Genomic DNA, 72,089 nt, shown 5'->3' on the forward strand with positions numbered 1-72,089 from the left:
TTTGTACGAGCAAATTCTCTGTTGAAGAAATTTTACAATGTAATTAATTTTCCTGATAAAACTTTGGCCTCATATTTCACGTCCGAAAGAATAGACTAGAACTTTATACCTCCCAAGTCCCCTCATTTCGGAGGGCTATGGGAAGCCGGTGTAAAGTCTGTAAAGTATCATTTAAAGAGAACGATAGGAAATTTGAGTTTTACATATGCGGAGTTTGAAACCATAATTGTGCAGGTAGAAGGAATACTAAATTCGAGACCTCTTACACCTATTTCCAATGATTTTGATTGTTATGACGTTTTGACCCCAGGTCATTTATTAATACGGAGATCAATACAGATGATTCCGGAGCCAATGATAATAGACGTAAATGAAAACCGGTTAAGCCGGTGGCAGAGAACAACGAAAGTAGTTCATATTATCTGGAAGAAATGGTCAAATGACTATTTAGGAACTTTGCAGCAGAGAAACAAGTGGATGAAAGAGAAGGATAATATTTCTGTTGGTACAATGGTACTCGTCAAGGAGGATTATCTTCCTATTTGCAAATGGATATTAGGTCAGGTTATTAAAGTCTATCATGGATCTGACAGTAAAGTAAGAACGGTTAAAATCAAAACAAAATCAGAATTGAAAAGAGCGATAACAAAGATCGCTGTTCTTCCGATAGAAAACTGAAATGATATTTTTGCATATGTATTGTATTGCTATAGTATTGTAATAGCTGTAGTTATAGCATATTATGTTGTTTATAAGTATATTAACTTTGTTTAAGAATGTTTGTATAATTTCAATCCGGGGGAGTGTTAAGTCCCTCTGAAGCCAGATGGCGCTGCCGTCGTTACTGTTTACAAAAAGAATGTGAATTACTTTAGAATTGGCTTCAATGGCGAAGCAGAGAGTGATTGTGGGAGCTTGAGCGTCTCTCAAAACTTAGTATAATAAAGATAAAGATATGTTACAAAGTAGTTTGTTAATTAGTTTAATTAAGAGTTACAGTCCATTTAGAAATCGCTGGACCCCCCCTTCATTTGCACCTTCCCCCTGTTGAAAACTCGTGGAGTTTCCGAGTGGTAGACGAATAACGGCTTGATTTTACAATCTCCACTTGCGTTGTCGCAAAACAAGAAGGTAAGCCCATCTTTCATTGGTGTGTGGACAGGCAAAGATTTCTCCTCTAGCGTAATGTAAGTTCTCTCAGGCAGTTTCCTCCAAAAAAGACCTGTTTCATCACAATTAAATACTTGCTGGGGAAGAAAGCCCTCACTAGTAATATATTGTAGGAACTCTGGGCGAAATTTATCAAGAGCAGCTGTATTGGAGCTTGCAGCCTCTCCATGTCGTGCAACACCAGTTCTCTTAAAATTTTTCGAACAATACACGGCTTGCCTTAAATGCCATCTCATCTTCACTCGACGTACCTGGTGTTCTTCAGAAAAAGTTCATGTACAGGTTCTTAGCCTTAGCGCAAATGATAGCTTCCGACACTGAATACCTTTAACTGCTTCTCGTTAATTCACACCAACACGTTCTCAACATCTTCTAGGAGTTTTGGACGGTACTCGGAAATAACGGTAACTCCTTTGGCCAGTTCCTTAATTTCTTCTTCAGGATAGTGCAGATCGTCGATGTCGAACGGTCATAAGTCTTCGCCAATTCCATCACTCTTACACCCCGCTTATGTTTATTTGCGATTTTTGTCTTAAAATACAAATGTAATGTTGTCAGTATATTACAATGATTTTCAAGTTGTTTAGTGAAAGATGCTATGCTATTAGACATTTTACTGATTTTTAAGTTGTTTAATTAATTATAGATCAGTATAAGAAATTACAAATATCAGGATATAACTGATGGTAAGAAGGGGGAAAAATAGAGAGAATTTTAACTTCCCATGAAATCTCCCCTTGTTTTCTCTGAAGCAGCATATTAAGTCCTTTTCTCCTCTTCTTCAGTAGTAAATCGATCTTTTTCTATCGCAGTGATAAGCATATTCGAACCTCATCAATTGTAACTATATATATCCTTTTTTCACCTGCCAAATTTTTATGCAGCAATCTGCCCATGTTTTGGCATTAGGCCATTAACATCATGTTTTTTTCTCTTTTTTATTAGCTTTAAATCACATTTTAAAATTCTGTTCACAGTTCCTACAGACATATTTAAAGATTTTGCAATAGCTCTTAGGGAAGGCTGGAGTTTCCTTTAAAACAAGAGATGTGGATTTAGATTTAATAAGAGCTGTACGTATGTACCTTTGTTGGCTATGCATTTTTTTTTTTTTTTTGGCCTTTACCCCAATCAGATGTAAGCTTTGACATTTCCTTCCTTTCATAGTATGTCACTTACTTTACATGTAGAAATGTTAAAATCTATGCTTTTTACATCTTCTTTTAGCAATCGAATAAGAGTATTTTTCGTTGGACAGTGCACAAACATAGCCTTCGATCCATTGCTTATTTTTCAGCGACATTTTAAAGAAAATATTTTCAATGCTGCAAAGGATAATTTAAACCTTATTCCAATTTGATGCCAGTCACATCTGCATTTTAAAATTAATATTTAAATTCATTATTAAAAATCAAAATCATTAAAAAAATGTGTGACACCCTCTGTAGTCAAAACTTTAAATTAAACACAGGAATTAGTTTCTTCAAAATTTATTAAACACATGAATGTAAGAAATGAGGAGAGGACCGAACTAGTTTTTCACATAAAAACTCCCTTGAAGCAGTGACAAACCCCTCTTATTCATCAAAACATTCAGCGACTTGCCATTAAGATCAAGTTTAAACACAACCAGAGGTAAATATTTTGTAATTATGTAGCACATGTATATATTTTCTTTTGTTCAATATTTCCTAAGTATGCAAAAGAACATCTTTTTTAAACCTTTCATTTTGGATGGAATTAAATACTATACTTTTCTCAAAACAGTTTTAATTTAAAGGAAACGCTTTCATAAATTTTTGCTAATTACATTAGAAAGAAATTTTGAGCTAATTCAATTTTATTCGGTCAACGATTACAAAAATTAAAGTGAAAGTTTATTGTATTATTCAACATTAACCCCTTTGAGCCGGGTAGCGAAAACGCGCACTTATCACGGAGGCCGGCAGCGTCTCTCCAGGGCCAGGGGCTTTTTTGCTACTAAGCCTAAATCCATGAAATTTCCGAAGTATCAACGCATTGTTTAATAATGCTCTATAGAGTATTTAAACGGCTTATGCTTTATAGATATTTTTTATATATATATACTTTAATTACTTTATTTCTTGTTTAAATGCATATTTTACACATTTTATTTTAATTACTCACCATTTTATGACTTTTAACATTATACATCTGAAAACTAAATATATTACTTAAAATTCTCTTTTCGTATGAAAAATTTGAAAACAGGGATCTACACACAGTCCTACGTTACATTCCTTGAACTCGTAATAACTCATTTGCCGTTTTGGAAGATTTTTCTGGGAATGTGAACAAACGAAGCATCGTCGTCTCATTTTCTTATCAGTCTCTTCTGAACAAAGTTTTCGAAAATGTCTTTCAGTTAATCTCTCAGAATCAATATCCGAAATATTTTGCATCATTTCTGCTATTTCATGCTCTGTTAAACATTTTCGACGCTTCGACATTGAAACGGTAAAAAGAGAAAGAATTCACGTCTAACAAGATCTAATTATTTTCTAAAAACTGAACTGTAAACCGAAATACTCAACGCTCTAGCACATATAAAACTTCTACTTACAATAAACAACTACCACGTGCGAATAAAGTGCGATTTAAAGAGACGTCATAAATCACGCCATTTGGAAACATTTAGTTCCCCGTTTGTTTATATAATCAAAAACACATGTATGTGAGTCATGCTTCTCTCATTTTCAGTAGAAGGTCTAATGTACATGTATCTAAAACCATATGGACACACAGTGCCATTTTGTGGCAGAAATTATAGTTTGAAAAACGTTCCAGGGTACTGGCACAAATACGTGACAGTCGGTAGTAAACGCAAAAATGCTCTGGCACGCCTGCGGGTCGGCCAGTAGGTAAGTGTGTTCGTTGTTAGCACGTATACGTGACAGTCGGCGCAAAGGGGTTAAAATCACACATTATTACTGTTCTATTTATAACATTTTTTTCTGAAATACTTTCTAAAATTGGGGATGATTTTTCAGCTTCAGAGGACACTTTTACATCAAATATCACAGTCACTCTAATTAATGCTCTTTAATTCATTTCAAATTAGGACACCTTTTATTTTAATAATGAAATACGTTAGATATTGCTGCTGATTTCTATGTACTCAACTTCATGAGAGGGATAAAAAATGAGAGAATTATTATTATTTAAAATTTGTAACTGAATAATTATAAAATGTAAGGCAATAGGTCTTTTAACACTTATCAAAAAAAATTTTCCCCCCTTGATTTCAACAATACACATTCTAAAAATTCCACTTCCTTAAGTATGCATCTCACAGATTGTGCTTAGCATCTTTTAACAGACTGTTTTTAAGTATGAACTATTTTTGATTAAATAGTTTTATAAATATATGTCAACATAATTTCAGTTAAGTTAACAATTAAATATTATGGTCATTACATGTTTAGATAACATTTATAATCATTATAAATTTAAATATATTTCATAACTAGATTCTTTTCACAATAACATTCACAGGAGTTTATGAATGAATAAATTCATCTTCAAATACAATTATAAATAATATAATCAATGTTTACATACTTAGTTTGAAATCAAATAAATGCTTTTTACAAGAATGTGCATTAACAAACTAAGCTGCGCAACAGCCCTAGTGGACTAAGGCCAGCAGTGCCCCGAAATTCTGCTTTCTTGACCGTGGGCTCCGGGATGCATAAGCATATGCCCTGAAGAAGTGGTCAGCTTGCCGCAGGACCCCCAGTAAACTTGGTACTCATCTCATTGACCCAAGGGATGAAAGGCTGAGTCAACCTTGCTCAACCCGCGAATAGAACCCCAGACCTGTGATGCTGCTGCGCAATGCGCCAGCCACCGCACCTCATGTGCATTAATACTCGTACATATTTAAGAATGTTCATTTTCGGCATGTGCAAACCTTCCATTTCAGTGCATTTACTTTTCGGGTAAAGTAATTTACAATAATGTAGGACATATCTGAATTTTTACACAAGAAATATCAGAATTCGTACACATTTCTGCACACGGAAAATAAGTACTTTTAAGGACATTAATGAAAAAAAATTAAGGACCTAAATGGGAACTGAATAAATTCAATTAAAAATATTATATATGCCCGAATTTCACTTTTGTAATACCATCCTAAAAATAAAATAGATCCCTAAGTAGTATGCATTATTACTAAACATGAATTAACATAATTATTAATAAGTTTGAGAATAAAATAAATTTTATGCAATTTATTGAGTAGCATTAAATATTTTACACTTATATTAGTTGGACATATTTGAAAAAAGATAAGTGACAGTTACGTTTTACTAACAGTTAGCTTTGATTTTTTTATGTCTCATTTTGTCACATACTTAGTTTAGAGGTTTAGTAAATAGATAGATTTTATGTCAAACGGCATAGGTTAAAATGAGAAGTAAGATCATTATCAGCATGATTCATAACCCAAAAGACTTAACGTTGTCACCGCTGCTGCTTGTCTAAAGAGAGACCTACTGATAAGAACAAACCTGAAAGGCCTGATGTATGCACAGTTGGCAAGTGTTGAAAGTTAGTCAGGCTTTGTTTGATGCAGTTAGTGTTGCAGCTTCGTGTAGAGTTCTAGAGATTGTAAATCAGTTAATATACTTTAAGGTTCCAATGAGCCATTAAAGCACCAGGTGTTTTGTATTAAGTTTCACTAGATGCAAAGAATAAGTTTTACATTTTTGTGTTTTATCTTATGACCAAAGTGAGTATTAATGAAGGGCAATAACTCACTTTAACATGTAGAGATAGTTTATAAGGGTAAGCAGTTAGTTATAAATAATTAAATTAGGTAATTAGATCACCTTAGTCATTATGGATTTACATGGCCACTATTAAATTTTATTATTTAACAATATTTATTAAAAAAGCCCTATTAAAATCTAATAAAATTTCACATTTTAAAATACATGTAATTTATGCCATTGATTCTTAAATGATATTAGAATAATTACATATTAAAAGGTACAAAACATTTATGGTTTGTAACAACACTCAACAAAATATTCATTCGTCATTTTAATTTGAAGAATTCCCAAGCATTTTGGCTAGTTAATAATCAATTTCCTTCTCTTTAAGCATCTTTTCTAACAATTAGAGATTTGCCTTAATATGCAAACCAATGCTCTTGCTAGTTTCTGCGTGCTTTATCTCCTAACTTGTCACAACATATTCACAATGTACCTATGAGGGTTTACTTGAACTGGGAAAAGTTAATTAGTTCAACTCCCCGGCAGATGTCAAGCAAATTATCGCTATTTCTGAAAGTAACTACAATATCAGACAAAAGTTATTAGAACTTAAAACATAAAGGCATGTTCTAATGCAAATCAATTATAGCTCACATTGACGTAATTAAACAAAAACAGCTAAATTCACACTAAAATTTTGGTCAGATTATACAATTTAATCTGACTCAGAAACTCTATCATATGAGGAAATGGGAAATTATAAACTGGGTAATTTATATAATAATAACTGCGCATATCTTCGAAGAATAATTTTCTTTATGTATTCAGTTTCTTTCTTCAACATCTTTCATATTCATTTTAGAATTTTTGGATTTAATCAAGGACTTCTGTTATTCTAAAAAACACTAAATGCACTTAGAATGCATGGAAAAAGTGGCTAATTTTATTTTTTTAGTAATATGAACATTCAGAAGAAATACGAAATATATAAGGTACAGGCCGATTAGAGCTGGAGTGGCAGAATTTTTAGAATTTAGTGACACACTGTAAAACAAAATCTAAAAATAGCAAAACTTTTAGAATTTAGAAAGGCGCTAAGCAGCAGAATTAGGATCCACAGAGATTGCATCAGGCTAGAAAATGCCTAGTGCCCAGCTCTGTATATGATGCAGTAAGACATATTAGATGAATCTTTTAAATTGAAACTTTTCAATTTCTTTATTAGTAAAAAGTCCATTTCTATAATACCTGCCCATGTGATAAGATTAGAAGCATTTTTGATATTTTCCATGCTTGTGTCTAGTGAAAAGTAGAGAAGAAAAAATGTTAAGAAAAAGATTCTAGTATCAGGAGTAAAACATTCAAATATTATGTTTTCATTGTTCTTCCAGATGTTATCCAAAAAGTAAGAAATTCATCACAAACTTTCTGTAAAATACATCCATTACTTGTTGATAGCATGGAGATATTTTCCCTTTTGTCACAAATTTCTCGAATCTATAAATCTTGGCTTCAGATCTTTCTAAACTTTCTAAGTTGCAATGTCTTAAATACTAAAGAAAAATTATCTTTGCCAATTCTGTAACAGTGAAATGCCAGAAATATTTTTGGGAGGGGGGGAAAAAGGAAAAAGTGTAAAATTAATTTTATAGAGCAAAACTGATGCATATTCTGAGACAATTACATTGGAAAAAAATTAAAAAGATATTTTTTATTAATTGCATTGATAATTTTGCTTTTGCTGAGAGCTGTTTCGTAAATTGTGCTTTATAGCATTGAACCCTGTTTATTTTTTAGATTTAAAATATTGTATAAGTTGCCAAAATGAAGCTGTATAATATGACAGTGAAAATTAAAATGTTTTAATGTTATTTTTTAAATATAATTTCAATATATTACCATTATTTTAATGAAATTTATCAATGTTATAATGTAAAAAAAAAAAAAAAAAATCTCCAAAAATTCAGAGATTTTGGAATTAAAAATTTTCTATCGAAACTGATCTTAAAATCGCCAAATTTAGAACCATTTGATAAAAGAAATAATTCACATCCCCAAAAGCAAAAAGTTGTTTAAGAGCTCTTTATCAGAAAAAATGAATTTAGAAATGCTTATTTTTCACTTCTTGCTTAGAATCTCATGTATCACATAATTTATATTAGAAACAGAAACAAATTATAACCCATTCAAAAGATATCCATATATGTCAGTGAATCGCCAAAAATATTCCTCCAAAATGGTAATTCACACTCAAAAATGGCAGTCGTAAATTTCAGATGATTAAAATTAAGAACCTTTTGCTGATTTTGGCCAAACTTAAGGACTCTTAAGGACCGTATGAACACTGAATATGCATAAATTGAATGAAAATTACATGCATTATTTTCAATGTGCACTAATTTCATTACACTCTTATACTGCGAAAATCCTGAGCATGGAAGAGCTTTAATTCATCAAAGTACTTTTTTTTAAACATGATGAAAATGCAATTAATACACATACTGCTGTTAGGATAGACTTAGTAATGTTCCATATATAGATGTAAAACAAAATTAAATACAAATACTAACTGATTAAGCAATGCTTGGTGTACTACAAATGTTTATAATACATTAACTCAAATAAAATTTAATCATACTGAAAATAACTATTGAATATAATTAATTTAATAAAGCTTTTTTATTACTGAAAAACATGCTGTTTTTTAAATACTAAAACTTCAAAACTGGGAGGTCGGAAGATATGAAAATTAGAGAATTTTAGCTATCCATTACATATACAGAAAACAACAGAAATCCCATACTGCTTGTCCATCACGATTTAGCATTAGTTTGCCACAAAATATAAGGAAAATAAGATAGTTTGAACGACATTTGCACGTACATTGAACATGTTTTAAAATCACTGACTCGTATTTATGTAGTACTAAACAATACAAAAATCTCCTTCCAAATGCTACATAAAAATATGGCTAGAAAATCAGAATAAAATACAATAAATTAAAAAATCATACATTTCACAAAAAATGATAAAATTCAAATTTTAAATATATATATATATATATATATATATATATATATATTTATTTATTTTAGTTCAGTTATGAAAATGTCATACATATGGTTCTGTTCTTTTTAGACAGTGTTATAAAAATGATTAAGGAAATAGCCATTTTTCAAAATCCGTTATCTGGAACAAAACGGCAACAATTTTACACATTGAAAAGAACTGTCCAGATAGTAAGCAAGCAGGAGTTAAATACACCAACAAATGTTTTTAATACAGTGCACTTCTGGAGTTGGCCTGTTATGCAATATACAAAATTAAAAAGGCAAAGATTTTAATAGTCTGAACTTTCTGACGATCTAATGTCATCAATTTTAAGGATCATTCTAACAAGCTGAGTGGCTAAACTGATCTGCTGCTTCTTGCTTGTTAAAGTTTCAATGACATTCTGAGCTTTCATATCTAAATTAAGAGAAAGGAAAAAATAATTTAAATATTCACAGATTGCACTTTTAGGTCTTTCTGTTAATATATAATACGTTACATAAGCTATGCAGCATGCATATACAAAATTTAGTCATTTTACTAATCATTATCAGTATTTCTTTAATTTATATTCAAATTCATTTAAGATATGATTATAGATGATACATATTGAAACAATGTACAAAACTTACCACAAGTTCCTTTACCCATGCAGTCAACACCAAGCCATGGATTTTTCTCTTTTATCTGCCTAGCTTTAATAGCAGTAACTTCTTGCATAGGGTTCAGACCACTGTTTTCAGCTAATGACAGAGGGATACTTTCTAACGCGTCAGCAAATGCACGGAATGCATACTGCTCCATAGAAGATATCTGTATTTCAAACAAAAAATTTTAGTAAAAATACACCAGATACATAAGCTTTTATATGAATATATTGTTACGAAATGTACAGGTGTGGTGAGATGGCTTCCCCTCAAAGCAGTTTTAGAGTTGCCATAAAATGGCAAGGGAAGTTAGGGTTGCCACATTTGGTGAGAAATCGCCCATTTGGCGACATACTATGGACAGTTGGAGAACCTTCTGGAACGAATTCTTGCCGGTTTAGCCCAGAATGTTCTCGAACACCAGCCAAAAGCTATACAAACCCTGCTGGTCCGCAGTCAGTCAGTGTGTCTCTTATCGAGTGTATGTGTCTCGTCTAGCGAGTCAATCGAGCTGACAGCCTCAAGTGGGTGCCGAGTGCACCGAAGGAGTCTTTTAGTGTATCGGTTGAGAGAGTGGGTTGAGCTCCGGGAACGACTGAACGAAGAGTCGGGAGCTGAGCTCGTGTGTCGTCGAGTGCATTGCGAGTTGTAGTGTGGAAAGTCTCAAGAGTACATGAACGTCCAAGCAGAGTCAGGAGCTGTACTCTGGTGCTTTGCAGGAAGCTGTCTCCACCGTTATTGCCCAACAGTGTGAAGGCTGTGTCGCTGATTGTTCCAGCGTGTTTATAGTAGTTCATCGAAGACTTTAAAACGTGTTTTGGAGCTTTCCTGACAATACTGACTAATAAAGTGTGTTTCGATACTTTATCAAGTGTCGTCTTTATTCACTCCAAATCTACGAACCCCGTACGAACGTGTAGGAAGAAAACATAGCAAATGGTGTCAGAAAAGGAAAAACGTAACAACTGGTGTTAAGAAGTGGGATTTGCGAGTGAATGCCTGTGACCCGCTTGAAGTGGAAGAAATGAAGACTCTGATGGTACTTTTAGCCGAGTTGAAAGCTGGACAGGAAGAGATGAAAGCTGAGATAAAAGCCGGATATGATGAGATAAAATCTGGATATAAAGAGATGACAGCTGAGATCAACGCCGCACTGAAAGAGATAAAAGCGGGACTGGAAGATAAGAAACCCCGGCAAGAAAAAACAAATGTCGGCAAAGAAAAGGTGCGAGAGCAATTCCAACAGGTAAAAGTGGAGTTTGCAGAAGATATTGGAGGCATAAAAGATGATGTGGAAATGAGAGAAGTAGCAGTTGAGGAAATGAAATAAGTAGCTAATGAACTGCCTGAGAAAGATCAAGAAATTATAGAAGAAACATCTAATGGGATTAAAGGAAAAGAACGAAAATATGAAGAAATAAAAGATGGGAAGGAAGATTTTGATTCTCACGTGCCTGAAGTAGAGATAGAAGAAACTGAAAATGCGACTGTTAGTTCGTCAAAACTAATAGTGAAATTACCAAGCCGCAGTTAGCAAGTATTGAACCATCTGAAAACGCATGTGATGCAGAGATGAGAGAAGTTGATGTGTAGCTTAAGCAGTGCGCCCCGGTATTGCAAGAAAATACACCCACCTCACAAACTGGGTGGTAGTGCTGATTATGCGGACAAGGACTTGATTCTAAACCTGGATACTTGTGTTTGTGAAGAATGGGTTTCCGTTCATGACTCTGATGCAAAATTTAAAGCTGGCTCCCTGGAAACAGGGCAAAACCAGTATGTACCAGCTGCTAAAAATACCGAGGTGAACTGTATGTATGCTGCGAATGAACTACAGAGTGGTGAACAAACTGTTTCACATCTCCCTGTGGATGAAAGTCTGAAAGGACTGAATCTTCAGACTGTGATATGCAAAATAGAAATACATTTGAGAACTGCAGTGGAAAAGTATTTGACCTGGTATATTTTAATGAAAAGACAGAGACTGAAATTGGACTTTCATTTGATTTTAGATTTAATTAGAGATTTTAATTGAGACTAATTTGTATAATTTAAAATTATTATGCGTTTAATTTGTGTATATGACTTGTGCATACTGTAAATATCTGTTTCTTTAGTTATGTTATTTATTTATTTATACCTTATGCTTGTCTCATTACGTTTTGTTTGTATCGGATTAGGCTTCTGACCAAGGGTTGTACTGCCCGGGACGTGCAGTCACTGGGAGGGGGCAGTGTTACAAAATGTACAGGCGTGGTGAGATGGCTTCCCCGCAAAGAAGTTTTAGGGTTGCCATAAAATGACATGGGAAGGTAGGGTTGCCATATTGGTTGAGAAATCGCCCATTTCGAGACAAAATTGGCGATATACCATGGACGGTTGGAGAACCTTCTGGAATGAATTCTTACCGGTTTAAGCCAGAATGTTCTCGAACACCAGCCAAAAGCTATATAAACCCTGCTGGTCCGCAATCAGTCAGTGTGTCTCGTCTAGCGAGTCAATCCCTGCAAAGTCAATCGAGTTGACAGCCGGGCAAGTGGGTGCCGAGTGCACTGAAGGAGTCTCTTAGTGTATCATGGTTAGTGCATCGTCAAGAGAGCGTGTTGAGCTCCAGGAACGACTGTACCGAAGAGTCGGGAGCTGTGCTCGTGTGTCGGCGTGCATTGCAAGTTGTAGCATGGAGAGTCTTGAGAGTACGTGAACGACCAAGCAGAATCAGGAGCTGTACTCTGCAGGAAGCTGTCTCCACCGTTATTGCCACTGACAGTGTGAAGGCTGTGTCGCTGATTGTTCCGGAATGTTTATAGTAGTTCATCAACGACTGTAAAACATGTTTTGGAGCTTTCCTGACTAATAAAGTGTGTTTCGATACTTCTTCAAGTGTCGCGTTATTTACTCCAAATCTACGAACCCCATACGAACGTGTAGGAAGAAAATAACGTAACAATATATACACACACATATACATCGACACACAATATAAATATGGAAATAATTATATCAAAGCTGCTAAAACCAAAATTATAAATTCAGGATATTGAAGAAAAGAAATTAAATCATTAAATACATATTAGCCACTGCTGCAAATAATGTAAGTAAATAAGCAATTATATCAAAGTTCTTAAAAACATACACACATACATATATGCCCTATTTTGTGTATTTCCCTTTTTTGTAACTAATTCCATTATGGAAATTATTTAATTTTTAAAGGGTGCAGTTACAGTAAGAACATAATAAATGAAAAGCAGACATAGATAAACTACAGGTAACTGTCACAATAGTATTTCTTAAAAAAAAAAAAAAAAAAAAACTACTGGGTATCCAAAGGAATCCCTAATTTCAAAATTATAAATCTCAAAAACAAAGATCAATAGAGGAATTCAACAATCAGCATATTTATTGTGCAAGCTGCAAGATTGTTATAGAGAAGTTTTGAAATAATAGTTATAAAAACTGCCAACATACAGCAGTTTATGCTAATGCCCGGTGACTGAATTTTGAATGGAACTCGTCTCAGCTGTTTCTCAGTATTTTCTGCATGCTGAATGTTTCAAACCAGTCTCTGTTACAATTCTTTGTATTGATTTCCTAGGATTTTGCTGAATAATTCCAGAAACAGTTGTGTCATTTTCAGGAGTACCAAAACTCCATACCACACAGTCGGCCGCGCTCCTGTTTGTTGAACATTTAACGAAAATCTTGTAAATGGTTTTCACAGTGGGTCCTTTGGGAGCATTCAATGGTGTTTGAAAAGTACACCTTGTTACCACAGAATTATGATCTAACCCCTGGCATTCCAGTACCGGTAACACACATTCACGGTTTTGTTCCATGTTCAATGAAATACATGATTTCAACTTCTGTTCCCTTTTGAAGAGCTATTTATATGCACTACGTATTGCGACCACACCACAGCAACATATGTTTGCAGCTTTTGGGACTATTATTTGGAAACTTTTCTATAACAATTTTATAGCTTTCACAACAAATACACCACTAATTGTATTCCTTTTACTGTTATTTCTGCTAACCCTTAGCACTTTCATGTATAATTAGAGAAGGTAAATGTGCAGCTGACTCGACAAAATCAGGCTGAATGCCAGTTCATGTTTGTTTGACTATGATTGGTCAGTTATTATTAAGATTTTTTTATTCAAAAGTTGGGTGGAAAGTTTTGACAAGACCTTCACAGATAATATGCGAGGATCTTTATTTTTTAATAAGACATAATCACTATGTGGATAAATCAATTTTTAAATTTAGGGGATAGTGTTCCCTAAACGGAAAATTATGTAAATATATATATATATATATACAGTCAAAAGTCGTTAATCCGGACTCGTCGGGAGTTTGGCGATTCCGGATTATAGATCATCAGTTTACATCTCGTAAGATGGCATGCAGAAATTCTAAAATTAAAAATATGAAACCGTAATTTATGAAATAAAGAACAATTATGATCTAAAGGGTATCAAAATTTTCAAAAAGAAAAAGCTTAATATTTATTTGTTTACTTTATTAAACATTTCTTTCAATGTAAGTTGTTTAAGTTTTGCTTCGTTTCATGTGATAATACTTTCTCTTTAATTCTATTAAACAGACATAATTTCTTGTTCAGTTACAAAGTTCCGCCGTTCAAGTCCTATAATTGCTGTGTCAAGAACATCGACTAATTTGTCAATCGAAATATTTTTTTTTTTCAATAACCTCTGTCACTTTTCTTCACTATCGGAAGCGAATTATAATGACGATGAACTTGTTTTAAATCATATCAAAGACGGAGCATATCGAGATGAAATACTACATTTGGTAAGGAATTATAAGCCAAATAAAATAAAAACATCTGCGCTGAAGATAAGGATAGTGCTGACAAATCAACTTCCAATTCATTAGGCGCCCGCCGCCGAGCAGCGTGAAATTGATAAACAGATTTCGGATTTCAAAACATACTTTCCTTTACATATTAACAAATATATATCGGAAATTCTATTTGATATAATCGAAAGTTTAAGCTTACTTTTATAAAATTGCTCTTACAGTCTGCAAAAAATAATAAGCCGGATGCAATTCGAAAATTAGCGAACAACGCAATCATCAACATTAACTGAAATAGATAATTAGATAATTTTAGCGTATACGTCCATTATACATAAAATGCGCACGCGAAAACGTATTCTGCACTTGCGCACACTCATATGCGCAGTCGTAAAAGGTCTTACGCGCACGCGTGAACGCCTCTGCGCATGTGTCAACGTGGCGCATGCGCAGAAAGTTTTTAGTTTTGATGTCCGGATTATAGATCATTCCGAATTAACAACTTTTGACTGTATTTAATTTTCAGAATCTGGCACTAAAAAAGATAATTGGAATTTTTCAATTATATGTAGATGCTACTCAAATCAACAAAAAACAACATGGGATGAAAAAAGCTAATTGGAAAAATATAGGATGGCATGATACATAAAGAGCGATTTTTTCAATTATATGCAGATGCTACCCAAAGCAACAAAAAAGAACAATCTCTTAGCGTTAATTAAAAACATGAGAGATAAATAAGAATTTAAATGCCTGATTTTGGCCATACATAGGTATTTTAGAAGCTCACTCTTAAAGAATAATTTTTGACATTCTAAACCTGCATTTTCAGGACACCACAAATTAATATATTTTACATGGTTCTATAAATTCCTAAATACGTGCAATATCTGCCAGTCTGTAAATGTGTAATGCAAGATGAACTCCTTGATGACCACCAAAAAGTTAAGCAGACCACAAAGTGAATTATCTCATTTGCACTCTTAACACCTTATCTAGGCACTGAGGAGAAAAAAAGCTATACACAAATATACTTACTTTATCTGCTTGTTCCCCAACAACTATAGAACAAGCTATTTCAACAGATCCACCACCATATACAACTCTGTTATCCTTAACTAAATTTCGAACAACGCACAAAGCATCATGCAAACTTCTCTTAGCTTCTTCAACAACCTACAAAATAATAATGTACAATTAAAAAAATTTTTAATAATTATTTTTCATTCTACACAATAAAAGCTTGAATATCCAGAAATCTCAGGAAATAATGTGTAAAAGTGTGAAAATTTCATATAGTTGAGTGTTAAAAATGCAATTCATGGTAAAAAGCCTAATAAGTGGAAGAAGAAATTTATAGTCTAAAATTTTAGAAAGAGTCGTCTTATTTGTTTTCGGCTTAAATATCAAAAGCCTACATTTAACTTAATGGAAAATTTTAATAAAAAATAAAAAAAGGGAAAAAAGCATTTTATACATAAAAATCAATATATTTTTATACACTAAGTATATTAAAGTAACAGAGATACCACCAAACTTGCACCTAACCATTTTGACAAATGTTAAAACAAACCCACTATCGCTCTTTAATTAATTAAATAATAAAGAAATGCAAATTATGGGTACAGCATATAAAACACTTAAATCACATAATTTTTAAAATCACAATGGTAGTGCCAATCCATTTTAAAATAAAGTTGTATAACAAGTCATTAATGGCCCACTTTTCTTAATGCCAAGATCTGTAATTTTGTAAATACTTTACTGCATGCTGTTCCATTTTAGCCAGGTTTAAAAATTTTCAAAATATGAAGACAAAACACATAAATAGCAGTTAGCTTATATCCTTCTTGGCGAAAACTAAACTAGCTTGTTGAGAATTTACAGGGTTTACATAAAACTACAGTGAAAATTGTATTGTGGTACCACACCCATTATAGGTGCTAAATCACAATGGCGACATTATTTTGTTCCAAGCTGTAGTACTATTTGTGCTCTCTGACAGCCTTATAAATATCTCAATTGCTTAATTTTAACCTTTTAGCTGTCAAGTTATTTTGATGATTTGGGTGCATAAATTGTCATTTTTTTTTTAATTTCAAAAATGAAATGTTTGCCTCGCAGAAAAAAAAAAAAAAATGCCGCGCACTTTGAACTTTAACCCTTTGCGACACGCATATTTAAAATATATTTTAATCTTTAACCCACCATGCAACTAGCACATGTCTTATAGCATATTGGTGTATAGCAGGAAAAAAAAAAAATCATATGTGAAATGAATAAACAAAATAAAGCGTGCATTCTAAAATATTCATAATAAACACACTAAAATGCATTTTGTACTTATTGCATATATGCATGACTTGTATAATTTTGCATATATATATTTCATATTTTTAAATTTTAAGAACAAAAATATTTTCTTGAATATTATTTTAAGATTAAAATTTGATACACATACATATGATACTAAATAAAATATTAAAATTGGCACTTGATTCAAAAACATTTATATATGATTAAAATTGAAAAAATGTCATTTTTCATGAAACTTTGAAAAAAATGTTGTTTCATTCTTTTGTAAGCATAAAGGCACTTCACATGTTTCACACATCCAAAATGTTCGTCGTTCTTCTTTCGATGTGCTGCAATATGCACATCTTCTCCTGCTCGTTATCTTTGGCGTGTGACTTACATTTTTTAGTCTCTTTTCTGGTTGTACGAACGGGTTTTTAGTTTTTATTTGAACTGGGGATTTCAATTTTCTTTTCAGCTCTTTCTTGCCTGCAAGTGCCATTAGACCTTCTATAACTGAGAGAAGAAAATCTTTCATTGTGTTTACATCATGATCGGGTTAGCGAACAAACTTAAATAGAATAAATGCGGTTACTATACTCGCATCTTTAAAGTTAAAAAAAAAAAAAAAAATCATGCGCCACCATTTCTTGCTTTTGCGGTCTATTTCATATAGTCCTTTCAATTGATCAATCAGTCGACATTGTATGAAATTGTATGAAATAATACTGTTTGGGCACAGTACTTTTTTTGTCTTTCCATCTCATTCTTTTCTATTAATTCCTTTCATTTCAGTTGCCTTTTCCAAGCAAGACAGGATAGAAACAGATCTTTTATCCTTCCATTTTATGCAATAAATAGAATCATCGCTAACTGAAAAGTCTATATATTCTCTTACATAAATTTGTGGGTAGATACTTCCGATTCCTATTTATAGCGCTACATGCATAGATGGGTCTGTGTCTTTAAAAAGCAAAACAAATTACAACTACTTCCCTTTCTTCTTCAGCAATAACTTCAACCTCAGTTATTCTCTCTTGGATTTCAATTTCATCTGAATCAGAACTGACATCTGAAGCATTTGAGTCGTAATTGGATGGCAATTCAGCAAAAAGATCCAAAGCTTCCTGAGTTGTTAATTTTTTTCTAGACATTTTAGCACATCAGAGCATACAACGGATGTAAAAGCACGCGCAATCACGAAAAAAGTAGATGCAAAAAAGAAAAATTATCGTGAGTGCTGCCATCTATTGAGCGGAAATTCAAGTGTGTGGTGGGACAAATTTTAACCCACTTATTTCAACTGCAAAATTAATGTTATAAAATATTGAATCCAATTAAGATTTTTGAAAATAAAATACCTTTGAATATTAAAAAGATTCATACATATCATAAATTGTATACCAAAATTTTTAAAATATTGAAAAATGCGAGATAAATGGATATCACTCTTGTGATCCTATTTTGAATATTTTTTGCTTATAAACTTAAGCCCTGGCATAGTAGTGACATCTACTGAGAAAAATAATAACTAAAATAGATTATTTTTAAAAGATTAGAAAATTTCTAACAGAAATATATATTAATTAGGTGGGACATATATTGACCCACCATGCCGCAAAGGGTTAACCTCTATCCTTTGAAACCTTCAGTAAAATGCTGCCATCTGTTGAAATGAAGCCGAAATAAACTTCTCATGATATATATTCGGGTATAACAATACTATGCAATTAAAAAAAATTAGCCCGAGTATCATTTTGGAATACCAGTGCTGTGCCCGAGATTATTTCGGGCATGACAGTTAAAAGGTTAAAGCAATTTTTAAATACTTAGTAACTCGAGCTTTTCAGTTAGTTGAATACCCGCTAGTCAGGTTTTGACTACACGTATAAAAAAATAAGAACTATGGCTTTGAAATTTATGCAACGACAAATTTATACATGCACAATAGTGCTGCTTATTCCGTGCAACACATATTTTTAAACAGAAACCTTATTACAAATTAGAATCTGAAAAGCTTCTGTGAAACATGAAAAGTAAAGATAATAACACTGTCAAATTTTCTGTAGTAAAGTGGCTTTACACCTACCTCTTGCTTTCAAAGACAACTATTATTATTTTTTAATAGAAGGTTTTTTTTATCCTTTCTATATCAGCAGTATCAAAATTTTTTTTGATGTATTATTTATTTTCATTTCAAATCACAATGAAGTAGATACAAATATTTTAATATTACACTTCCCTGTTGTACATCGTCCCAATATAGGAATATTTTTTAATGATCACGAAATCTAGTTTTGCAATTAGTTTTTAATTATTTTCATTTAATTATGTAAGATATTATTTTTAATTGCATAATACATCATGATAATATACTGGTTGCACTATTAATGATTTAATAAAAAGTGTATTTTATTTGTTTTCATTTAAGTATATATATTTTCAAAACTTCAGCTGATTTCTTTTTTTTTCTGCACAGCTTAGTTTCTTAATCATTTTTATTCACAATCATCAGAAGAAATTTAATATCTAAATATCTGTTCATTATGAAATTAACTAGATTTAAATAACAGCTTAGTTTAGAGCAAGTTTTTAAAAATAAATTACTAGAATAAGAAACTGATAAACTAATTGGTATTGACTTTAATTATAAGTTTTTATGAAAATGGTGCTTAAAAATTAAAAAACTAATTTCAATTCAAATTTTTTTTTAAAAAAGTTCCATTTAAAAGTAGCCACATGAAGCACTTTGGCAAAATTTAAAATTTGTCAAAAACTAGAAAAACACCATGGCCACCTTCGAAAAAGAAAAATCGCAGCTTACAGGGAAAATAACACTTACTATTGTGGAAGCCATAATTCACCAACTGCTGCTATTATGGATTGTTCTTATTTACACTCATGTCGATAAATTAAGGATAATTTGGAGTCCTGCGGAAATCGAACTCTAAAATAAATATACCACCTGTAAAATCACTACACACATCTTCAAGAATCATATGCAAATTTCAGGAAGTAACCAGATGACACCGATGGTATGTCACAATGACGAGAGTGTAATATAAGGAATACAGGCAAAGAAGTAAGTACGCAGGCGCTTTATAAGCATTTCAGTGCAATAACCGAATAGTTATGACACAAAGGATGCATTTGGATGATTTTTTACGTGGTAGAATGTGGGCATACCCAACTGGAAGTATCAGACGAACTTGGAATTGCCCAGAGTGTCATCTCCAGGCTTTGACAACGATTCCAAGATGATGGTAATATGAGCAGACGTTACAGCACAGGTTGCCCCAGAGTTACAACGCTGAATGAGGACCGGTATTTGGCAGTTACTGCCAAAAGAAACAGGCGGAGCACAGCCTCAGACCTGTCTCGTCAGCTCTCTTCAGCCACTGGTACAACAATTTCAAGGCAGACCGTGCACAGACGTTTACGGCAGATTGGTCTATATGCTCGTAGACCTGTCAGATGCGCTCCACTTACTGCAACTCACTGTCGCCTGCGGTTAGCCTGGAGTAGAGAGCATGCGTTGTGGGCACCGCAACAATGGGCTTGTGTGATGTTTTCGGACGAGTCCAGGTTTAGCTTGCAGTCCGATTCTCGCCGGACTTTCATATGGAGAGCTCCAGGTACCCGTTACCACCAAGAAAACATCATTGAACAACACCGTTACAGTGGTGCAGGAGTGCTCGTTTGAGGTGGAATTAATCTGGGTTCCAGAACTGATCTGCATGTTCAAATTGGAACCATAACAAGCCAAATCTATCAGGACGTCATTCTGGAACAACATGTATGTCTGTTTTGGGGCACCATGGGTGCACAATTTGTGTTTATGGATGACAATGCCCATCCTCACCGCGCAAACATTGTAAGCAAATGCCTTCAGTCAGAGGCTATCACCCATATGGACTGGCCAGCATTCTCACTGGACTTGAATCCAGTAGAGCACGTGTGGGACATGCTTGGCCGATGAGTTGCAGCCCATCAACCTTCTCCTACATGTCTACCGGAACTTCGGAGAGCATTGCTTTTTGAGTGGTGTAATATCCTCCAAGATCAGATCGATAATTTGATACTCAGCATGCCTAGGTGTTGTACGGACTGTATTGCATCATCAGGGAGACATACAATGTATTAACAATCGTACCAACCATGTAATATTGTTCTTTTGTAAATAGGGTTTTTTTTTTTTTTTTTTTTGTAATTTGCTCCAGGGAGAAAAAATTAGGAGAAAAAAGAAAAAAGGGAGATTTTTTTAATAATATCAAACATATAGCATCTTTTTTTGCTTTTTACCTTTTGTTTAATAAATAAGCTTTACAAATAAGTCAAATTTGTTTTGCTTCTAACTCTTCCTTGCCTGATTTTGCATTATCCTTAATTTATGGACATGAGTGTAATTATATGCTGCAGTGTTTGAAGGAAGTTAGTTCTTCAGCCCACCGAACGAAAGAGCCAGATAAAAGAGTGGTTAGTGACACTGACTGCCACACCAAAGTGCCTGGGTTTGAATCTTGGAGAAGATTTGGATGTAAATTGTGTACATGTTAGCTGCGTGTTAGGTGCCTCCATAATAAAATGACCACTGCTTCTGGCTTTAGTAGTGGCAGAAACCTAAAACGGCTAGAGCCCGCCATTTAAAAAAAAAAAAAAAAAAAAAAAAAAAAAAAAAAAAAAAAGAGAGAGAGAGAGACAGTTCTTTAGCCCAATGGCATATGAAGGGTTAAGTAGTGAAGTAAGGATCCTTGAACAACAAAATAAATTATTGGCACTAAATTTTATCTCCCTGAAGTTTTTCACATGCATCTAAAATACCTCCCACTAACTTGATGGCCATTGATTTGTTTCCTTGTACAAGGTTGGCACTGAAACAGGAGAATGAAATTCCCTCACTTTTCCAAGTGTGTTTTAAGAAAATTCAAGTCTATTCGCATAATGCACATTGACTGTGCTAAGAGGTAAATTAAATTATAATTACTTGAGAACACAAAAGTTTGCCAATTACATATGACATATATATATAATCCTCAACGTATTACTATTTTAATTATAATAGGAATTGTTTTCTCCACTGAAGATTGAGATTGGAATTTGCCCAATCTGGATTAAAAAAAAAATCTTTTTTTTCAGACATTTTGCAGCTAAACGAAAGAAATATATTTAATATTTTTTAATAAATTCAGGTACTTTATATTATATTTATTCAGCAACGTACATAAGCAAAAAATATGTGCATTAAATTTCGTGATGGTATGTCATCATACTGCTAGAATTAATTTCAGGATTATGCCACAGTTATATTTAATGGTTAGCCTAGATGACTGATTACTATTTTTCTACTTTACTGCAAAGTAACAAATAAGGCATTTATTAAAAAGAAACGGTTTAAAACATTTTGTGATAAAATCCTAGTATACAGTAAAGGCTTTGGCAGGATTTTGAAAATTGTCGCCAACACCAAAATGACCCGTTTACTGCTCATCATAACGTCCCCAAATCCCGTGTGTACCATACATGGAGGTTATTCTAACCAAAGAACGTCTATGTAAAGACAGAAAGGTTCCATAGGCGTAATGCTATTACGCTGCTAGAAAGAGGAGGCAGCGACGGAACCTGGCGGCCAGAATTTCTCTCTCTGCGATGTATACAGGAAATTGAGGAACACATGTTAAGAAGAAACATTCTTCTTTGATTTTTCACAATAATTTAAACACAAATTTTTGTATTCCCCCCCCAATCCATTACTTAATTTACTTGTGTGAAAAAATATTTTCTTTTTTTTAAATTTAAAGAAATTTTAAATGATATTCATTTTATGTCGACACCAGCTTTTGAGCTTTGGCGAAACATATTTTGCGCATGCGCAGCTGTTTCCTTTTATGTTCGAACGGAGCCACTCCTATTGCAGAGAAGTTTTCTTTCTTAACAATACATATTCCTTGATTTTAACTTCCATAGTACCGTATGCTAGGATTAAACCAATTTTGTTTTATATGAGAATAAGTATTTTGTTTAGTTCAACATGCACTGTGCATGCACATGCGATTCTTGAGGCTACTGGAAACCAAAGTTGCTTGCAACTTGCTTTGCCTTTCTAAAAGACAATCTAATTGGAGCTGTGAAAATTGGCTCTATGCCTGAATGACGATCACGTGATACACAACTTGCCAAGAAAGTGATCGCTTCCAACATCGGCGCAAAACTCGTTTTTTTTTGGGGGGGGGATTGCCGTATTAAATTCCCTGATTTTTCCAGATTTTGATTAAAATATTTGAAGTCCCTGACTTTTTGATCAATTTTCAAATTCCTTGACTTTTTATGGTTTTCCAGATAGCGTGGCAACCCTGGTTGTAAATTCCTGCACTCATTATTTCAAACTCCGTTCCATAAACTTTCAAGAGTTGTGATGATTTTGCCACGTTTCTTTATTTTATTTTTCGATGGTTTGGTCAAAAACAATAAACAAACTCCTTTCCAGCCCAGCAGTATATGAAGTGCAAAGCAGCTAGACAAATAGTCCTGAAACCACAAATCAATTATTCGCATGCAAACCTTCTTTTTCTTTACAGCTTTTCATACCAAAGATTTTGCTTCCCCGAAAACAGTTTTAAGCGGTACTTATTTTTGAACTTTTGTTCAATACGCAAAATTCCTTGCTTTTAGAAGGGTGGAGAATGTTGCTTCATTATCAGATTTAGTCATCATCAAAATTGAAATGAAAATATAAAATTTAGTAAATATTTCAGAGTGGAAAAAAGATAGCAAAGTAACAATATTTAAAGTGAGCATGAAAATTAAATGTTTCACATTACAAATAATGCAAAAAATTACTCTCCCCCCAGCTGATTATAAATCAAAAGGGGTAAATATTTTACAGCAAGTAAAATACTAAATCAGTGATATCAGATGGACAACTTTGAAACCAAAACAGAAAATGAACCCATTGCACATTAAAAAGCCAGATTAAATTTTCATACTCTGCCAACTGATCAAAATGACCACTTTAACAAGGAACTCCCTAAAAATTTATTTTTATACATCTTGTCCAAGAGTATAAAAGTTATAAAATCACATGAACTATAAATCTTGCCCATGCTTTTACTTCCAATAAATAACATAAATCATTTAGGATGATTGAAGCAACGAACGAAAGGCTCACTGCAAACGGGGAGAAGGAGGAGAAAAATACAGTTCTATATCTCCCATTCTACTGGGCCAATTGACAAAATTCAAATTGCATTCCTCATGTCTAGAAAGCACGACTTAGAATATGTATTAGATTTATATATAGCATTGTTCTAATACAGGTATTTTGACCCAAAACAGGACTTTTTCTGAAATGGCATGCCAATTTTTTTTCCATATTTCGATTATATGACTCAAATTATGCCAAACTGCCAAGTTTTGTAAAAAACGCACGAGTAGTTTTTTTTAAAAATTAGCTCCTCAATGTTGATTGAATTTGATATATATTTATTAATATCTTTTTTAGTAAACTTATTTTATTCTTACTTTCATATTTCAAAATTTAGGTTCATTCCAAATACCAAATAATAAATATTTTTAAAAATTTTATTTTTAAATAGTTTTATAGGTTATAATTCCAAATTTTTTTAAAGTTTTGCCATCATCTTAAAGTAGAGGTATTACTAAGCACACCTGCAAAAAATGAGTTTTTAATTCAAAATTTCCTAAGATATACGTGAATTTACAGTTTGGCGCATTTATTATAAGTGATAATAACGAAAATGTGGTTTATGCAATTTGTTAAAATTATTTGAGAGTATGAATGATGACTTTTTTCCTGCTTGTGGACAATGAATAAAAAGGAAAATATGTTGCTATAAATTAAGAAGTTCGCCAAGTGAATTATTCTTGGTACAAATTGCAGGGGGGGGGAATTCATGATAAATTTAATTTCTCCACAAATTTCTCACCAAAAATTACAAAATTTAATATCTAAGCATAATTTGAGTCATAGAATCGAAATATGAAAAAAATTGCTATTTTTTTCAGGAAAAAGTCAGATTTTGTGTCAAAATACCAATGTTGGAATAAAGCTTAATATATATTTTAAGTCGCACTTTCCAGACATGGAATTATGCATTTAAATTTTGTCAATCGGCTCAGTAGAACGGGAGATATAGAACTGTTCTCTCTCTCCCCCCTTTTTTTGTGCAGTATACATATTAAGCATAACTATTTATTTTTTTCATCCAGCTATATGAAGAATTAAAAAGAATACCGGGTTGGATGCAAAGACAGGAATTTTTGCAACAATTTAGCAATAAGTACACATTTTCATTAAAGATTGAGAACAATTACTAATAATAGCTTATTATGGGGAGAAGATGAGAGATAAAACACATGATAAGCACTAACAGTAAGGAGGAATTTTATCCATCCCAAAAGGTGGGCATAGCAGATATTGTTCATCCAGTTTTCCCCATACATGACTGTGTAGAAAACTCAAAGTACGAATTTCAACCTTCAATTTTTATGCATGAAAGGTTTGAGAACTTCAAGGCCAAAAAATTAAATATAAACAAAGAAATTTATTATTAATTAACTAACTTCTGCTTTGCATCAAGATACAAAAATGTGTTTTTTTAAAGAAAAGAAGCCAATCAAAAAAGTTAAAACATTAAATAAATGATATAATATCTAAATAAAATAAGGAAAAATAACCTTTTATTATACATCATTTGGCATTCAATTAAAAATATCCATTCAGGTAAAATGCTGATAATACATTAGAACTTACCATCTTGTTACCACCTCTAATGAAGATTGTTACAGCACGTGAATTTTGACATCCTTCAATTACCAACATCTTTTCTTCAGTTGTTCCAAAAGTCAGTCCCCTGACAATACCAGCTTTTCCCAATTTTTCTGGGGTTAATTCTTCAAAACGAGGAACAATTCTTCCACCAGTAGCAATTGCTATAAGCTGAGAAAGAAAACTTTTATACTCAGTACACATAAATTCAGCAATTTTATTCAAGTATAAAAAGTCAATATCAGTTAAACTTAAGTTAAAATAATACACTGAATAGTAATTATTGGACGTGCTAAAACAACAAGAACCTATAAAATTCATAAATTTGCAAGACTAATTTTGAAACTTAAAATAAAGAGTCTTCAAAACACTAGTCTCGCAAATTTATGAATTTTATACCGATTCTTGTTGCCTGAACATTTCCAATAATCAATCAAATTTGCTAAAATATTAACTCACACAATTTTTACAATAAGACATCTAGGCCAACAAAATTTAACACAGAAGTATATTCAGTTGATATTAATGTCAGTAATGTGACTAATAGTGAATTTTAAGAAATATAGCAACCCTGAAATTTATATATAAAAAATTATAACAGCATCAATACATCAGGGAATTTTAAAATATTCTTTACTTCCCTTTGTTACTGTTTAGTATCTGTGGTTTACTACAGCCCAAAAAACCTTTTGAAAATTAGTGAAATGAAGATTTATGCATCTCAAAATGTAATTCAAGCAAAAATGGGCAGCAACATTGTGAAACTGTTGTACTCCAAATGTGCCTTGCACAGTTTTTTCTAATCAGAATAATGAGTTCAACTAGTACTCACTACTATGTCCACCAGACATAAATTTTGAAACTTGCACAAATTTCTGTTTCGGGACAGGGGCTGAATAAATTATAGATAACTACAGATATGACGGCATGAATGAATGCATTGCAGCGTAGCAGGAATCAAAAGACAATTTATGAAAATTACATAATTCTTGCAAATTTCAGATAGAAACATGATAATAAACACAAAATCTTTATATTTTCATTATTCATGGGAAAAAATATTATTTAGACACTTTTGAAACATTGGGAAAAAAAAAAATTAAAAATTACCACAAAATACATACAAACCATAAGTATATAAACTCAAATGAAAAGCTTAAAAACAGGATATTTGATATTGAATTTGAGACTAAATCCAAGATTTCTTTGACAAAATATTTCTCTACTTGGCCAAAAAATAAATTTTTATTTTAGTAGGGAAGTTTTAGTGCATCACTATTTTGAAAATGGCCATTCTTTTTCTGCATTAGTTCAGCCCAAAAATAGTTGCCAATGAGTTCACAACATTTGGTGGGCATGCAGATTGTTATACGGAAGACTGTCAGATAAATTAAGATAGTTTGTTTTCAGCCTAAAGGCAGCAGTTTCAGCTCTAATTTTTCAAACAGCTATTGCAGCTAAAATCTTTAAAAGTAATTTTCTTTAAACTTTCACTTTTAATTAAGGCAGCCTTTTTCTCAAGTAGCAATACACAACATATTCTTAAAGTGTAAACTTATAAATAATGTCAATAATTCAAGAAAATGATTCTTACTTCTATTTCTGGTCCACCAACCCAACGAACTGCAGGAAGATCATATTTGAGCAGCAGATGATTCGCTTCATCATCAAATCCCCATTGGCATATTACTAAATTAGCTCCTGCATCTTTAACCTAAAAGAGATGTGCCATATAATTTTTCTATACAGAGTCGCTCATTTACAGAAATATCAAAACAATAACTTGGTTAGTAACTTTTCATTATTTAGACAATTACAATGGTTTAAAAGAAAGCAAGCCAATTACTTTTACAACGGCCATCCAGGAAGTAGATAACGTTTCCGTCTGTGTCCGCTAGGGGCGGGGCTAGCGCGACCATCTTGGGGTCAGAGCGTTGCGCAGCTCAGTCTGCATCTAGCCGTGCTAGTGAGAGGTTCGTGCTGTGCTCCGTTCAGATACTGTGACGGTTTGAAATGTCTGCGTTAATTGAAAATCCCGCGAGCTGCGCTCAGTAATAAGGTTTCTGACTGCAAAAAACTGTAAACCGATAGAAATCTATCGGCAGCTTCGTGAAGTGTATGGGGACAACATTATCACTGAAGGTGGAGTGCGTCAGTGGGTCATAAGATTTCAAAATGGCCGAACCAATGTTCACGACGAAGATCGAAGTGGGAGACCCAGCATAGTGACCGCCGAACTTCTCGAAAAAGTCGATGCTAAAGTCCGTGAAAATCGAAATTTCACAATAACGGAACTTTCTTTGAGTTTTCCACAAATTTCGCGAAGTTTGTTGCACGAAATCATCAGCGAAAAGCTTGGTTACCACAAGTTTCGTGCAAGATGGATTCCAAAAATCTTGACAGAGGACCACAAAAATCAGCGAATGGCTGCAGCGTTGAACTTTTTGAACGCTTACCATAAGGATGGTGACTCTTTACTCGATCGCATCGTTACTGGTGACGAAACATGGCTGAAACATGTGAACTGTGAAACGAAATTGCAATCAATGCAGTGGGGGCACACAAGTTCTCCCCAAAAACCCAAGAAATGCATGCAAACAATGTCGGCAAGGAAGATGATGGCGACTGTTTTTTGGGACAGAAAAGGTGTAATTTTGGTGGACTTCCTGGAAAGAGGCACTACAATAAACTCTCAAAGGTATTGCCAAACTCTCCAAAAACTCAGAAGAGCAATTCAAAACAAGCGCAGAGGAATGTTGAGCTCTAAGATCTTGTTGATTCACGACAACGCCCGGCCCCACACGGCAAATGTCACTCGTAAAGTTCTTGAATCTTTTAAGTGGGAGTTGTTTCCTCATCCGCCGTACAGTCCCGACCTGGCATCGAGCGACTTCCACCTATTCCCAGCAATGAAGAAGTGGCTGGCTATGCAGCGTTTTGATGACGACGCACAGCTGCAAGAGGTAACGAAGTGGTTGAAGGCGCAGGCGGCCGAATTTTTCGACGAAGGAATTTCCAAGCTCGTACATCGCTACGATAAATGCCTTAATTTGTATGGTGACTATGTAGAAAAGTAGTATTTGAGTGTGGCTTTCATCTGTATATAATAAAATTTGTTTCCTATACTTTGTTTATTTTTTTATTCCAAAACGTAATCTACTTTCTGGATAGCCCTCGTACATCAAATTAAGATTATGGTATTTTCCTTCTCTCTTTAATAAAAGCTTTCCAGTCTGTGTTAATTATTCTTCCATTAATTCAAACACATAAAATTCCAATCTACCGATATTTCAGCGTTTAACAACTTTTAACAGTACTATTACAGCAATAAAAAATTATGAATCTACTGTCGAAAATAATTTTCATCCAATGCATTAATTATTCCAATCTGCCAAAAAACATAAATCAGATTTCAGTTCCTGTATTTTTATTAATATACACATATATCACTGAAATAATAAAAAATTACCCTTTGAACTATTTCCACAAATTTATCTTGTTCATATTTTACTAATTCTTGATAACTATCAACTGATGTAACATCTAATTTATGCTTGGTTTTTGGTTTTGGTGGTTCAAAGGGACAGGTTAAAATAGCAATTTTAGCATCTTTCACTTCTTTCGGCATCTGAGGATGGCTGAAGTACTTGTCTATAATTACACCCTTCACAAGCAAGGAGTCTTCAAGTCGAGCACCTTCTTTGCCTTCTACTTTAATAAGTTCAAAATCGACATCTTTACGTTCAAAGTCAGCTACAGATAAAATTGCCTGCACAGCAATTTCAGCAAACTGACGCTGGCATCTGTTTACACTGCAATTGAAACATACATTTTCAGTTTACTCTTAAAATAAATACAGATTTTTCATAATTTTATAAAAATGAATATGAACAGTATACTTTTTCATTAATATTAACAATTTTAGAAACCTCAAGTTTCTCCATTACCCTTCAAATCTTGGATCCAAGTGTATAAAAACATGTATTAAAATGGTACTTTATTATCAGTATAATTGTCAAGAACTTAAATTTCTTATGGTGCCTGAGTTTAACAATCTGCATTGATCTATTGAGTATTTCCAAGTGATTTCAACTTAAGATCTCTTAATGACTTCATATTGGAAATAGGAAGGGCTAATTTTGTTTTACTTTAGAATATGATACCTAATTGTTTTGAGAAGCTGGACTTGCAAGCAAAACATTGCAATACTAATATATGAACTAAAAGTTGAGTTTCTATTAGTATGAAAATGGTAAAATAAATAAAATTATTTGTAATAAAAGTCTGAAATAAACTAAATCACCTAGTTAATATAAAATGCATTTAGCATTATTTAATTTTCTTATTTAAAAATATTACAGTATTTACACATGGTGATTCTACAATCAATGGGGCAAACTTGGAAGGGTGATTGAGTGTACTAAAATTTTTGACATAGGAATGTAGGGTCTAAGTTATGGGCGAGTTTTACACATAGCGAAAAGGCTGACATACATTTAATTTATGGCAATGCTAACGGGAATGTCAGAGCAGCACTATGGTTTTCGAATAGGCTTATGCTGAAGCACACAATGTTCAAGAGGTTGCACCAGTCCCTGTGTCAAAATGGGTGATATGCCATCAACTCTGACAGTAGGAATGGAACAAGAACTATACAATAACCTCACATGGAAGAATCCATCTTGAACACTGCACATAAAACACCCCACACAGCTCTAAGTACAAGAGCTACTGCATGTGAGTCAGCCCACCATTTGGAGAGTATTGCATGAAAATTGTTTGCACCCATACCATCTGCACAAGGTCCAAGCCTTGCAAATGACAGATTACCCTCTGTTGATTTTTGTAACTGGTTCTTGCAGCTGTGTGCGGCGCGGGCAGATTTCCCTTCAGATGTGCTATTCACGGACAAGGCATGTTCCACACAGGATGTATATTCTAAGTGCATATTCACTTCAATACATACATGTCACATGCAGGCAACTGATAATCCATATGCCGCACGCATTCTGAATCCGCTTTTCTGTGAATTTGTGAGCAAGTATTGTTAACGAGTGCTTCATGCCTTCTACCTGCATGTCTCACATTATTGTATTTTCTGCAGCAGGTTTTACCGAAATTGTTTCAGCATGTTCCAGCTCTCATTCGTGATCGCCACGTCGCTCCAGCATGATTGCATGACAGCTCGTTGCAACCTGGTGGTCTGGAATGACTTAAATGGGAATTTTGCAGGTTAATGGACTGGGAATCGCCAGATTTATCTAGCATGGATTTTTTTTTATGGGTTCATCATTTAGGAGACTCATTGACTTATTCGAGGATCTTGTTTCATGACTATCCATTGCGGCTTCACTAGGCATATATTACTGTTGGTGGTCACAATTTTGAACATTTCTTGTGAATACTGTATTGCTGCAAAGAAGCACTTTGTGTTGATTTTTGTAACTAACACATTTTCCACCAGTGCCATTTCTTGCATTCATGCCTTAACATGTCACTTTAGACCCTACATGCCTATACACAAAATATATGTTTTAGTATGCTTAACTATCCTTTCAAGTTTGTCGCATGATTATAGAATCACCCTGTATAATTTAGCATACTATTCACTTTACAACAAAAATATCTAAAAAAGTAAAATTTACTGCTAAATATATATACATATAAAATACATTTTTGATCCTAATGTAGTCATTGCAGTTTGTATCAAAGGTTCTAGATTATCTTTATCCACAGGAAAACTATCACTAATTTTGTCTATGTATTCAATTGCACAACGAGCAGCCATCTCAAAACCATCAGCAATGCGAATGGGATGAATGCCTTTGTCTATTAACTGTTCTGCATGTTCCAATAAAGCTCCTAAAAGACAAAACACAAATTAATTTTCTTTTCTTAAAAAAAGAGGGGCTAAAATAATAAATAACTGAAATAGCACAATATTCAATAGTTTTAAATTTAAAAATTCATACCTGCAAGTACAACAACTCCAGTAGTGCCATCTCCAATTTCATCATCTTGTGATTGAGATAACTGGACAAACAATTTTGCAATTTGATGTTCAACATCCATCATTTTCAAAATTGTGGCACCATCATTTGTGACAGTAACATCTCCATCGGGTGAAACAAGCAGTTTATCTAGTCCTATAAATCAAAATTATTGAATATAAAGCTACTTAAAAAATTCAAAATATCTACAACCACCAATTCCTGCAATATTTAACGTCTTCAAAAACTTAATGCAGTTTATTTACTGAAACCTTTATCAGAATAATAAACACCAAACATGTGTATATATTTTTAAAAAACTGCACATTATTTAATACAAAAGTACAAAGCAATGAAATATACATAACTTTTTTGGTACTTTCCAATTCTCTGTAACTTCTAATTAAACTTTAAAAAACCAAATTATTAATTTACATAATGCCTAGCTTTATTAAATACATATAAGTGGATATTTATGAAGCATTGTGCTTTTAAGTAGAATTTAACACTGATAAACTCAAAACTCTCTAAAGCTAGACATCAAAGCATGACTAAATATTTGGCAATACAATCTCTCTCATGCAAATCTATTTTTCTTCAACCAAACATAAATGGGTCCCAATAAAAGAACTGCATTCAATATGCCCAATATACTTACTTCATTTATCGGAAATGGAAAATATTTTTTCATAATTAAAACTGGCAATTTTTTAAATTGGAACACTCAAAAACAACCATTGCACAGAAAATGCCAGCAGATTATGAAGAAAAATACTAGCGTTTCATGGGTTTGTTACAAATTCATGCAAGAAAACTTTTTTTGAGCTCAGTCAAATAGAAAATATGAATGAAATTCCACTCACATTTGATGTACCATACAACAAAGACTGTGAGTATTAAAGCGTCTAAATCAATAACCACAGGTCATAAAAAAACCCGATATACACTAGTTCTAACATGTTGTGCTGATGGCACAAAACTACTGCCGTTTTTCATATTAAAAAGAAAAACTTCCAACAGCTTCCTTTGTATCCATTACAGTAAAAAGTCGTTAATCCAGACTCGTCGGGACTTCAGTGATTCCGGAATCATCAGTTTAAATCTGGTAAGATGGCATGCAGAAATTATAAAATTAAAAATATGAAACCGAAATTTATGAAATAAAGAACAATTATGATCTAAAGGGTATCAAAATTTACAAAAAAAAAAAAAAAAAAAAAAAAAAGCTTAACTTTAAATTAATTAAGCTGATGTTTACTTTATTAAACATTTCTTTCAATGTAAGTTGTTTAAGTTGCTTCGTTTTATGTGATAACACTTTCTCTTTAATTCTATAAACAGACATAATTTCTTGTTCAGTTACAAAGTTCGCTGTTCAAGTCCTATAATTGCTGTGTCGAGAATACCGACTAATTTGTGAATCGAAATTTTTTCATTTTCAATAACCTCTGTGTCACTTTCTTCACTATCGGAAGCGAATTATAATGATGAGGAACTTGATTTAAATCATAGATGGATTACATCGAGATGAAATACTACATTTAGTAAGGAATTATAAGCCAAATTAAATAAAAACACCTGCCCTGAAGATAAGGATAGTGCTGACAGATCAACTTCCAATTAATTTCCAGCCACGGTACAACTGATGGGTACATGGATACCGAGTTTGTGCAATTGTTTGTCTTGTTATTTTGGCTTTGTGTAGCAGTGATTTTTGGCGCAAAAATTGCATCGATATCCATATTTCACCAAGGGGTACCCTAAACTATACTTTTACCGTAAGAATTTATTAAGTTGCAATACTTCAATGCTATTTTCTAACGAAGAATGATGAAGGAATTTTCTCAGGAAAACTTTGTCCCTATGTTACCCATACATAAATAGATTAATTTTAAAAAATTTCATGCACTACTGATGATTACTGATGGGTATTTTGCTAAAGGTTAGTTTTCTTCCAAGATAAAATGAATGATATATTCAATGGTCTGCTAAAGGGAATACAGTTACTAATAAAAATTTAACTTCAAAACCTAATTTTTAAAAATAATGTTTCAATATTTCTGCAATAAAATGCAAGATAACTAAAGTTTTCTGCAAAAAAGCACTGAAAGTGAGATAGAATTCTTTTTACCGATGTGATGTTTCATTAATTTTTTTGTTCCAAAACATGCTGGCAAAATAACAAAATGATCTAACTTTACTAAATAGCAGATGGGTAGTAGTGCAGTTTTTATAAAAAACAAGTATTCTTTTAAATTATATCATAACATCAACCCTCTGAAGAGATGTCAAAAGATAGAAAATTTTAATTTTTGAACACTTTTTTGTTCCTATTTTGATATTTTAATTACAAAACAATTATTCTCTTTTCATTTACATAATCACTGCTATTAAATTCACAATAGCTTTTATCACATTATTTTGTGAAAATTGTCTCTTTATTGTGTCCTTTTTAGCATATACAATCAAAAGTCTTTAATCCGGACTTCGGCAATTTCGGATTTTCCAGATTATAGATCATCAATTTAAACCTGGTAAGATGGCATGCAGAAATTATAAAATTGAAAATATGAAACCGTAATTTATGAAATAAAGAGCAATTATGATCTAAAGGGTATCAAAATTTACAAAAAAAAAAAAAAAAAAAAAGAGCTTAATATTTATTTGTTTACTTTATTAAACATTCCTTTCAATGTAAGTTGTTTAAGTTGCTTTGTTTTACGTGCTAATACTTTCTCTTTAATTCTATAAACAGACATAATTTCTTGTTCAGTTACAAAGTTCCGCTGTTCAAGTTCTGTGTCGAGAATACCGACTAATTTGTCAATCAAAATTTTTTCTTTTTCAATAACCTCTCTGTCACCTTCTTCACTATCGGAACCAGTGCATCGAAACATGCTTTTGCTTTGTAGATGCTTTGGCAGCTCCAGAATCGGAAACTCTTTTTGACATAATTGAAAGTGCAAGCTTACTTTTTATAAAATTGCTCATAGTCTGCAAAAAATAATAAGCCGGATACAATTAGAAGATTAAGAAACATGCAATCTGCAACATTAACTGAAATAGATAATTTTAGCATAGCCGCCTATACCATCCATTCTACATTAAATGCGCATACGTAAAGGCATTACGCACATGCACAGAAAGTTTGTAGCTTTGATGTCAGAATTAACGACTTTTGACTGTACACGCAAATATATAAATTTATGCATCCAAAAAGATGTTTGCAAGGATATATAGGACTAGTTCAGTTACATAAATAATTAAAACATTTAAATTAGTCATATAGCAGCACTATATATGAATAAAATATAGATATAATACAAATATGAAATAAGCTTAATAATTAACTTGTTTCAGCCATTTTTTTTTCTCTGAGGAAGTTCTTGCTAACTCTGATTTTATAAAGAAAGTGTTGAACCACATACATTTTTAAAATGAATCAAACTATCACATAAAAAGTGCAGATTGAGTTAGTTACCTTTAGGACCAAGAGAAGTGCGTAAAGTATTCGCAACACTTTTCCCTGCATATATGTGCATCTGAAAAATATTGAATATGAATGCATAGGTTGTAAAAGTAAATATCTCAAGATACAGAGCAATAACTTAAATAAAGTACGTTTTCAGTTTATTTATATATTCCCAATAAATATTACTGAGAAAATAAACCCCACATATAACATAAAACACGCGAATGTGTGAAATTAATTAAAATAACTGACTATGGCAGACAATAACAGGTAACTATTTTAATCCCATAATATGCATTAATTCCAAGACGTATTTTACAATATACTACGAGAAATTTTACAGAAAAATGCATTGCATTTAATCAATGAATTGCATTATTATATTATACAAACTTTGACTTATTTTATAAAATTAATGCAAGCATAACAGCCTAGAGCCATCTGTCACATTAACATAAAAAGAAAACCTTTTTAGTCTTCTTGAACTTTAAAAAATGTACTTCAAAAAGTTTCATTTAAGATAAAGTTTCGTATACCTTGATAGCATCAATTCCAGTTAATCTATTTTTCTTTTCTTGGTCTTTTAATATCAGGAACGGTCGTCCAAACTCATCAAAATTTATAGTGCAAACTTGCGCCATTTTCAACTACCTGGATAGAGATAAATTATATAACCTTTTAGAAAGATTGATAGTCCGCAAAGAAAGAAAAAATCCGCTATAAAACACTCTTTTGGTTTCTTGATTATTAAGGATTGAATTTTCAATGCGCAGACGATATATTATCCGCCATTAATTTACTCACGCCGGTTGCCGTCAGATTGCCGGTTCTGTGGAAAAGGTGCAGCTGCAAATAGGCGGCGCTCAGATCATTTAAGAAAGTGAAATCAAAACTCAGGTAAAATATTTATCAAAGCACTAAGCATCATTTTTGAGTTATGAATAGGTAGAGCTTTCATAGTAACCTGTTTAAAAAGTAGTTTGTATGTTAAGAAATCGTAGAATGCACAGAAGAATAAAGATTTTTGAAAGAAATAGTAGCTTGAAATAATGCTCAATGTTCAATGATAAAAGTGTGAGAAAACTTCCGTTGCGACAAATGTCTTCCCATTCTTTTAACATTAGCAAATTTAGAGACGTATCACATGAAAAAAGCTCAGTGAAGTAATGAAAAAGTCTGCTGCTACATAGAATACATCTTCAAAATCCTGCTACAGTAAAAAAAGGGCATGCTTTATCCTATTATTAATAAATATTTGCCGAATATCACTTTTGTTTTTTTAACGTTTTTTTCGATTAGTATCAATATTGAAAAATAGAGAGCTTCACTACTCCATACGGACTGATTGTCAATTTCTATTTTGGGGAACATTTAATGTTTTCTGCATTAAAATATAATTTTTTACTTCAGGGAACGAAGTAACATTCACCATCATACAATTCATTCATTAAAATGTCATTCTTGCGCAGAAAAATATGCATGTACATCAATTTTGTCTAAAACTTAGCAAACCTAAAACGTAATTGCATCTTTCGCCAAGCAGAAAACTTGGCGAACTTTTTCACGCCATTTGTTGTCGATCGTCTCCAGCTTTGCGTCTGCAGAGCTGAACAGGTTTCACTAATGTACCCTCTATTCTTTGCCCTCTCCCCCAAGCAATTTAGGACGAAACATTGAATGCTTTCAAAAGCCATTTGCAGAATCAGTGGAAATGTTTACTTCCTAGGTCCTTCAGCTAACGAGTCACTCATTGAAAGAAAAATTTCTCAAGCGCAATGTTTGTCTGCTAAATATAATTCAAATAATAAATTATTTTACTAATACCATTAATAAATAAATATTCATCTCAGGGTTATGAGAGAACGTCGAAAAATCATTCGATATTTTTTTATGAAGCGTTATGATTACCTTTAAAACTGTCTCAGTTACTAAGTTGAAATCATTCTACATAAACCTTGAATGCTGAACTGATATTTATTTTCGGGTAATTTATAGAACTTAATCATAGAAACTGGAGGCCTTCAAATTATACGTATATTTTCCGAATAATCTCATCATATATTAGGTCAGCACTTCACACTGAATACGTTGAAATTAAGCATAACTGAAACGCTTTTAAAATAGTCTCCAGATATTAGGGATAATGTGATATACGTTAAATTTTGCCTCTTCAATAATTCTTATAATATGGCGCTTCTTGTTGAATATTTCAATATTATTTCGTGCATCACATAGTACAAGTTATCTCACTGCGGAAAGGATGGTATAATTTGATGGAAATTTAAAAGGATGGAAAATTAATGGAAATTTCTAAGGATAAATCGCAAAATTCTGCGAATATTTCGCAGCCGACGAATTTCACTTACACTTCCAAAGAACCTGTCAGATAATGACGCATTATGTTAAATTTATTTTCAAACAGCCAAGCTTTGTCAGTATTAACAGAACCGTTATAAGCGATCAAGATCTTGATTTAAGCTGATAGCACAATTTAATAAGTTTACGTCACATCAATAAGTTACGTCACCTTTTTATTTGATATCTGTTATCATGGTTGATTTGGTTTATTTATTTAATTATAGTAAAGCACACAAGGGCTATTGCGTAAATGGAAAGATGCCTTCCTTGAGAACCGCTACGAACGGCAGAGCAGTAAAGTCACTGAACACTGGTAGCTCGGTCCGAGGTTCGAATCCCACGAACAAAGCGGCTGCACGAGCGTTTTCATGGTTTTCCCAAGTGTAACTTGTACACGAGCCAGTTTCCCTTTGAAAGTCCTCCACAAAGGCATCGCTTCCCTTAGTCAGATAACTCTCGACGCTTTGACGTAATTACGTAAACCAAACCAAACCTTAGTGTTAAGGGCTTTTTAAGTGAAACTGGCTTGTACCCATGCTAGAATCACGAAATAATACATTCAACCAGCCCGTTCGTTTCTATTCGAGCCCTTCGAACTACCAGTGTTCAATGGTAGCAGCTCCTCACCGGTACGCTCGGCTGTCGGTGAGCTAGTCTGCTGTTATGTAACGTGGTTAAATTCGAAAATGGATTGTTCAAAATGTCAGCAAATATGAAAAGCCTTTCGAAATTTCCATAGAAATCTACAGAAAATTCGTGATTTTTTTAATGGTGTAAAATTACTAAAAATCCTTAAATTTTGCAGAAATTCCTGCTGTAATAAAGTAGGTCTTGTGGAAGAATTCAAACAATGACTAATAACTTTACTTTAGAGGCATTTTTTCAATTTTGCCAGATCTTTGAATCATCGAATATTAATTAATGTTAAAGCAGATGAAAGATCTTTATCTAGGTAAGTATACGTACCTAAATTTCAATGACCATTTAAACTTCTCACTGTACATATTAGATCAGGGATAGGTAAACTTTTTCGGTCGCGGGCCAAAGATCGATTAAAAAAAAATTGAAGGGCCAAGATAAATTTTTCTAAAATTTTAAAAACAATATACAAAGTACTACAACTTAAATATGTTCATGAGATGAATGAAATTGCCATTTCATTTTTAAAAGTTCCTCATATTGAGGTTCGAAAGGAGATGTACAGTCGGTCACAAAAGTATTCGAACACCGGTACCCTATCAGAAAATGACAAGATGGCGTTTTTTTCCCTCTTTCTCTCTGTGTGTCGTGTTATTCCATCCTAGGTTTTCTTCTCCCCCCATCTTGGAAAAAACTGGAAAAAATTGGTTACCCGGCTGACATTCTACCTCTACGATGTCGGGACTTTTTGAAGCATGTGTACCCGTCTGACATTCTACCTCTACGATGTCGGGACAGGTTGGAGGAGGAGAAGAAGAAGAGGATACTGGAAGAGGTTCTGTCTGTGAGGAGTCCGAAAGAGGTTGCCTGTTTGAACAAGTCGGGGAAGAAGAAGAAGAAGAAGGTACACCAGGTAGGTTCCGGTAAGTCGACCGTTTTTTAAGAGGTAATTTTTTTCCTTCCTCCTCATCTTCAATTGTGATGACTTCAATTTCATTCCGTTGCCGGGTCGATTTTGTTTCGGGAAATAACGGTTTGGTCCAGCTCCTCTTATCATCTAAGGAAGGGATGGGTAAAGGTGGCGGAGGGTTTTCTTCTTCTTTTTCTTGAAACATCATCGGCGATTGGAAAGAAATCTCCTCTTTCAATTGTTTCCAAAGCGAGTACGAGCACCGATCGACGATAAAGAGACTCTTCTGGGTCGTGACGATGAGATATTGCGTTTTCGGGGGAACGACATAGTTTTGAAAAGGTCTTAGAATATATTTCTTATATTTCATCCTGTCGCTGACTTTAAAACTTCTTTCCTTCAGATTGGGGGACGATGATTCGTAATAGGCGAGAGGAGCGGTTGTGGTTTGAACAATATGAACTTCGTCCTCAGCCGTCGTTCTCACTCCAAACGTAAAATATCGTTTCGTGAGAAAAATATTCTTCCACCGAAAACTCGTGCGCGGATCTGTATATCGCCGGTCTGTTTGAATGGGCCGTCTCAAAGCTCGATCCATCCGATTCCAAGAGAAGGGAGATTCCTCTTTCGTTTGTTGCGATTCGAATAAATTTCTGTATATATTCTGAACGAGCAGGTTGGAGGATTCGACATCTTGGTTGAAAGAAACGATCGCTTGATGAGGTGGTAAATGCGGAATAAATGTCGCACAATGACACGCCAAAAAAATTTTCAAGTTGGAGATTTGCTTTAGCGTCTTCAAATCCTCCCCGTTCGAAATCCGTTGAGTTGGAAAAACGTCTAATAGCGACATGGCTCCCAATGGAAAAGAAATGATCTCGCCCAGTACTCTCGTCTTTTTATATATCTATATAGACACACACAGACACACATAGAGGCTCTATGACGTCCGTTTTATTTGTTTTTTTTGTTTCTCTCTCTCTTCTTTCCAAGAAATCTTATCTCCATGACCTCCTTTTCTTTTCTTAAAAAGATGAATGTGTGTGGGAATGAGGAAGTGAAAGTAATAATTTAATAAACAAAAAATTATCCAACCATGACCTTCTTTTTTTTTTCAAAGTCAACCTTTCCAATCCAAGGACGTCCAGAGATAGAGGAAGCAGGGAGAGAGGAGGAGGAGGGAAGGGAAGGTCACACTCTCTTTCTCTCTATAAATAAAAGGGGAGAGCCCCAAAGTCGTATTTTTGTCCAAGTGGATCATGAGGAGGCATCCCCAGCTCACTACGTGTATTCCTTTCAAATATAAATATGTTGATCTTTCCTTTTATATCATCCAAGGAGTCGTTTACCTGAAAGCCTCCGATTTTTCAAAATGTGCGGGTTATTATACCGTGGGGAGTTATCAAAAGATGCGGGACGAATTTTTGTCCGACGAAAACGTGTTGATGGCTCGTGACATTCCACCTTTGGATGCACAAATTTTGTTAATGAAACGAGCCAAATATTTTTACACGTCCCACTTTCTAACCGTCTCGCAAATGAATAGGATTATGGATCGTCTTGAGAAGACAAAAGGGATTCTCGTTCATTTAAGTGAATGGTTGCATAAATGTTTGCACGAACCTCTCTCGATCGAGAAGACTGGGAAGAATACCTATTATATTCTTCTCGAGGACTCTCCTCCTTCGTCTCATCATAGAGAGGCCACGACTTTTGAAAAAATCCTCGAGCAAGAAAAAATAGAATGGTGGAACAACTACCCCATCCCTCTCCCCGAGCATCAAGAGGAGCCTGTTCAGAAGAAAAAGAAAAAACCTTTCCAAAAGCCTATCCTCATCCTCCTCGATAATGATGGGGATGAGGAGAAGCCTGTTCAGATTCCTCTCCGTTTGTCAAAACCCGTCGAGGATGAAAAACCTCTCCCTTCCTCAAAATCCCTTGAGCAAGAGAGACCCCTCGAGAAGGAGAAATCTCTCCCATTGTCAAACCTCCTCGAAGATGAAAAACCTCTCCCTTTCTCAAGACCCCTCGAGAAAGAGGGACCTCTTCCTTTATCAAACCCCCTCGAAGATGAAAACCCTCTCCATTTATCAAGACCCCTCGAAAATGAGGGACCTCTCGATTTGTCAAAACCCCTCGAGGATAAGGGAACCAAAACTTCTCTCTCTTTCGAAGAGGAGGGACCTCTCAATTTGTCAAGACCCCTCAAGAATAAGGGAACCGAAAATCCTCTCCCTTTCTCAAGACTTCTCGAGGAGGAGGAGGAGAGACCGCTCCATGTCTCAAGATAGGACCCCCCTCTATCTCCTGAGGATCCGAGGGAAACGATTCCTATTGAAAAACCATCTATCGACGATCCCCAGAAAAGGTCTTCGGAGGAGATTAGACTTCCATGTAGAAAACGAATCTGCCACAATCATCATCATAATAATAATAATAATAATAATATACCCCCTTCTCAACAACAGAATCCTACAACATTTGCAGATAAATGCATTCAAACCAATCCCTTTATAGTAACCCTTTTGATTGGAGAACCCGAGCATTAGCCTCGAAAAATAAAATGAGATTCTAGACTGTTTCTATGACCAGAATGTTAAGCCAATAGATAGGTCTAGCTCAGAATTTTTCTTTTTAAAAGAAAATAAATAAATAATCCAAAGACTATTCGTAAATATAAATGGTAAAGTCTTGAGTCGGCTGGAAAAAAATTTTCAGAGCTGAGAAAAATTCTACAACTCAAAAAAAAAAAAAAAAAACTTTTTGTTAATTTTTATCATGTCTTAGACATGATAAAAATTAACGACCCCCTTCCCTTTTCGTCTGGGAATGTTGTCTCACTCTTTTGAAAAACAAATCGTGATTCATTCATGGAATGATTGCCATTAGAGAAAGGATGAGTCATGGTCTATTTTTAGAAAGGGTGAGACATCCTTCCCAGACAAAAAGGGAGGGTCATTAATTTTTATCATGTCTAAGACATGATAAAAATTAACCAAAAGTTTTTTTTTTTATTAGAGAATTTTTATCTCAGCTCTGAGAAATTTTTTTTCTCCCAGCCGATTCGAGACTTTACCCATTTGTTTTTAAGAATGATTTCTCCCTGATCTATTATTTCAAAATTCCAAGTTTCGCTTCAGAACCATCTGTGCTGTTGAAGAAGTAACATGATATATGTATTTTTTTTAATGAGTTCTGTCAAGATTGAATTGTGCAGGATCGACCTTGCGAATTTCTTCTCTGTGTCTTTAAATAATAATGATACCGAACTGCTTTTTGTAGAGCGCAATGGAAAAAACCTTTTGTATGGTTAGGACAATTCATGTGTTCGATCCCATTGTATTTGAGAATCTCTTGCGTCGATCCCGAAATGCAATAAATGGATCTTTGCAACCATTTCTCTAAAAACCGCCGTTTCATTTCTCCTCGCACCCAAATCATGGAAAAAGGTTCCGTCAACATCGTTAACACCCATGGAAAATAACTGTACGGAATTTCTCCTTCGTACCACGACAAGCCGTGATAATAATCACTTGCCCACACAGCGGTTCGTTTTTCTTTCTCGGTGAGCATTTGCCATGGAAACGGGGGTTTAAAAACAAATACCCCTCGAGAAGTACCGTCCAATGTGACGTAAGCCAATTCTTTCACAATAAAGGCTCCTTGAGAATCGTAGAAACCTTCAAAGTCGAGCACGAGTTCCATGTTTTTTATTTCTTTTTCTTTCCAAGGTGACCTTTATTATTATGATGATGGATGTGTATTGAGATACGCACGATATTATTCAAAAAACAAATATATATACGAATGTGACCTTTCCCAGAATTCATACGACCTGTCACGTGCAACCTTCTCTCTCTATATATATAAAAGAGGAGACGGCGAGAGAACGCTATCCATTTTTTCCTTCAGGACACACAGCGAGAGAGAGAGAATTTTGTTTTCTTTTTTTCCTCAATTGAAGAAGATGGACATTTTGAGTGCCAAACCTCTCAAAGATTCCTACATTGTTCTGGACATGGAATACTTTCACTGTTATGATCCAAAGACGGGAGATATATGTTTCATCTTGAAAGAACTGGGCTACATCACTTGCGATTTAACCTTATGCGGATCCATGATTTTTCTCCCTCCTGTCCATTACAATGACTTATCGTCCCGCAATCAAGCTGTGGTCAACCAGACTACAAATAACCGACACGGCCTGCAATGGACCGAGGGTCGTCTTTCCTACGAGCATCTTCCTACGATCCTGAAAATGCTGACCGAAAATGTGGAGGTGATCTACGTCAATGGATACGATAAAGCCGAATTTTTCAGCAAGCTCTGCCAGCGATCCGTTTACGAGTTTTACATCCCAGGGAAAACCGAGTGGCGGAACAAGTCGAAATGCACGCGACACCAATATTTCCAAAAGATGATTCATTGTGCCGAGAACAAGGTGAGAAATTTTCGATACCATTTGATGGAGGGTAGTTACGTTTTCCGGAAATTACATTGTTACCCCTCCGAGAGCAAAGCTGTCGAAGACGAAGAGGAGGCGGAAGAATCTCCCCAGGAGAACTCGTGCGACGATGAGGAGGAGGAGGAGGAGGATGAACTTTCTAATAATAATAATAATAAATGTCTAAGTTGGGATGCTTTAGAGACCCAAGAATATTGGTCTCAACCCTTATCTCACCTAGACCTAAAAGAGGATCCTCAAGTGTACTCTTTGTGGTCCTCTTCTAAAATTTGGTCTTGGAGAGAACCCTTGAATGTTCATGAATGAAATGGTATGTAAATTCCTAGAGAAAAAAAATAGAAAAATAAAGTTCCTTTTTTTGTAATATGTTGATTTCTTTCCAATCCCATTTCTTTTCCATAACTCCACCCCAATCGACGAGAAGAAGAAGAATTTTCCAAGTTACACAAGACGTAGAAATATTTCACAAGGATTTATAAATTACACGCTCCCACATGATATATGTATAGAGAGAAAAAAAACCCTCTGTTCTCTAGCCAATACGTCAAGAATTCCCTAAACTAAGAGAGATCATGAGTACCGAGGAAACCTTAGCAGAGCAAGTGGAAAGACTTTCAAAGAGATTAGAAGAGTTAAGACGGGATAGATTTACAGTTCCGCCGACTAAAGAGGAAACTATCATCGATTTCAACAAACCGCTGTACTTTCATCCCCTACCCCAAAGAATGAGACGAATGGACTCGCCGTTGAACAGTTCCAATGAGAAACAAAATGTCACTTATTTGAATAGCCAATTTCAACACATGAATATTTCATAAGTATTTTTTTGTTTTTTTCCCTAAATCGTAGGGAGATCGGATCAGTAGTTTTTCCCTTTTCATCGTCGAAAAGGATTGGGAGGAAAAATCTTTCTCAGCTCTCTCAGAAAAATTTTTCAGCCTTAAAAAAAAAAAAAAAAAAAAAAAAAAAAAAAAAAATTGTTAAATTTTATCATGTCTTAGACATGATAAAAATTAACTCTACCCCCCTTTTGTCTGGGAATGTTGTCTCACACTTTCTAAAAATAGACCATCACTCCTCCTTTCCTAAAGAATAGAATTCCAAGAATGGGATCTGGTCTATTTTTAGAAACGGTGAGACCCTATTCCCAGACAAAAGGCGGGTAGAGTTAATTTTTATCATGTCTAAAGTTCAGGGTCCATCCATCTTCTTATGTGAAACGGTGACCCTGACAAGATCGAGATAAACAAGTCCTGTGAGTTGTTTTGTAATCTTGACGCGATCCAAGAAAGACTTTTTATTTTTTTTTGAAACAGGCGGGGGGTGGGGAGAGAAAATATTCTCACGACCCTCAGATATCTTTTCATAAATATATTTTTTATCAAAGTGTTTCTTTCATTCCGATCCTTTTAAGAGGTTGGAATGACCCTGACATTTAGATGGGGTCGCGATCCCGACAGATGTCGCGCGAGTATAAAAGTGTGTATCCTCCGCGAGATTTCTTCAGAGAACAGAAGAAGACGTGAACTGAGCTGGTAAGTCCCTTTGGTCCTATGAATATGGTTTAATCATAACTTCATTTAAAAAGACCTTTGAAACTTTGAAACTTCTTAACCCTTTGAAAAGAAAAATGTCTCTTTCAAGACGACGACTCTAAAACGTTTTATTGTTTTTTTCCCTTTCCAGATCTTCCCTGTTATACATATATACCTTTTCGATTCTCTTTTTTGCTCCTGTTTGTGGAAGACATCACCGTATTCATCGCCATGGCGTGTTCAGAAAACTTTATCGTGCTCGATCTAGAGGGTTTCCAGTCCTACAACTACAAGAAGGGTGAATTTACCTACGTTTAAAAAGAATTGGGCTATGCGACAAAAGATTTTTTGACCGTGGGATCGTTGACGTTTGCTCCTCCTCACCCCTTCCACCAACTGAATGAAAAAAACCAAAAGACGAATGCCTGGCTGACGAGAAACCGGCACGGACTTCGTTGGAACAAGGGGCATATTCCCTACAACCATTTAGGACGCATTCACCAATCGCTCACTCACAGCTTCTCCACGATTTATGTGGTGGGATGTCAGAAAGCTAAATTCTTTGCTAAAGCCTTGGATTATCAAAAACCCGTGACGGAAATTTATGTGCCAGATGGAATCATTTGGAAGTATCGGGAAAAATATGCCCGACATCATCAAAGGATGAAATATTTCCATTGTGCCGAAAACAAAGTGCGCAACTATCGATGGCATATTACGGAAGGAGATTTTCATATCAATCACGTCTATCCAGACGGAACGGAGAAAGAGGAGAGGATTCAGGAGGAAGCAGACAATCCTCTGCAAGCTTTTGATAAGGCCTACGATCAGTTAGAGAAGGATCCGTCCCCAAAAGCGTACGATAACCTCATCCAGAAATGGGATAATCTGTCCTGTTTCCAAGTGATGGAATATCCGGATGAGCATACGCCTTTAAACTTGATGGGCTCTTCTACTTCTTCTTCTTCTTTGTCGTCAACTTCCTCCAATAACTCGAGGAAGACGGAAGGTTGGGGAGACATACCTGAAAATATTCCCCATTACGATCCAGCAGCCTGTTGGGACGAACCTTCCAAAGAATCTTATGAGACCCCCAAAATATCTTCAGAGGATCCAAAGACAAAATCCACTGAGTGTTGGGACAATGAACGGACGACTCATGCTCTAAAATCCACTAAGACTATGTCCACTGAGTGTTGGGACAATGAACAGACGACCCATGCTCCAAAATCTACTGAGACTATGTCCACTGAATGTTGGGACAATGAACGGACGACCCATGCTCCAAAATCTACTGAGACTATGTCCACTGAGTACAGAGAATTGGGATGACCGTTCTCAAAAGTATTTGAATTGATATATACATAAACTCAGGAGAAAAAAAAAGAAAAGATTTTTAGAAATAAGTAGAGAAAGGTTCTCCGCTTTCCCTATATTTATGGAAATGGACTGAGGAGAGAGAAAGAGAGACGAATTAGGAGACCCAAAAAAAATGGGTCTTGGAAGGAATGAGTGCGAATGCATTCGATTCCTTCCAAGACCCATTTTTTTTGGGTCCCTCTCTCATCCAATCTTGGAAAAGAACTTTGTCCTATTTTTCTAGGTCCATTCAAAAAGAAATGAATCTATCCATAAATTTTCTTAAAAGAAAAAAAAAAACAAAAAGATCCTTTACCCCTTGACGGTCCAAAGTCGAGAATCTTGGAAAAAGTCATCCACTCTCCATCCAGTCAAGCTTCTCTGTAGAAAATCTAGTAGGTGCATCTGCATTCTTGAACACCCGGCAGTTATTATTGGACGCGAAACGTCGAATGCTGAAATAGTTAACAGTGAGCCCATTCTTAAAGAAACGGGGATGTTTTATTCATCCAGTCGAGAGCGGAAAAATTTCTGAGAGCCGGAGAAAAATTTCTCTGACTGAAAAAAAAAAAAAAAAATACCCCCCTTTTAGTCTGAAAATTGATGTCTTCAATTTTTCGAAAATTGAAGACATCGATTTTCAAATTTTCAGACTAAAAAGGGGGGTAATTTATTTTTCAGAAACTTTTCCCAGCCGACTCGATGTGAATAAAACTTTACTGTTTGTTAAGAATGTTATTTAATGGATCGATTTCAACCTATCGAGTTTCGCTTGAGTTCCGGCCGTGCTGTGGGCCCACCTGGATACAAGTTTTCCCCTTTTGGAATAGAATAAAACTTTACTGTTTTTTAAGAATGTTATTTAATGGATCGATTTCAACCTATCGAGTTTCGCTTGAGTTTTAGATGTGAATAAAACTTTACTGTTTTTTAAGAATGTTATTTAATGGATCGATTTCAACCTATTGATTTTCGCTTGAGTTCCGGCCGTGCTGTGGTCCCACCTGGATACAAGTTTTTCCCTTTTGGAATAGAATTTCCGTCAAGGTAGGCTAATTTTCCTCTTTTTGCATTTTTCATGTCATTTCATTTGTATTACAATATACTGAATACGGGCGTTCGAACTGATTTCTAGGCTATTTCTATACAAATGGAGCTCGATCCAAGAAAGAAATGATGTCTTTTTTTTTATTTTGTGGACTGCCAATTTGTACTGGAATATACTGAAAACGGGTGTTTGAGTCGGTTTTCAGTATATTTCAATACAAGTGGAGCTCGATCGAAGAAAGAAATGATGTCTTTTTTTTATTTTGTGGACTGCCAATTTTGTATTGGAATATACTGAAAACGGGCCGTTCACGTCGGTTTTCAGTATATTTCAATACAAATGGAGCTCGATCCAAGAATGAAATGATGTCTTTTTTTTATTTTGTGGACAACCAATTTTGTATTGGAATATACTGAAAACGGGCATTCACGTCGGTTTTCAGTATATTTCAATACAAATGGAGCTCGATCCAAGGAAAAAATGAGTTCTTTTCTTTATGTTGTGGACAGCCAATTTTGTATTGGAATATACTGAAAACGGGCATTCACGTCGGTTTTCAGTATATTTCAATACAAATGGATCTGGATCCAAGAAAAAATGATATCTTTTTTTATGTTGTGGACAGCCAATTTTGTATTGGAATATACTGAAAACGGGCATTCACGTCGGTTTTCAGTATATTACAATACAAATGGAGCTCGATCCAAGAAAAAAATGATGTCTTTTTTTATTTTGTGGACTGCCCTATTTTGTATTGGAATATACTGAAAACGGGCGTTCACGTCGGTTTTCAGTATATTTCAATACAAATGGAGCTCCATCCAAGAAAAAAATGATGTCTTTTTTTTATGTTGTGGACTGCCCTATTTTGTATTGGAATATACTGAAAACGGGCGTTCGAGTCGGTTTTCAGTATATTCCAATACAAATGGAGCTCGATCCAAGAAAAAAAATGATGTCTTTTTTTATGTTGTGGACAGCCAATTTTGTATTGGAATATACTGAAAACGGGCGTTCACGTCGGTTTTCAGTATATTGAAATACAAATGGAGCTCTATCCAAGAAAAAAATGATGTCTTTTTTTATGTTGTGGACAATCAATTTTGTATTGGAATATACTGAAAACGGGCGTTCGAGTCCTTTTTCCGACTATTTCTACACACATTCCACTATATTAAAATGACGTCATGGTTGAGTCCAAACAGAGTCGTCCCCGGACAGAGTCGTCTCCGGACAAAGTCGTCCCCGGACAATTTTATACCGAATTTGTATAGAGATATACTTAAAATGGGCTTGGAGGGGAGGGCGCTTTCTAGTATATTCCTATATACATTCGGTTGCATTCAGAAACAGAAAGAATGTCTTTTTGATGGACAAAAAACTTTTTGTTAATTTTTATCATGTCTTCTAGACATGATAAAAATTAACTCATCCCCCTTTTGTCTGGGTATGTTGTCTCACCGTTTCTGAAAATAGACCAGAACCCAGTCTTTTCTTGGAATTCTATTCTTTAAAAGGATGAGTCATGGTCTATTTTTAGAAAGTGGGAGACAACATTCCCAGACAAAAGGGGGGTGAGTTAATTTTTATGATGTCTAGAAGACATGATAAAAATTAACAAAAAGTTTTTTTTTTTTTTTTTTTTTTTTACATCTTAGAATTTTTTTCTGAGCTCTGAGAAATTTTTCCTAGCCGATCCCATTTCGTTTTTCGACTTTCACTTTCAACTCTTCACTTTTGCTATCCACTGTCGTTGGAATTGTGTTCACTGGAGGCTATTTCTTTTTTTGCAATCTCGCTTTTAGTTTTCTCTGAGATTCTTTAGAAATGGCTATACAAATTTCACCATCTATATAGAGATGATGTCCAAACAAAGTCGTCCCCGGACCATCTTGATGACCGAATATGTATAGAAATAGTCTGAAAATGGGCTTGAGGGCCGGTTTCTGGACGATTCATCTACAAATTCGGCCGCATCCAGAAAAACAAAAATACATAGTTTCTTTTTTGGGTGGACAGGAGATGATAAATTTCTTTTCTCTCTCTCTCTCTCCCAAGATTGGAGGAGAGAGTGGCCCAAAAAAATGGGTCTCGGAAGGAATCGAATGCATTTTGAAATGCACTCATTCCTTCCAAGACAAATTTTTTTGGTCTCCTGATTCAACTCTCCAGTCTATGGAATAGGGAAAGCGGAGAACGTTTCTCCTTCTTTAAGCGACTGGAGACCATATCGCATCATCATCATCATCATCATCACCATCACCATCATCCTCTTTCTGATACTTTTCAACGAAGGCTTGATGTCTCTGGATGATTTTGGGGAGATGATGGATCCCGAATTGAGTGATGAAAAAGAGAGGACTCTTTTTCCTTTCTTGTTCGTCTTGCACAGTCTCTCGGAGGGTGATATACGTTTCCCCGTCCTCCTCAATTTTCGTCAGAGGTCTCATGAATATTTTACACATCCAAGGGAAGAGCGACTTGTTATGCAAGGATTTCGAAGCGACGAAGGCCGCTTCATTCAAAGTGAGGACAATCTGGTTCGGTTGACCCCATTCTTTGGAGTAGTTGTCCAAATCGCCTAGTCGAAGAAAATGGTGTCGATTAGGAAAAAAGACTTGGAGAACACTCGTCGTATGCGAGACGTTCGTAGGCAAGAGAGTCAAGATATCTTTGGCATTCCAGTACAGGAATCCTAGATCCACATACGCGTGCACGTAATAGTCATCGTTATATTCCAGTTTGAGCAGCATGGCTTTTGTATTTTTTTTTCCGTTCTCAAGGCGAAACACTCGTCTGATATGAACAAGAGCTCGCTGGCGATCCGTTTATATAGACTCCTCAAAGAGAGAGAGAGAGAGAGGGAGAGGGGAGGAGGAACAAGGTTGATCAATTCTAAAATAAAAAAAAATGATAAAACATGAGTGTTTGTGAAGGTCATAGAGAGATGATTATAAAGTTGTTTTATTTTTTATTTTCTCAAAAGAAAAAACCAAAAGGGTCCCATTCCATACGACATGGCCTTTGAGAAGGTGACGGGGTCGAAATGGGTGAAGATGGGTAGTGTGAAGCGGGGGACACCTGGATCAGGATTTCCGATTAGGGTAGAGAGGGAGGCGTGTTGCCTTTTATAGAAAAGAGAAGAGTTGAAAGTGAAAGTCGAAAAACGAAATAAGATCGGCTGGCAAAATATTTTCAGAGCTCAGAAAAAAATTCTGAGATTTAAAAAAAAAAAAAAAACTTTTTGTTTATTTTTATCATGTCTTCTAGACATGATAAAAATTAACTCATCCCCCTTTTGTCTGGGTATGTTGTCTTACCATTTCTAAAAATAGACCAGAACCCAGGCTTTTCTTGGAATTCTATTCTTTAAAAGGATGAGTCATGGTCTATTTTTAGAAAGTGGGAGACAACATTCCCAGACAAAAAGGGGGATGAGTTAATTTTTATCATGTCTAGAAGACATGATAAAAATTAACAAAAAGTTTTTTTTTTTTTTTTTTAACATCTCAGAATTTTTTTCTGAGCTCTGAAAATATTTTGACAGCCAATCTCATTTCGTTTTTCGACTTTCACTTTCAACTCTTCACTTTTCTATAAAAGCATTCCACGTTTCTGTTCAGAACAGTGTCTCTCTCTACCCAAATCTGAAACCCTAGTCAGGAGAGAATATGAGACTAGAAAAATAGTTTAGCTTATTGATCTAAAAAATGTCCCATGCTAGAACTCAGAATTATAATCAGAGCGGGGCTTTCCAGTATCCACTTCCAAGATTTTAGATTTGTCATGGGTGACATGTTCCCAAATTCATAAATTCTTCAATTATAGTCCCCTTCTTTGACAAATGGCTAAGAAATTCTTAAAGAATATCATGATAAAGATTTAGCTATCTATATATAACATTATGTTTTCTTTTCAAAAAAAAAAATCCAGTCTTGATCGAAATGGACTTTACGCACAATTTATTGTATCCGCACCTTTCCAAGATTGGTTTGAAGAAGTGATCAAAAAAAATGGGTCTGGAAGGAAAAGGGTGCATTTCGAGAAAAAAAAAGAGGACCCTCTTTTTCTCGCAATGCACCCGTTTCCTTCCAGACCCATTTCTTTTGCCTCCTCAGAACTCTCTTTCTTTTCTCCTCCCTCTCTCTCTTAAGAGGGATTGAAAGAAAGAGGCTAGATGGAAAAGTTTCTTTTTTTTTTCTTTCGAGAAGATAAAAAAAAATTTGGAGGAGGAGCAAATTTTTTTTGGGTGGTGGTGGTTGTTTTTTTTAGAAGGTGATAACTTTAGTGACATTTAAAGAGACCACCAGAGGATCCGTTTGAGTCTCGACGACCTTTTTTTGACGGGGGTCTGTCTGGCAATAAGCGCTGGGATATTGTTTAGGGTAAGTAGAAGAATCCGTCATGCCTGGATGAGGCGGTATGTAGCGCACTCCCAGATTAAAGAGGGTGATGAAGGGAAATTTCTCCCCCGGATAGAGCAGTCGGTAAACGGGTTGATTGGGTACAACTCGAACCAGCGGCTGAGTTAAAATGCTATACACCCAGGCCAGAAGCTGATTATTTTTAGGATTATTTTCGGCCAGATGTAACATTTCTTCGCTGGAGAGGACATATCCCTCTTGAGAACTGCCGAGACTCTCAAGATATTTTATTTTCCTGAAGTCGTGGTGTTCGTCGAAAAACACGGAGAGAATGTCCCAGGTTCTTTTACTGGAAGTATGAATCAGAGGCAAAATGTCCGTAGCGTTCCAAAACAATCTTCCGTCATCCACATAACAGCGAATGCTCACAAACTCATTATATAAGACGCGGATCATCATCTTGAGTAGAAATATGGATACGCACAGCAGTCTGTCTCTCTCTGGGAAATAGAGTCTGTCTTCCACTCGCCTCTCTATATATACGAGAAGACCACGTGATGGGCGACGTGACGGTTGACTTTTAGAAAAAAAATCAACTTTGTCTATCTCTCTCTCTATGACCTTCTATTTGTTTCCTAAAGAACACCCCGTCACCTTTTCAAAGGTCATGGGATTGAGAGGAACGAAAGAAAAAAAACAACCATCCTTTGTATACTACCTATGACCTTCTCCTAGAGACCCCTGTCATTTTCTTCTCGAGAGCTACGTGATGAAAGCTTTTTTTTTATTCTAAAGTTTATCAACTTTGTAGACACATGACCCCGTCACATTCTCAAAGGCCATGTCGTATGGAATGGGACCCTTTTGGTTTTTTCTTTTGAGAAAATAAAAAATAAAACAACTCTATAATCATCTCTCTATGACCTTCACAAACACTCATGTTTTATCATTTTTTTTATTTTAGAATTCATCAACCTTGTTCCTCCTCCTCCCCTCTCCCTCTCTCTCTCTCTGAGGAGTCTATATAAACGGATCGCCAGCGAGCTCTTGTTCATATCAGACGAATGTTTCGCCTTGAGAACGGAAAAAAAAATACAAAAGCCATGCTGCTCAAACTGGAATATAACGATGACTATTACGTGCACGCGTATGTGGATCTAGGATTCCTGTACTGGAATGCCAAAGATATCTTGACTCTCTTGCCTACGAACGTCTCGCATACGACGAGTGTTCTCCAAGTCTTTTTTCCTAATCGACACCATTTTCTTCGACTAGGCGATTTGGACAACTACTCCAAAGAATGGGGTCAACCGAACCAGATTGTCCTCACTCACGGCCTTCGTCGCTTCGAAATCCCTGCATAACAAGTCGCTCTTGCCTTGGATGTGTAAAATATTCATGAGACCTCTGACGAAAATTGAGGAGGACGGGGAAACGTATATCACCCTCCGAGAGACTGTGCAAGACGAACAAGAAAGGAAAAAGAGTCCTCTCTTTTTCATCACTCAATTCGGGATCCATCATCTCCCCAAAATCATCCAGAGACATCAAGCCTTCGTTGAAAAGTATCAGAAAGAGGATGATGGTGATGGTGATGATGATGATGATGATGATGCGATATAATCTCCAGTCGCTTAAAGAAGGGGAAACGTTCTCCGCTTTCCCTATTCCATAGACTGGAGAGTTGAATCAGGAGACCAAAAAAATGGGTCTTGGAAGGAATGAGTGCATTTCAAAATGCATTCGATTCCTTCCGAGACCCATTTTTTTGGGCCACTCTCTCCTCCAATCTTGGGAGAGAGAGAGAGAGAAAAGAAATTTATCATCTCCTGTCCACCCAAAAAAGAAACTATGTATTTTTGTTTTTCTGGATGCGGCCGAATTTGTAGATGAATCGTCCAGAAACCGGCCCTCAAGCCCATTGTAAGACTATTTCTATACATATTCGGTCATCAAGATGGTCCGGGGACGACTTTGTTTGGACATCATTTCTATATAGATGGTGAAATTTGTATAGCCATTTCTAAAGAATCTCAGAGAAAACTAAAAGCGAGATTGCAAAAAAAGAAATAGCCTCCAGTGAACACAATTCCAACGACAGTGGATAGCAAAAGTGAAGAGTTGAAAGTGAAAATCGAAAAACGAAATGGGATCGGCTAGGAAAAATTTCTCAGAGCTCAGAAAAAAATTCTAAGATGTAAAAAAAAAAAAAAAAAAAAAAAAAAAAAAAAAAAAAAAACTTTTTGTTAATTTTTATCATGTTTTCTAGACATGATAAAAATTAACTCACCCCCCTTTTGTCTGGGAATGTTGTCTCCCACTTTCTAAAAATAGACCATGACTGATCCTTTTAAAGAATAGAATTCCAAGAAAAGACTGGGTTCTGGTCTATTTTTAGAAACGGTGAGACAACATACCCAGACAAAAGGGGGATGAGTTAATTTTTATCATGTCTAGAAGACATGATAAAAATTAACAAAAAGTTTTTTGTCCATCAAAAAGACATTCTTTTTGTTTCTGAATGCAACCGAATGTATATAGGAATATACTAGAAAGCGCCCTCCCCTCCAAGCCCATTTTAAGTATATCTCTATACAAATTCGGTATAAAATTGTCCGGGAACGACTTTGTCCGGAGACGACTCTGTCCGGGGACGACTCTGTTTGGACTCAACCATGACGTCATTTTAATATAGTGGAATGTGTGTAGAAATAGTCGGAAAAAGGACGTTTTCAGTATATTCCAATACAAAATTGATTGTCCGCAACATAAAAAAAGACATCATTTTTTTCTTGGATAGAGCTCCATTTGTATTTGAATATACTGAAAACCGACTCGAACGCCCGTTTTCAGTATATTCCAATACAAAATAGGGCAGTCCACAACATAAAAAAAAGACATCATTTTTTTCTTGGATGGAGCTCTACTTGTATTAGAATATACTGAAAACCAACGTGAACGCCCGTTTTCAGTATATTCTAATACAAAATAGGGCAGTCCACAACATAAAAAAAAGACATCATTATTTTCTTGGATGGAGCTCCATTTGTATTGAAATATACTGAAAACCGACGTGAACGCCCGTTTTCAGTATATTCCAATACAAAATTGGCAGTCCACAAAATAAAAAAAAGACATCATTTTTTTCTTGGATCGAGCTCCACTTGTATTGTAATATACTGAAAACCGACGTGAACGCCCGTTTACAGTATATTCCAATACAAAATTGGCTGTCCACAACATAAAAAAAAACATCATTTTTTTTCTTGGATCGAGCTCCATTTGTATTGGAATATACTGAAAACCGACTCGAACGCCCGTTTTCAGTATATTCCAATACAAAATAGGGCAGTCGACTACATAAAAAAAAGACATAATTTTTTTCTTGGATGGAGCTCCATTTGTATCTAAATATACTGAAAACCGACGTGAACGCCCGTTTTCAGTATATTCCAATACAAAATTGGCTGTCCACAACATAAAAAAAGACATCATTTTTTTTCTTGGATCGAGCTCCATTTGTATTGGAATATACTGAAAACCGACTCGAACGCCCGTTTTCAGTATATTCCAATACAAAATAGGGCAGTCCACAAAATAAAAAAAAGACATCATTTTTTTCTTGGATGGAGCTCCATTTGTATTGTAATATACTGAAAACCGACGTGAACGCCCGTTTTCAGTATATTCCAATACAAAATAGGGCAGTCCACAAAATAAAAAAAAGACATCACTTTTTTCTTGGATCCAGCTCCATTTGTATTGGAATATACTGAAAACCAACGTGAACGCCCGTTTTCAGTATATTCCAATACAAAATTGGCTGTCCACAAAATAAAAAATAGACATCATTTTTTTCTTGGATTCAGCTCCACTTGTATTGTAATATACTGAAAACCAACGTGAACGCTCGTTTTCAGTATATTCCAATACAAAATTGGCTGTCCACAACATAAAAAAAAGACATCATTTTTTTCTTGGATCCAGCTCCATTTGTATTGAAATATACTGAAAACCGACGTGAATGCCCGTTTTCAGTATATTCCAACACAAAATTGGTTGTCCACAAAATAAAAAAAAGACATCATTTCATTATTGGATCGAGCTCCATTTGTATTGAAATATACTGAAAACCGACGTGAACGGCCCGTTTTCAGTATATTTCAACACAAAATTGGCAGTCCACAAAATAAAAAAAAGACATCATTTTTTTCTTGGATCGAGCTCCACTTGTATTGAAATATACTGAAAACCGACTCAAACACCCGTTTTCAGTATATTCCAATACAAATTGGCAGTCTACAAAATAAAAAAAAAGACATCATTTCTTTCTTCGATCGAGCTCTATTTGTATTGAATACTGAAAACCGACTCAAACACCCGTTTTCAGTATATTCCAATACAAATTGGCAGTCCACAAAATAAAAAAAAGACATCATTTCTTTCTTGGATCGAGCTCTATTTGTATTGAAATATACTGAAAACCGACTCAAACAGCCGTTTTCAGTATATTCCAATACAAATTGGCAGTCCACAAAATAAAAAAAAGACATCATTTCTTTCTTGGATCGAGCTCCATTTGTATAGAAATAGCCTAGAAATCAGTTCGAACGCCCGTATTCAGTATATTGTAATACAAATGAAATGACATGAAAAATGCAAAAAGAGGAAAAGTAGCCTTCCTTGACGGAAATTCTATTCCAAAAGGGGAAAACTTGTATCCAGGTGGGCCCACAGCACGGCCGGAACTCAAGCGAAACTCGATAGGTTGAAATCGATCCATTAAATAACATTCTTAAAAAACAGTAAAGTTTTATTCACATCTAAAACTCAAGCGAAACTCGATAGGTTGAAATCGATCCATTAAATAACATTCTTAAAAAACAGTAAAGTTTTATTCTATTCCAAAAGGGGAAAACTTGTATCCAGGTGGGCCCACAACACGGCCGGAACTCAAGCGAAACTCGATAGGTTGAAATCGATCCATTAAATAACATTCTTAACAAACAGTAAAGTTTTATTCACATCGAGTCGGCTGGGAAAAGTTTCTGAAAAATAAATTACCCTCCTTTTTGGTCAGAAAATTTGAAAATTGATGTCTTCAATTTTCGAAAAATTGAAGACATCAATTTTCAGACTAAAAGGGGGGTATTTTTTTTTTTTTTTTTTTTTTTTTTTTTTTTTTTTTTCAGTCAGAGAAATTTTTCTCCGGCTCTCAGAAATTTTTCCGCACTCGACTGGATGAATAAAACATCCCCGTTTCTTTAAGAATGGGCTCACTGTTAACTATTTCAGCATTCGACGTTTCGCGTCCAATAATAACTGCCGGGTGTTCAAGAATGCAGATGCACCTACTAGAGTTTCTAAAGAGAAGCTTGACTGGATGGAGAGTGGATAACTTTTTCCAAGATTCTCGACTTTGGACCGTCAAGAGGTAAAGGATCTTTTTGTTTTTTTTTCTTTTAAGAAAATTTATGGATAGATTCATTTCTTTTTGAATGGACCTAGAAAAATAGGACAAAGTTCTTTTCCAAGATTGGATGAGAGAGGGACGCAAAAAAAATGGGTCTTGGAAGGAATCGAATGCATTTGCACTCATTCCTTCCAAGACCCATTTTTTTGGTCTCCTGATTCGTCTCTCTTTCTCTCTCCTCAGTCCATTTCCATAAATATAGGGAAAGCGGAGAACCTTTCTCTACTTATTTCTAAAAATCTTTTCTTTTTTTTTTCTCCTGAGTTTATGTATATATCAATTCAAATACTTTTGAGAACGGTCATCCCAATTCTCTGTCGTCTTTTCGGTTTCATCGTCCCAACACTCAGTGGACATAGTCTCAGTAGATTTTGGAGCATGGGTCGTCCGTTCATTGTCCCAACATTCAGTGGACATAGTCTCAGTAGATTTTGGAGCATGAGTCGTCTGTTCATTGTCCCAACACTCAGTGGACATAGTCTTAGTGGATTTTAGAGCATGAGTCGTCCGTTCATTGTCCCAACACTCAGTGGATTTTGTCTTTGGATCCTCTGAAGATATTTTGGGGGTCTCATGAGATTCTTTGGAAGGTTCGTCCCAACAGGCTGCTGGATCGTAATGGGGAATATTTTCAGGTATGTCTCCCCAACCCTCCGTCTTCCTCGAGTTATTGGAGGAAGTTGACGACAAAGAAGAAGAAGAAGTAGAAGAGCCCATCAAGTTTAAAGGCGTATGCTCATCCGGATGTTCCATCACTTGGAAACAGGACAGATTATCCCATTTCTGGATGAGGTTATCGTACGCTTTTGGGGACGGATCCTTCTCTAACTGATCGTAGGCCTTATCAAAAGCTTGCAGAGGATTGTCTGCTTCCTCCTGAATCCTCTCCTCTTTCTCCGTTCCGTCTGGATAGACGTGATTGATATGAAAATCTCCTTCCGTAATATGCCATCGATAGTTGCGCACTTTGTTTTCGGCACAATGGAAATATTTCACCCTTTGATGATGTCGGGCACATTTTTCCCGATACTTCCAAATGATTCCATCTGGCACATAAATTTCCGTCACGGGTTTTTGATAATCCAAGGCTTTAGCAAAGAATTTAGCTTTCTGACATCCCACCACATAAATCGTGGAGAAGCTGTGAGTGAGCGATTGGTGAATGCGTCCTAAATGGTTGTAGGGAATATGACCCTCGTTCCAACGAAGTCCGTGCCGGTTTCTCGTCAGCCAGGCATTCGTCTTTTGGTTTTTTTCATTCAGTTGGTGGAAGACAAAAGGAGGTTAATTTTTATCATGTCTATATGACATGATAAAAATTAACCAAATTTTTTTTTTTTTTTCGGCTCTCAAAATTTTTTCCCAGCCGACTCGATTCTCCATTGACAAGACAGCGCAATTTTTTTTTAAGAATAAACTCTCGCTTATCTATTTAAGCATTCCCAGTTTGGCTTTAGATGAGTGTCAGCCGTTGAAGAAGAAGCATCCTGTCACTTGGGAGAGACATATTTTGAGGAGTCAACATGTTGTGTGGACCGTTGAGATCGATTTTTCTCTTCCCATTGTGTGGACATTGTTGAGCGTTTTGTGAAGCTTTGAAAGAATGGAGGGGTTTTGATGGAGAATATTTCTTTTTATTGAATTTTTAAAAAAGATTTAAGATTGACATTTTAAACAGGTTTTACATGGAAAGAAGGTTTTTCTTCTAGTTTGACGACTTCTTTTTCTTGGGAGATGTTTCTATTGGAAAGATGGAAGGAAAGACGATTCCCACATTGAAGAAGGTTCATGAGAAACTCGTACGGATCTTGGTTCTCTTCTCGAGCCGATATATCATACGGAATCCGGGACATGTTTTGCAATCGCTCCAGTTCCTCCTCGTATTTTTGCTTGCTCGCCAATTTCATGCGGCGACGAAACTGGTCCAGAATATACAATCCCTGGGGTTGAGTCACTCGAGAAAAAGAGCTGAAATCGATTATTGCTGAAATCGATTAAAAGGTCCGTGCATGTAAATTGCGATCGACGGCAAGGTGGCTCCTTGGGCTTTATGACCCGTGATCGCTTCGGCTAACAACAAAGGAAACTGTTCGCGATAAAATGCGAGTGTTTTCGTCGAACAGGTGTCAATACGAATGGAGACGCGATCGATAGGAGCTAGACTATTCGAAAATTGCAGCCAGACTCGCGTCACAACTCCGTCTTCATCCTGGTCTATTTGGTGTAGTGTTCCAATTGCTCCATTCATCCATCCTTTGGATCTATCGAGCGTTTTAGTCAATTGATATCGCGCTCCTCTTTGTAAATGGAGGACGGATTCGAGATTCGCCACCTGAGATCGATGTAAATGTTGACTCCGTTTCATCATCCTCTTCCGCAATTTTTCGCTCTCGGAATAAATCACGTCTCGAGCCAGACACGAACAGTACGTCCCTCGGGATTGGAGACGTTTCATATTATATTTCTCTGCATCCTTGCTCGAAAAACAGAGAATAATAGCTTCGCGAGGAATTTCGTCGAAACTGCGAACGCGGGACTGGAAAAATGCCACATCGTCCGGTTCTAAAAAGTGATTTCTCGTTAAACGATCGAGTCTCTCCTCGTAATCCATAGAAAATCGCATACATTCGACTAGCTCATAGTAGAGCGTGGATTGAGACGTCCACCACCCTTCAGAATAAAAAATGGGCGTGTCGCGAATCGGTTGGAGCTGCTGCAAATCTCCGAATTTAATCATATGTACATTCCCAAACGGTTTATCCGGCACATGACACAATTGTCGAAGTTGCTGGTCGAGGCGCGAAAATAAATTGGATCCGATTGTGGAAACGTCATCCAAAATCACCATCCGTAAAGGAGCATACAGGGGTCTGTAATAGTCTAAAGTCTCTTGGGTCAGAGGTCGAACAAAAGTCCCGTTCATTTGAAGACGCAGGGCATGATGCAAAGTATCTCCCGTAATGTAAACCGCTCCTTGAGCACTGAGTGCCAGTTTGAGAACCGAGCACGCTTCGCTAAAATGAGGCGTTCGAATCAGAGTTTGGTATAAAGCTTGGATCAGGAAAGATTTACCCGTTCCGGCAGATCCTTGCACAATAATATCCAGAGGAGGGGGACGTTTCGATTCAGGTAACGCGTAATAGGTGTACAAACGGACGAGAACGTAGATCAGGAAATTGTATTGCTCTTTATTACATTGTCGAATACATTTTTGATAGGTTTCTTCGGACCACATATCCTTATACTGCAAATTCGTATAGCTTTCCCACTGCTTGGGAGGAAGATGTTTCTTTCGCGGTCGGGAGTTCTTTTTAAGAACAGCATAACGTTCCCTTTGAAGTATTCGTTCTCGCTCTCGATTAGCTGAATTGCTTCGCCAGCGTCGTTTCTGTTCACGCATTCTTTCCCTAAGACGTTCTCTACTGGATAGGCTCATCGTGACACCACTCAAAAAGGTGAAGTGTGTGTATAGAAAATCACTTCCTTTAATTTATATACATATACTATTTGAGGAGGGGGGGATGTGAAATGACCTCATCTCGAAACGAACCAATAGCACTTCGAGAAGATTTGGAACGAGATAGGTTTCTTAGAGAGAGAGCGACACAAAAAAAATATATAAAAAATCAGAATGATTTATCCGTCGACCTCTGGGCTAAAAGTAAACAAACAAAATTTGAAAAGGTCAAGGTGAACTCACTGAATTCATCTTAGAAATCAGATAGGAAAAAAAATGAGGGTACCCATGTTTCCTCTTCAACAACATAGACTCATCTAAAACGAAACTCGGAATGCTTACACAAATAAACAAGAATCCATTCTTAAATAAAAAAATGGGGACGTCTTGTCGATCGAGTCGGCTGTAAAAAATTTCTGTTACTCTGAAAAAAAAAACTTTTGGTTAATTTTTATCATGTCTTCTAGACATGATAAAAATTAATGAACCCCCTTTTTGTCTGGGAAGGATGTCTCACTCTTTCTAAAAATAGACCATCACTCACCCTTTCTAATAGCAACAATTCCAAGAATGAGTCATGGTTTGTTTTTTCGAATTTTCGAATGGGTGAGACATCCTTCCCAGACAAAAAGAGGGGACAGTTAATTTTTATCATGTCTATAAGACATGATAAAAATTAACCAAAAGTTTTTTTTTTTTTTCAAAGCTTTGAGAATTTTTTTTCTAGCCGACTTGGATGGACAAGACATCTCCGGATTCTTTCTGGAATGGACTCTATGATCTATTTAAACATTTCGAGTTCCGAGTTTCGCTTCAGTTGAGTGTGAGCCGTTCAAGAAGAAGAAACCATCCTGTGACTGGATAGAGAGAACTATTCCTTTTTTCCATTCACCCGTTGTGTTGAACCGTTCAGATATTTGCTTTTATTAATATTTTTTTTTCCTAACCCACCCGTCTTTAAACAATAGAATAGTTTGAAAGGGTCAACCCATTTTATAGATATCAACCTCATACCCTCATCTCAACGGGTCTCGAGTGGGAGGAAGGAAGGAGCAGGCGACGAGAACTAAGCATGTCTGTTTATCGAGTAGACGCATCGGGGAAAGAACGATACCCGATCGACCCCCAACATCCTCATTACGAATTATACGTTACGGATCCTGAAGGAAATCCTATCTTGGCTCGAGACGAAAACGGTCATGAGTATTACGCAGTAGATTTAAACGGAAACCAATACATTTTAGCTCCTCGACGGTATGCCCGAACGGCTTTTGGACGAGAATACTACCCGAAATTTCAAAATGGGGACGAGTATTCGCTTTATACGTCTGTTTTATTCCCTTATGCCAAAGACGAATCTGGGCATGAAATGTATCCTAAAAAGGCGGATGGAGTCGAATATTGTTTAACGGCCGGCGATCGAATTCGTTATGCTCGCGATGCTTGGGGAAACGAGTTTTATCCTCGAAGAGCGGATCAGCAAACGGAATACCTCTGTGAAGAAGTGGGGTATGCGAAAAGAGCCGACGGATCCGAAACGTATCCTAAATTTTATATCTACACTTCTGGTTAAGATCTCTCTCTCTCTATCGAAAGAGAAGAAAATAATAAAGAGTGTGTTACTGCAATGGAGCATTCTGACGCGGAACCTGTTTCGTATTCCATTTGGTGTGTGAAATGCCGAACCAAGACCGATACGGTCGACGTCCACTATCGCATGTTGAAAAATCGACGGCCGATGGTCACGGGAAAATGTCAGGCGTGTGGAACCAAGAAACAACAGTTTATTACAAATGCTTCCGTTCCACCTGGAATTCAGTTCCTGGATGAGGAGGAAGAAAAAGGAAAATGTTCCGAGTAAGAAGAAACAAGTATATTCAAATCAAAAATTGGAAAAAGATGGATCTTACTATTATCTGCTCTCCTAAAGCGGGTGGTTCTCCTTTACAGTTTGGCATACAGACGGATTCGCATAATCCGGTTCCAAGACTCGTGAATTTTCCTCAACCGGCAACTCCACCCTTAGATACTTCTTCTTTGAATGAGTTTTCTAGCATTCTGAAAGAATATCTAAACGTCGTGAGAGAATTGATTCTTCCCCTGCATCGAAATGTTGAAGAAAAGAGCTCTGAATGTGGAAGCAAGGACACGGATCCAAAGCCAAATTCGGAGGGTTGAAAGGGATAGTTGAAAATCCATTATTAAAAAAAAGAAACAATGGTCATGTCATGTCTTGTCGATCGAGTCGGCTAGAAAAAATTCTCTAGATGAGATTGAAAAAAAAAACTTTTGGTTAATTTTTATCATGTCTTACAGACATGATAAAAATTAACTCTCTCTTCTTTTTTGTCTGGGAAGGATGTCTCACCCTTTCTAAAAATAGACCATCACTCACCCTTTCTCAAGGCAATTATTCCAAGAATGAGTCATGATCTATTTTTAGAAAGGGTGAGACAACCTTCCTTGACAAAAAGGAGGGACAGTTAATTTTTATCATGTCTAGAAGACATGATAAAAATTAACCAAAAGTTATTTTTTTTTATTTTTTTTTTTTTTTCATCACTCAGAAAATATTTTCCAGAGCTCTGAGAATTTTTTTTTCCCAGTCGACTCGATGATCCAAACAACAAGACATCCAAAATTGTTTCTAGAAGAAACTCTCGCTTCTCTATTTAAACCCCTCGCGTTTCCAACTTCAGATCCGTGTGTGCTGTGCAATCAACCTAGAATTGCGCTTCTCCTCCCTCCTGGAAAGAGCCTTTTTCTTTCCTGAGCTCTTAGCATTTTTCTTAGCTTCATTTCTATTCTCCAGGTTTCTGTCTCCTCCTTTCCGTTAACACTGCAAAATTTCTAAATTTCTCATCACTCGGAGCTTGGAAATCTGTCATCAAAAAAACATGACATAGCTCTGTTTTCAAGGAGTCGGTTTAGATTCGTTAGGATCATGGCTGATTTTCCATGATGGCTCTCCAACCTCAATATTAGAGTTTGAAAGGAATAAGGTAAAAAAGTTCGTCCTAGATATGCAACGAAACGTAAAAAGAGCGACGAGGATCTAAAAAAGCTACGACCCTTTCCAGAAGGGGAGGGAGAAATGGATATTCAGGTGAGTCCACAGCATGGACTGCACGAAAATGAAACGGCTTACGCAGATAACAGAATGTTCGAGATGTCTGTCGTCGATCAAGTCAGCTGGTAAAATTTTCTAAGAGCTGAGAAAAATGTTCGCATACCTTCACAGAAATTCTTTCCAAGAGGGAGAAGTGTGTATCCAGGTCGAATTCACAGCACAGACTGAACTGAAGTTGGAAACACGAGTGATTTAAATAGAGAAGGGAGAGTTCCTTCTAGAAACAATTTGGATCTGTCTTGTTTGGATCATTGAGTCGGCTGGGAAAAAATTCTCAGAGCTTTGGAAAAAATTTCTAAGTGATAAAATAAAAAAAAAAAAAAAAAAAAAAACTTTTTGTTAATTTTTATCATGTCTTCTAGACATGATAAAAATTAACTCTCTCTTCTTTTTGTCTGGGAAGGATGTCTCACCGTTTCGAAAAACAAACCGTGACTCATTCTTGGAATAATTGCCATGAGAAGGATGAGTTTTGGTTTCGTTTTCGAAACGGTGAGACATCCTTCCTTGACAAAAAGAGGGGACAGTTAATTTTTATCATGTCTATAAGACATGATAAAAATTAACAAAAAGTTTTTTTTTTTTTTCATTACTCAGAAATTTTTTCCAGAGCTCTGAGAATTTTTTTTCCCCCAACCAACTCAATGGACTAGACGATAAGTTTTTAAGAATGGACGTTTTGTTATTTATGCAGATATTCCGAGTTTCGCGTCAGGTAAATGCGCGCTCACCTTAGATTGAATTCCCTTCAGACAGGTTTAGAGATTGGATAACCCATCAAGAATTCTTCGACAGGTTTTTGGAAAAAGAAATCGTCAAGAAGTGAGTATTGATTTTGATATTTTCTTTTCAACCTTGGGTCAGTTTCTAGTACATTCCTATACTAATTCCATTGTATTTAAAAAAAATAATGTCAGCACGGACTGATCTGACCCGAAACGCTCGCCCATCCAGTTGGCTGCTGGAGGGAGGGAAAAAAAAAGAAATTTGTTGTGAAGGATATGTCTATTCTTTTCTAAAAATAGATTTCTAAGAAAAGAATGAACCTTTGTTGGAAATCTATTTTTAGAAACATGTCTAGACAACATGTTGACAAGAAAAAAAATTCTTTTTTTTTCCTGAGAGTGAAATGATTTTTTTCTTTCCACCCACTTTTCTTATTCTTTGGGAGGAAGGAAGAACTTCCCTTCCCCCCGCCTTTTTTCCTCTAGTATTTATATAGATCCGAGTTTTTCTGCCTACAGGGTTCATTCTCGTTCTTCCTTCTCAACCGAGCAAAACTAAAATGTCGACCGATGCTGTTGCAGTTCTACCTACCCTGGTGGAAATCACGCCCGTCTGTCATCTCGAAGTAGCTGATCAATGGGAACCTCTCTCCCGTTTCGAAGAATGGTTTCGGGACCCGGAGCGTATGGAACAAATAGTCCAAGAAACCATGTGCTATTTATCCTGTTACGATGGAAAAATCCTGCATTATTTTTCGTCCATCGAAGTTTTCAAGCACTTTCCTTTCCAATCGATGATGGAGGCAGGAACCTTTCGCTTACACGCTTATCTGCGATGGGAAAATGTGATCGCCGTCGATGCTGGAACTTTTTTAAAACTGTTTTACGTTTCACCCGAGTGGGTTCATATTCTTCAAACCGGAGAAGCTTCTATCCGTCTTTATGGATGGGAAATGGAATCAGAAGCCGACGGGTATCGTATGATTCCCTATCGACTGCGAGCTCGCTCCGTGTATATTATTCACAGACCTCTTTACTACCAACTCCAATTTCATGACAAGACGGTGTTTGCCGTAGACGCCCTCTCCAGGAAGAAAATGGAGTCTTTACGAGCGTTGCATCCTGAACAGCATTTCCAATTCCCTGCTCGCGAGGAAGAGAGGAGAAGGAAAAGATCCAGAAGGAGGAGACACCTAAAGAGGTACTAAAAAGAAGTCGGAAGGTAGAAGCATATTTGTTTTTTCATTACGGAAAAAAAAACTGTGGATCATTCTTTGTATATTTCTTGAAAAAAAAAGACTAATAGTCATAATAGAGGGAGTTAGTAGGGACCCTATCTATATATAACTCTCTATATAAATCGGAAGCGTCAACAGGACGGTCCACCGAAAACAATCTACCTTATCTTTCTCAGAGCAGAGTGGAAGAAAGGCCAAGATGCGTGGATTCATTGGAAGCAAAAAAATTCGAGTGGTTTAAATAGATAAGTGAGAAAAGATTTTGAGAGGTGTTGTTTTATGGATGGAGCTGGCTGGGAAAAAAATTGGCAAAGCTCAGGGAAAAAATTTCTGAATTAAAAAAAAAAAAAAAAAAAAAAAACTTTTTGTTAATTTTTATCATGTCTTATAGACATGATAAAAATTAACTCTCTCTTCTTTTTGTCTGGGAATGATGTCTCACCGTTTCGAAAAATAGACCATCACTCATCATCCTTTCTAAAATAATAGAATTTCAAGAATGGGATATGTTCTATTTTTCGAAATGGTGAGACATCATTCCCAGACAAAAAGAAGAGAGAGTTAATTTTTATCATGTCTATGACATGATAAAAATTAACCAAAAGTTCTTTTTTTTTTTTTTTTTTTTTTTTTTTTAACTTAAATTTTTTTTTCACAGCGCTGAGAAATTTTTCCCAGTCGACTCACTCATCCAAACAAGACATCTAAAATTGTTTCTAGAAGGAGCTCTCATTTTTTTCTATTTAAGGAACTTGAGTTTCGGTTTCCCATCAGTCTGTACTCTGCATTCAACCTAGATACCCATTCTTTGGAGATAGGGGGGAAACTTTCGCAGTTTTTTTTTCCTGAAACCCTCTATGGATCAGAGAATCTCACACATATCCTCCTCCGTGGATCGAAATGGACTGACCGCCATATCTGTTTTAGATAAATAATTTTGAATTTTCCACCTCCTCCACAAGATTGGACTATCTCAATATTTTTTTTAAAGAAAAACAAAATTATTTTTTATGATTATTCTACAATTTTTAGGTTTTCTTTCCCCCCACTCCTCTTTAAGAAGAATAAAAACATAAAGCACATTGAAACAGTTCCGATAAATTTTGAAACTGAAAATCCATCACCTTGTTCTCCACGGGACTAAAATAAGTTTCCCCGGTCTGAGAATCTTCTTGGATTTGAAGAGGTTCTCTCATCACACTCTGAAGCCAGGTCGAAAAGAGGAGAGCGTCTGGACCCAAATCGTTGAGCAGTTTTTCCAGGGAATCGAAGGTGGTAAAAGGGGTATAGCGGAGAATCCGGCTAGGGCGGTCAGACGTATCAATCCAGAGATCCGTCGTTAAGGATCGGTAAGGGCGAAAAGGGGCTCGAGAGATCCATTGCTGAATAGTCCGTTGACTTTTCGAACTCATCCAAGTCCCTTGCTGGGAAAGGCAAGTCACGAGTTCCGATCCTCGAAAATAGAGCGTGCCCGACCCCAAGTAAAACGTGAGGGGAATTGTCTTGGCGAAACGGAAACGAATCGCGAGGGAAAAAGACTCTCGCCGTAACCACTCCATGGCGTTTGGTTTTCTCTCTCTCTCTCTCTCTCCTGAGGACGAGATGGAAAAAAAAAGAAAAGACAACTTTTCTCTCGGCTTCTTTTATATATAGGAAGAGAGAGGGGAAGGAGTGTTCTCGAAAAGACTCATGGGAAATTTCTTCTTCTTCTTTTTGGGGTAGGTGGGAGGAACTCGTTTTTTTTTGGTGGAGAGAATGCGTCGGATGACATCCCGAGACATTTAAAAAAGAATAGATAGGATGGATTCTTCAAATGGGAAATGCGGGGTGGCTAAGGGATCTTATTCCATTTTTTTACTTTTCTAAATAACAAATAGAATCGGGTGGATTCCATTTATCTCCTTCTAAAAAATATAGCAACACTTGATCCTTCCCGTCCTTTTTCATTTCCTGTTGACGTGTTAGATACTTTAGAGCCTCTTCGATTTTAATTAAGTAACCCCGATAGACCATCCGATCATCAATACTCCCGATATTGCGTTCGAGAGCCATTCTATAAGCAGCTTGAGATTGGAAAGGAGAATAATTATCAAAGTAGGTATTACGGCGTAAATGTTTAGGATGTTCGACTATAAAAAAATATTGTGTATAAATGCATTGATCTAATCCCGTAAATTCTAGTTTGATTAAGGGATACTGAGCCACGTCCGAGGGTTGGTAGGCGAATCGGTAGCCGGACTCTTCTTCAAATTCCTGATACGCGACTCTGAACCATTTGAATCGAGGGTCGTCGTCTTTCTTGAAGCGTCTTTTATCCATTTATCCATGCGGGAAATCCCATTCATCTTCATAAGCTAATTTAGCCTTGTACCGATCATAATCGTCTTGTAAATTGGGATGGAGAGTCGGATAAATATGGTTTTCAAATTCATCTTGAAGCACCGATATTTTTTCCAAATCGAAGGGTGGTTCGATACGTTTATTTTTTAAAAGCTGAATTAAATAATTTTGAAAACAGTATGGCATTTTTCGATGAATCATCACCACCTGTCCTGATGAGGTCTTTACCACTAAACCATATGAAGTAGAGTATTTGTTTCTCTGGATCATCTGAAAAAAGGAAAAAGAGAGAAAAATTCCTTGATTACCTATCCACTCAATGAATACATTTATGAACAGCAAATTTCACTAATTGTTGGAGCGCTAGCATGGCCATAAATCGATGACAAGATTTCGATCGACAAGATGGACATTGCTGTGGCTGACGATGTTGAGGTTTGTAAATAACAGTCCATAAAAACTTGAGATGTACCTTTTGATGAATTTTTTCTCGAGTGGGTTCATTCGCCACGTACAGTTTTTCAATATGAAGTCGTTCCAGATCCGCATTCAATTGCTGAATAAATTCCTTCGTATGTGTTTTCAGGTCTCTGGCTATAAACCGGACGCAGTTCGTAAGAGTATATCCATCAGAGGTGACAGCCAACACACCAACAATTTTTTGGTGGAGCTTGGTCTGTGAGGACTTCTTCTTTCTAGAGCACTGATGAGTGGATGACGAGGGAGGAGAAGACAGTACTTCCAAAGAATGAGTTGGAGAAGGAGAAGACTTTTTCGGTACTCTAAAAACGGGTGAAAATGGTCCATAAAAAGTGGGTTCCGTATCTGGAATATCCTCAAAGGGATCTTCTTCACATGAAATGACTAAGTTATCCGTTGCCACGTGTTCGCTATCTTTTTACGAAACAGAATGAACCCCGATTTCTTTTTCAACCATTTATATACTAAGAGGGGGGGGAATAAAATAGGTAGAGGTATCGAGATATCGTTGAAAAATATTTTTAAGAACTAGGAGAAAAAATTCTTCAGTAAAAAAAAAAAAAAAAAAAAAAAAAAAAAAAAACTTTTTGTTAATTTTTATCATGACTTTTAGACATGATAAAAATTAACTCTACCCTCCTTTTCGTTTTGAATGATGTCAACATGTTGTCTAGACATGTTTGTAAACAATAGATTTCCGAGAAAAACATGATCATTCTTAGAAATCTATTTTTAGGAAAGGTGAGACATCATTCAAAACAAAAAGGAGGGTAGAGTTAATTTTTATCATGTCTAAAGACATGATAAAAATTAACAAAAAGTTTTTTTTTTTTCACCCGATTCGATTGACAAGAAATCCCAGTTTTTTTTCAAGAATGGAATTTCTCTTCTATATATTTCAGCATTTCAATTTTTGATTCAGATCACTCTGTGCTGTTGAAAAAGCCTGCACTTCAACTCTTCTGGAAACAGTTTAAGCCATGTCTTCTCTCAAGATTCTCTTTAGATTCAGCAAAGATGTGGATTGAGTCTCGTGAAAACAGTTCATTGTTCAAGAAATTCATAGAAGGATGGGGAGGTCTTTTTAAATGTATTATTTCTTTTTATTAACTCTTTTCTTATGTTTACGACCTTGACAACTTGTTGCTTTCTCAACTTCAGGTTTTTTGGTCGGCTGTCTAAAATCAGCTCTTACCTCAGTGGACGATGCATCAAATTCCATTGTACTGAATTCTCCATTTCCCGAAAAGACTTCTTTCAACATGTGGATGGCTTCTTTGGTCAATTCTAATGTTTTATCTATCGTTTTATTCTTTTCATTTTCTCTACGTTGGAGGATAGCGGGAGTTAAAAAAGGATTTTGACAACAGGGTTCAAATTCTTTCGTTTTGTCTTTGCGATTATGACGATGTATTTCTATAATCTTGTCATCCGTATCATCGGGATTTATCCATATTTCCAAATCTAACTCTTTACCTTCAGAATTTTTGGGAGATAGATGAATAAGTACAGGATCCATCGCCATGGTTAAATTATTGCTTCTTCCTTTTTTATTACTCTTCTCCCTCTTCATTTTTTTCAAAGTTTTTCTTATATAATCCACTCTTCAAGTCCCATATTCAACGAATATATTTCTGGCTTTCTTTAAAAGCTTGCAATAGCCACTGAAATCGGTATCGTATCAAGTAGGCCAGAGCTCCAAAGTAAAATAATAGAATTAAACAGACGACATAATAATGAATCTTCAATACGTTGCCCAGTAAAGCAAAAAGAATCGTAGGACCCGCCGTTACCAGTAGTAAATGAATGGCGAACGTTTGTCTCTTCGACCATCCTTCCTCTTTGGGGCTTTCGTCTTCCTTTTCAAACCGACTCAATTCTTGGTCCGTTTGAAAGTTTTTCTCGATTCGTTTGAAATGAGATGTCATTCTTGACCTCTCGAAATTTTAGGAACACTTGTTCCATGTACAATGACATAATCGTACGCTGTGTTGCCTCGCAAGACCCGTTTTGTGAACCGTAAAACCGACTGATTCTCTGGACAATAAATCGGTCGGAATTCAACAGATTGGTCGGTCATACATTCTCGTTTTCCCGTTAACCTATGCTTTTCGTCTATGTGTGTATATTCCAAAACACAGGGGGAAGATAGATCGCCCAGAACTCGATGCACGTAGGGTCCACATTCACAGACGTGTCCGGGCACGTTCCACAAATCTCGAACGCAGTAATCGACAGAACAGACCCACGGAGATGTTTGAATCATTCGATTACCTCGTCGATCTAAAGAATGGCATTGACATTGGTATCGGAACGATCCATCTTCTAACGTTTCGTAATAATCGGCTACTTCTTGAGCGGGTTGTTGGGTTTGACGATCTATTAAAACATTGAGAGAAGGATCACGGGCTTCTGGATGTTGACAGGGATGGGTGAAAGAGGAACGAGGAGCACAGAGCCATCCCGAGGCCGAAAAAATAGGAATTTCCGAGGAAGAAAGACAAGCGGTCCGAATTCCTTGGGGAATACAATAAGTACCCGGTTCGAGATGATTCCATGTTTTATCAGAAAGAGTGAGTTTTTCGTAAAACGTGGGATTTGTTTCACAGAGCTGAGAACAATCGCAATGGCTATCGGGACACTGAAAGATTTGGAAAGGGTAATACGTCTCGGTTGAAATTTCTGGTAAGGCTAATGATGATGAGGGAGGAATAGAAGGCATCCGGAGATCGGGTTTATAAAAAAGATTCAAGAGAGTCACTAGAAATACAATGCATAGAATGATCGCGCTCGGGTGTATCATTTTTCTTTCTTTCCTCCTTTATAAATTAGAACCGGTTCCAATCCCTACGAGTTCTCATTATACTGTGATTCGACACTTTTCCAAGGACAAGTCGCTTCTGCAACTGTTTCCTCAAGACGTTTACGTGTTCGTCGATCAAGGTATTTGTTATTTGTACGAGAAAACCAACGAAGAAAAAACCTATATTTCAGCTATCCGGCTCGATACGCTGAGACGGCACGATCTTTTACATTATAAATACATGCTAAAATGGCCTCATACAATTGAAATCGTGTCGTATCCGAATCATCTCACCCATCCGATGGATATTTTAAATTACAGAGCTTGAGGTTCGGTTTTGATGAAAGGAGCCGTATTCTTCACGGCAATATCGTTTTTATTCTCCGTAGTATACCAATGAGCATCGACCTCCCAAATATTTTGAATAGCCTTGCGTTGTGTTTCATAGACGGGATCGTCGAGCGATTTGAGAGGCAATAACGCGTTCGGTTGTAACCGTTGTTCGGCATTCAAACCTTGGTGAACGATCCGTTTCAACATAAACGTAAGAAACAAGCGACGTTTTCCAAAAAAAACCAGCGACTCTTCTGTATGGGTATCCATAGCCGGATGAAAAAGTGTGAAATGGCGTCCTTTTTGGGGATCCATCACGTATTGGATGACGATATGATGATACCAATCGCGTTGCCGCATTTGCGAGAGGAAGTGAAGCCGTTGCAATTGACGAAAATAACGTCGGGTTAGACGATACGAATCCATTCTGACTTACTTTTTTATCGCGCCAAGATCTTTCTT

At 35.7% G+C, this 72,089-nt stretch overlaps 1 protein-coding gene across 1 annotated transcript; it reads right to left on the reverse strand.

Moving 5' to 3' along the window:
• Positions 1-8,946: 8,946 nt before the first annotated feature.
• Positions 8,947-35,795, reverse strand: CCT5 (chaperonin containing TCP1 subunit 5). Its single transcript, XM_035377698.2, has 10 exons — positions 35,507-35,795; positions 34,980-35,040; positions 31,481-31,654; positions 31,181-31,370; positions 28,978-29,320; positions 27,103-27,222; positions 25,494-25,679; positions 15,467-15,604; positions 9,596-9,776; positions 8,947-9,380 (listed from the first exon to the last, which is right to left on the reverse strand). The coding sequence occupies exons 1-10, from the start codon at positions 35,609-35,611 to the stop codon at positions 9,253-9,255; spliced, it is 1,626 nt and encodes a 541-aa protein (XP_035233589.2). The 5' UTR covers positions 35,612-35,795; the 3' UTR covers positions 8,947-9,252.
• Positions 35,796-72,089: the final 36,294 nt, after the last annotated feature.

The sequence above is a fragment of the Stegodyphus dumicola genome, chromosome 10 (genome assembly GCF_044657685.1).
Source record: "Stegodyphus dumicola isolate Sdum_Otavi_A_Nest chromosome 10, ASM4465768v1".
NCBI classification, from domain to species: domain Eukaryota; kingdom Metazoa; phylum Arthropoda; class Arachnida; order Araneae; family Eresidae; genus Stegodyphus; species Stegodyphus dumicola.

What these genes read in the sequence shown, in the direction of transcription:
- CCT5 (XM_035377698.2), bottom strand. Translation starts at nt 35,611, where the DNA reads ATGGCGCAAGTTTGCACTATAAATTTTGATGAGTTTGGACGACCGTTC. An exon ending in TTGTGGAAATAGTTCAAAGG is followed by an intron (nt 27,223 to 28,977) that starts GTAATTTTTTAT and finishes CATCTCTTTTAG; the next exon opens with GTTAAAGATGCAGGAGCTAA. An exon ending in TTGGGGAACAAGCAGATAAA is followed by an intron (nt 9,777 to 15,466) that starts GTAAGTATATTT and finishes TTTGAAATACAG; the next exon opens with ATATCTTCTATGGAGCAGTA.